This window comes from Quercus robur, chromosome 6 (assembly GCF_932294415.1).
Source record: "Quercus robur chromosome 6, dhQueRobu3.1, whole genome shotgun sequence".
NCBI classification, from domain to species: Eukaryota; Viridiplantae; Streptophyta; class Magnoliopsida; order Fagales; family Fagaceae; genus Quercus; species Quercus robur.
In genome coordinates this window covers 51774006-51845559 of record NC_065539.1, presented here as the reverse complement: position 1 = coordinate 51845559, position 71554 = coordinate 51774006, and the positions used below count along the sequence as shown (strand labels likewise).

Sequence of the window (71554 nt, the reverse complement as noted above, 5' to 3'; positions counted from 1 at the left end):
GGCTGACCCAATTGAGGGAGGCCCATGTTATAAACTCTACACCAAATCCTTCTATGAGTTTACTGTCAAACCTAGACTGAATCAGGGTGGCATATTTGTCACACAGGTGTGTATGTGTGAGTGCGTATGGAGGGAGGGAAAGAAAATTACAGAAAGTCTAATGACCACATATTTATAACCATTGAGGTAGCATGTTGTGATTAATGTATAATAAAAGTGAGGCAACGGTGGTCGCGAAAATGATGTTGCACTAATCATTGTCTGACACCTCAATAAATTGTGAATATCTGTTGCATTGTTGAAAAAATTAACCAGTTTATGTATTGTAATCTATGTAGGCAGGACCAGCTGGAATATTCAGCCATACAGAAGTATTCTCTTGCATTTACAACACTTTAAGACAGGTTTTCAAATGTAAGTAACCTGGAAAAACAATGATATGTTGCTTTTTCAAGCTTTCTAATAGCCATCCCCTTTAAACAAGAACAGAAATTATCACATGGCTCACTGACTTCTTTTCGCGTGCAGATGTTGTGCCGTACTCAGCTCATATTCCTTCTTTTGCTGATACTTGGGGATGGGTTATGGTATGACAAACCAATGCCTTCTTTCGTCTGCTTTTTAGAAATTTTCAGAATCTTACACAAGCCAGCAGATAAAATTCTTTATAACATATTGTATTATACAACATTATAATACAACTAGGTGCCTCATATTCTCATAATATATATTGCTAAAATTGAAATTAATTTGGTGGACTAAGAGTTGTTGAAATTGGCAGGCTTCTGATTCTCCCTTTGTGCTGAATGCTGATGAGTTAGACCTTAGGATGAAACACAAGATCAAGGGAGAGAACAGATATCTTGATGGGAAAACATTTTCATCGGCATCTACCTTGAGCAAAGCAGTTCGAAATTCGTAAGCCTGATTGTGTTCACCTTTGAATGCACTTATATGTAATTTTATTTTCTGATTATTTAAGCAGAAACTAATTTGAGAATATTTATTTGGCAGGCTGGATAACGAGACTCATGTGTACACAGAGGGAACAGCAAGGTTTATATATGGTCATGGTAGTGCCTATAAGAACAATCATGGATGAGAAATGGAATAGAAGGGAGCCCCTAGCAAAGAACACAGAAATATAAGACTGCAAGTACTGGAACACAATCTTGGGTGTATTATCTATATTTCCAATTTTCCTTTTTTTCTTTTTTCTTTTTTTTGTATGCGTACTTACTTGAAAGGTATGATATAATGGTCATGGATGGTCTTTGTGTTTCTCTCTTCATAAGGGAGTAACTTGTATGTTAAAGCTGAAACTCAAGAGCCAACTACTTTATAAGACTATAGGAACTCGCTTTGATAAACCAGTGCTTTGTTATAAATGAATGCTTAAATGACTTACTCTGGCAAAAAACAACCTTTGTTAACCTTCACTAGTTTGAAACTTTTATTTGACTAGTTTGCACAGATTATGAAAAAGAATAACCAGGATGGAGTATCATTTACAGAAAAAAGAGAACAAACTACATGCAACTAATAATAAGACGGAATCATTAGCCACTGCTCCCAACTTTGTTCTAACTATCAAGAAAACAAATTCACTTGATTGAATGATTGAAAACTAATCACAATGGCATAAGCTCATTTTTGTATGACCACCAAAAACATAAAATAAGCACACTATATGTGGAATCAACATTAAAAGCGAAGGGCGGTTGACAGTTTTTGTGATACCGGGATCATGTGGATGGGATTTTTGTGATACCAGGATCATGTGGATTGGATTGGATAAAAATGTAATAAGGGGTAATATAGAGTCTTGCATTGAGTGTTACTAAGGTTGAATTGGGCCATATAGATAATAGTGATGAGCAAACTTGACTAATACTTTTGAAATATGGTTCAGATGTGACTAACCCTTTCGGGACAGGATATCTTCCATCCTCTACTTTGTCGGTAAATTACCTCGTAGGAAACTAATCTAATACCATGTATAATAGCAGAATTAGTATAATCTATCGAGAACACAGAGTTCCCTCCAACCCGTTGGTTCCTTGAATAAACAATATTTTCATTTTTTCATGGTGGATGGATTATATGCCTTTCCAAATGATTCCTACGTATTTGAAGTATTTAACCGAGTGGTTTGCTTACAATCATCAAAGCTCAGCTAGAGCAGCTGGTTTGGGACTTTGTCAAAACTGCTATCTTATAACCAAAACCGGTGCTTGGTAGTCGGTACCAGAAATTCCTAGAAAATTCATCTTGACCCCTGGCCACATAATTAGAGTAGTCCCATGAAAGCAACTTGACCCTTGGCCACATAATTAGGACATGCCAACATACAGTCGACTAAGAAAATAATGACTAAAAGTTCAAAACCGCAATGGGCAAACCATTTTTTTCTTTTTTCAAGTAATGGACAAACGGAAGTTAGGCTTATAGGGTCTTTCATACTTTATAAATTCAAAATTTTAATAAATTATTCATTCTAATTCGCTAAAATCAAAACACTAAAGTACTTTTAAATTAAAGCTATATTCCACAAAAACTCTACTACCAAAGTTCTATAATTAAAAGTTCTATTTGCAATAGAGCAATGACAGAACAACTATCTTCGCGCGTGCAATTAGGCTTTTTTTTTTTTTTTTTTTGGATCAGTGTTATAACTTTTCACTTATTACTTGAGTTTTGCACTTATTTTTCCACAAAAGTTTCACTTATGACTAAAAGTTTTGATAAGGCTAGTTTTAAAAAATAAACACCAAAATAACATTAAAATATGTTTAGTTTTTTTTTTTTTTTTTTTTTTTGGATGTGATATGGGACAGTTTTTTTTTTTTTTTTTTTTTAGGAAACCGTGGGTGGGTTTTTTTTTTTAAGACGGTGGGGTAGGTTTTTTTTTTTTTTTTTTTAACAGAATTTGGGTGGTTTTTTTTTTTTAAAAAAAAAAGGTGGGATGGTTTTTTTAGGAAAAAGTGGGGACTGTGGAGAGTTTTTATTTTTCACTTTTTTGTTATTAATTTTTTTCGATTTATGGTTTTAACCCTATTTTTTATTTTTTGAGAATAAGGATAAGTTAATTAAATTAGAGGTATTTTTGTAAGTAAAAATAAAATAATTAATTTTCTAAATCCTCTTAATATATATAGATAGCCAGAAACCACCTATTAGAAAGGGATACTAACTACTATTGCCTCAAAGTTGAATACAAAGTCGTAGTAATCACGTAATAAGAGATTGGTTGACAAATGGGAGCTTACTTTTATTTTACTCGAGAGTTGAATCAACCGTAAAAAATTTTTAGGCTGAATTACAAATTACGGCACTTTGATTTTTCTAAAATTTAATTCAATCTCTTAACTTCATAATTCATATTAAGCATATATAAAGTGTTTAATTTTAAAAAAAAAATTAAAAAAACAACTGAAGTGATCAACATTCAACATATTTTTCTACTAGCATGTTTCACCAACTTTGGCCAAGCTCATGAGTAAATATGGTTTGTCCCATATGGACCAGACCAAGTTGAATTCCAGTTCAACAACCACCACCGTCAAAGATATTCGCAGTACAATTTGATAATTTCAAATCACATTCACATTAATTAATCCAAAAAGAAATAAATAATGTATAATCTTTCTTCTTCTTCTTTTTCTAGAGAATCCGATCAAATAGTTTTATTCAACTAATGATTAAATTGCCTTCAAGCACAAACTGAATGTCTAGAGGAACCGAGCTGGCAAATGAAAATATTTGACTTAATAATAGCATTGGAAATCTAACACGTATCAAAGGATGATTGTATAATCTATCAATCTTTCCATTTTATTGTTTGGATTTGGAATCATACGGTCAAGCTCAATTTTTCATTCTTTTGCAATTCTTTGGCTTACACAGAATGGTTCAAAATTGATTTCAATGTTGTTTGCTATAAATAGAGGATGATTGTGCCTACACTGCAAGAAATAATTTCAAACAAAGCTGTCGGTAGTTAAATAATTAAAGGGTTTGGGTGCCCTAAGAAGTTAATGGACTACTTAAGGAATGTTTTGATATAACTTTTATGGGAAATATAAAAAATTATCAGAAAAATTAATCACTTTTATCTTTTTTGATAAAAAGTTTCCAAAAATATTTTCTAAACTAATGTCCTTAGGGAATCATCCGTTAACTTTTTCCATAATTAAATAAAAATAAAATATAAAAATAAAAATAAAAAGAGATGATGAAATCTATGTATCGTGTCACATGATAAAAAAAAATTAAAAACAAATAAAAAGTATTAAGAAAGTGCTCTAAACAACTAAATATTTTGGACCAAGCCACCATCTCAATCTTTAGCAGTTTTTTTGTAACTAGTTTGTTAGCTTTATAGTTTCTCTAAAAATAAAAATTTGTTAGCTTTACATGAAAATAGAGCACAATGTATTCCAAGTCTGTAAAGAAGAGAGATATGTATAAACATATTATAAAAGGTCCAGTTTGGCATTTGTTGATAACTATTTAATGATAGTTTTGATACTACTTTCATGAGAAATATATAAAACTATCAAAAACTTAATTGTTTATTTTTCCTTTTCAAATAAAAAGTCCTAAAAATATTTCCTAAAACAATTCCCTTAAGGCATCCATTAACGTTTCCCTATTATAAAACAAGATGGTTATCATTTATAAAATAAACATATGTTTATAAATTTATTTTATATTCATTACCAAATTCAAAAAAACTTCCTTCTAAAAAAAAAAAAAACTCTTAAAACCCATATCTTAATCACCATAAAAATCAACTAATAATTTTTTTTTTTTAGTTCAAATATCTCTTCTTTTCATGGTCAACAACCCTAACATTAGAGATTAACTCCCATTTTCAGCAACCAATAGCAGACAAAATTACAACCGCATCAACAGTAATTTTAACAATAGTGCCAATATTCCTAGCCTACCAAAACCAAACAAAACACATGAAGATCAACCTCGTCTATAAAGATATAAGAGTACAACTTTTAAGGTGTGATGTTCCGTTAAATTCATATAAACCGCTTTGGGAACTTCCCTTGGATTGGACACTACATCTTTAGTTATAGATGTCGTAAGGCAGATATATGAGTCCTTATCTTTAAAAAAACAACAAATGACGTGTTTTTAGGCCAAAAGTGTATTTTCGCCTTCCTTTTTCTCAAACATGCTAGTCCACCTCTTTCAGGTGGTAAGGAATTATCCAATCGTTCCCTTATTCTCTCTTTATTTTTCCCCTTATATTTAAATAGTTTATAGATTGAATAGAAATACAATTCCAATAAAAATAAAAAATAAAGATTCATAAAATGGAAGTAGCTTCCATCATCTTAATTAAAATACATTCTATCAATGAAAACATCAAATGTTGCTTTTTTGTTTACGGTATATGTTTAGCAACATATTGAGCAATGACTTAAGATTGTTTAACGGTGTAACTATGTAAATAAAAAGTCGTAGATAACTGTGTAAATAAGAGATTGGTTAACAAATAGGAGCTTGATTTTATTTACTTGAGTCAACATGTAAATTCTTTTTAGGCTAAATTATAAATTGCATTCTCTGACTTTGCCTAAAATTCAATTCAATCTTTTGACTTCATAATTCATCTTAAACATAAAAGTGTTTAAATTTTCAAAAAAGAACAACTAAAGTGATCAAGATTCAACATATTTTTCTTCAAGCATGTTTCACCTACTTTGCTCAAGCTCATGAGTGAATATGGCTTGCCCATATGGACCCAACCGGGATGAATTCCAGTTCATCACTTATATTAGAGAAAAAAAAATACAAAACTTTAATAATATAAGAAAAATGTAATTATATAAATAAATATAAAAAAATCTACCATTATTACGCTAAGAATGTGCCATACTTATTAATGAAGTTGCTATTTTTTCTATAAAAACCTCTTATCCTAAAGCATCACTAAAGTATATCGAATGGACAAAAGTGGATTGAATGGACTAAAGTGGATTGAATGGACTAAAATAGACCAAACAGATTCTCAAAAAAAAAATATATATATATAGACCGAACAGATCGAAGTTGACTGAAACGTTAGAATGATGTGGCCTAATAGGAGTATAATAACAATAAATGTTACATTTCAGATTTTAGATATTATTATATATATATATATATAGATTTTAGGACCAGATATATATATGATGAGTTAAATAATTAAATGAAGATAAAAATTAAAAAAGGGACGATGAATCCCATGTAAGCATGATATTAAATAAAAAAATTTTAAAAAAAAATCATAAAAAATATATGTATGAAGAAAGTACTCTTAACAAATAAATAGATATTATGAACTAAGCCAACTAAATATAGTTTTGCCTAACTGATTAAAACTCCTAATTTGTGAAGAAGAAACATATTATAAAACAAGATTTTAATCATTTATAAAGTAGACATATGTTTATAAATTTAATTTTTATTCATTACCCAATTCAAAAATAACTCTTAAACCCATGTCCTAATCACCTTAAAAAAAAAATGTCTAATATATATTTTTTAATTTAAGAAAGAAAGAGATAAATAGGAGAATTTTATATGAATTTAATGCTACATTAATCATAAACTTAAAAATATTTATAATAACTTATCACTACAAGAAAAAACCTATATTGCAACAAAAAGGAACTTTAGTGCCAATATGAACTAATTTACCTTGTGAACATTTTTTTGTTGTAATAAGGAATAAAAGTATTAATTTATTGCATCAATATGTTATTTGTTGCAATAACTTGTAATAATTTTGTTGCAATAGACTAATCACTCCCTTATGAAAATTTTCCAAATCTGCATTACGACTGCCGCTATTACAAAAAAAAAAAAAAAAAAAAAAAACTCCCTTCCCCTTCAGTTTTTCATTACACATACACTTCAGATGGTTCATTGATTTGTCTCTCTTTTTGACTATATACCCCCAAATTATGTGGACCAAAATAGAAATTAGAGAAATACTAAAAAAGAAGCTTTAAAGCAAGTTCATCCAAAACATGAGAGAGAGAGAGAGAGAAAGAAGAAGAAGAAGAAGAAGAAGAAGACATTTGTTGTTTTCAAAGATAAAATATATTTTAAGATGATGGAGGCTAATTCCAGTTGTTGTATTTTTTTTTTTTTTTTTTATCAAAGATGTATTGTTATTCAATTTATTACAAAAGAAGTTTCATTTAATTTGTAAAAATCTTATACATAAATTTCTTACTTTTGTCACAAATGAATATCAATACAATTCTGATATAAAAAAATACATCAAATGGATCCAGCTTCTATCATCTTAAAATTCATTCTATCATTGAAAACATCAAATGTCATGTTTGTGCAATATATGTTAAGAAAAGCATCAAATGTCATTCCGTCATCTTAAAATTCATTCAATGTATGTTTAGCAACAACATATTGTGCAATATGTTGGAAACCTAAAATGCGACATTTGATTGTTTTTTAGTGGCTTGTGAGTCAGCTGTGGATGATTTTACTTTTTTTTTTAAATTATATTTTAATTAGTAAAATGTTAAAATTTTCTTTTGTAATAAGAGGGTTTTTTTAAAAAAAATAAATAACTGTAGTTTATAGACCAAAGGGTCAACTTGACAATAATTGTGAACCTTACAGGTGAAAATAATTATTATGAAAGTTTATAAATGAAAATGACAATTGACCCAAACTGAATTGGTGTTATTTGGATTTTTGTCCCTTTTTTTATATTTAAAATTAGGACAAAACTTCGATACAATACCTTAAGTACTGTTCCTTAGGTTCCCCTCTTAAGATTCAGCCATGTGGCTACTTAATTAAAAAATACACTTTTATCTTATGAGAAAAAATCCACATGACAAAATCTTAAGAGGGAAACCTAAGAAACAACACCTAAGTATTGTACCTAAGTCTTGCCCATAAAATTATAGTGTACTTTTTATTGTGAATTGTTCTTTATCATCGCTGCCAAGGAACCTATAAAGTCCTTTTTGTGTAGGTAAATTTTGATATAAGGTAATTTAATTATTTGCCCATAAGAAACTTTATAAGTGGAGTCTCAAATGGTATAATTAAGTCTTTACGATGTAATCTTCTCAACCAAAAAAAAAAAAAAGAAAAGGGTCTTTAGACTGTATAGAATGGAGTTGGTCCCAGTGGGATTTGCTTTTCCTCTCAATAAATTCCTTTATTCCAAAAAAGTAAAAAAATAAAATCCCATTATTTGGGCCTATGCCTAAACGTTGTAAGGCTCAGGCCCATTAAAATAAAACCATGTCCTATGAAATTAGTGTTTCATTGGGCTGAACCATACCAAAAGGGGCCCTTTCTCAACAAAAAAAAAATACCAAAAGGGGCCCAATATAGATGCCATTCTTTCTCTCAACAAGCCAATAATCGACTAGAAAAGCTGAGTAGAAATGTAGAATCTTTTATTCATACTGTTAATTTTAATAAACAGATGCTTCCAGCATCCCATAAATATTTATGAAAAGTAGTAGACCTTGCAAGACTTGAAATATGCACAGTGTCGGCGCTACAAGGCCCAAAACCCATCAACATATCCAGTAGTCAAATGGTGTCGTATCACAATTCTCAAACCTTATCATAATTAATTAAAGTATTCAATCTCACTATCTTTTCTCTCAAAAAGAAAAAAGAAAAAAAAATTGAAGTAATCAATCATGTTTGGCGTGGAACATGAGGAAATTACCTTGGTTAACCTTCACTGGTTTAAAAGTTTTATTTAACTAGTTAGTCTAGTTTGCACAGATTATGAAAATAAATAAATAAATAACCAGGATGGAGGATCATTTTAAATAAAGCAAAGGAAAAATACATGCAACTAATAATAAGAGTGAATCACTAACCACTGCATCCATCTTTGTTCTAACTAGCAAGAAAACAAATTCACGTGGTTGAATGATTTTGAAAACTAATTAAATACATTGGCATAAGTTGTCTTTGTGTGACCACGAACATAAAAATAAGCACTCGGTCTGTGTGAAGCAACATTTAAAAGCAAACTACGGTTTATTGTTTTCGTGACACGCAAGATTGTGTGGATTGGATTAAATAAATGTTTTATACGGGTATCAAATGTCCCACATTGAGTGTTGCTAAGTTTAATTGGGCTATAAGGTGTGTTTAAATGCTGTTTATTTCCTGAAAACTAAAAATTTATTACTAAAAATACTGTAGCAAAATAATTTTTAAAGATATGAATAGTATCGTGGGACCTAAAAATGCATTGGTATGCAATTTTTAAAGGTATGAATAGTGCCGTGGGACCTAAAAATGCATTAGTATACGTATTTTTGCTTTTTTGACTGAGTCATGAACAGTACCGTGAGACCCAGCCAAAAACGCAAACGCTGGATTGCACGCTTCTAGCATGCAATCCAAACACACACATATAGTTGGATAACAATGAGTCTTAATTGTAACTTGACTAATAGTTTAGAAATATAATTTTAATGTGATTTAATTCTAAGGGTCACCCTCCATCCTCAACTTTGTATGTGATTTATCTCACAGGAAACTAATTATAATCTATTGACTTCCTTTCAATATTTAACAAGATAAATACCCTTGATTCCTTAAAGGATTTTTAAAAAAAAATTCTTTGCTGACCGATGTGGCCATTCCAATCATTTTATATACATGTACAAAAATACAAAAGAATGCAAACACTCCTAACACCCAACTCATTCAAACTTTTCCTTCCTCACACTGACAGATGAGGGAAATAGCTAGTGGTTGAATTCGATTCTGGAAAGAAATTTGAGCAAGATTCGTAGCTTAGTGAGCTTCTTCTTTCCACGTCGTTGTTGATTTTTGGTAAGTTAGGAAAGTTTCGGACTACCAAGCTTTGTTTGTTGGAGTTGGTAGTAGCATCATCATGATGATTTTTTTTTTTTTTTAATAGAAACATGACGGTGATTTTTGTTGTCTTTTAGAATCTTCAGATGGAGAAGGACCGGAGGAGTTCATTTTTTTTTTTTTTTTTTTTTTTGCCGAGTATGAGAGAAAGAAAGAGAAGGGTTGCTTACCATTTACAAACAACAAAGCTCAGCTAGCAACAATTTAAACCGGCGTTCAGTACCATAAATTCCTAGAAAATTCATCTTTAGAAAGGAGAGTAATAACATGAAGTCTGTTAAATTACTGATTGTCCCAAAAACTTAAACTTTTTAGAAAATCGTGAATTTAATCACTTCACCATAAGTCTAACACTCTCCCTCACTTGTGACCCTAAACTTTCCCTTTATAAGTGGGAGACTAATAAGTGGGAATTTAACATTTTAAATGGGAGATAGAGTAAAATCAGGGATTGAACTCAGGATCTCATGCTTTGGTACCATGTTAAATTACGGATTGTTCCAAAAGTTTAAGTTTTTTAGGAAATGTCCTTAAGGAATCATCCCTTAACTTTTCCCACAATTAAATGAAAATAAAATATTAAAATATTAAAGAGAGAGAGAGAGAGAGAGAGAGAGAGGATGAAATCTATGTAATGTGTCACATGATCAAAAAACTTAAAAACAGATATAGGTATTAAGAAAATGACAAAGTTAAGCTACCCTATTCAATAAAATAAACATTACTACATATTTTAAAAATCTAACCGTTGAATTATATGTTCTTTACACTCTTAATATACATATCAAATTTTGTGTCAATCAGATATTATTTACTATATAATCAATAAGCTTATATTTTATGTATAACTTTTTTTTAAGAAGATTATGCATAACTTTAAACTACAAAAACTTGCAAATTAAACAATTTATTGATGATATAAGTATTGATCTTTAATTTCAAGAAATATTGCAAGCATGAAGCATATAAGAAGAAAATGTATTCCAATGGTGGATTTATCAAAATTCACCTTCAATAAAAAGATATTGAGTAAGGTCATAGCCTTAGACTACAACCAATTTTATAACTAAATTTTTTCTTTAAGAAAATGCTCTAAACAACTAACTACTATGGACCAAGCCGCCATTTCAATCCTTACTAGTTTTTTGTAACTAGTTTGTTAGCTTTACATGAAAATGGATCACAATTTATTAAAACTCCAAGTCTATAAAGATAATAGATATGTATAAACATATTATAAAAGGTCAAATTCTCAGAGCATTTGTTAATAAACTATTTAATGAAAGTTTTGATACTACTTTCATGGAAAATTTCTTTCTAAAAAAAAAAAAAAAAAAATTTCATGGGAAATATATTAAGCTATCAGAAAATTAATTGTCTATTTTTCCTTTTCAAATAAAAAGTTCTAAAAATATTTCCTAAAACGATACTCTTAAGGCATCCATTAATGTTTCCCTATTATAAAACAAAATGTTTATCATTTATAAAATAAACATATGTTTATAAATTAATTTTATATTCATTACCTAATTCAAAAAGAACTTCCTTCTCAAAAAAAGTATTATATTCCTTTTTCACTGGTTTTAAACATCTATTTCGCAACTTATTACGAAAGAGTATTATATTCCTTTTTTTATCAAACTTGCTAGTCCAACACTTTATGGTGGTAAGGACTTATCTGAACATTCCCATTCTTCTTCTCTCTTTTTTTCCCTCATATTTCAATAGTTACAAATTAAATAACAATACATCCCCACACACACACACACACACATCAAATGGAATCAACTTCCGTCATCTTAAAATTCATTCTATCATTGAAAACATCGAATGCTGCGTTTTTGGTTTCCAACATATGTTGAGCAACATATTGCAATATGTCGCTAAACATATGTTGGAAACCAAAAATGCAGCATTTGACGATTTTAATGATAGAATGAATTTTAAAATGATGGAAAATTATTCCATTTGATTTTTTTTATTAGAGATATATTGTTATTCTTATAAATTAATTTATTCATTTTGTTATAGATTGAATAACATTACGCTCCCATAAATAAATAAATACATCAAATGGAATCATCTTCCAACATCTTAGAATACATTCTATCATTGATTTGTCTCTCCTTTCGACAGTATACCCCAAATTACGCAGACCAAAATAGAAATTAGATAAAGACTAAAAAAGAAACTAAAAGCAATCTAGTCCCAAACATGTATGTTTTGAAAGTAGAGTGTGTTCAAATGCTAGCTCACTTTTTCTTTATTCTTTTTCATAGAAATAAGCCATAATATTAATTTCAAAAATATAAGTCCTTGGCACCTTAAAGTGGTGGACTATAGTAGGTTTGAGAGAAATATGTTGCTAAACATATGTTGGATACCAAAAAATGTGACATTTGATGTTTTTAATGATAGAGTATATTTTGAGAGGATGGAAGCTAATTCTTGTTGGGTTTTTTTTTTTTTTTTTTTTTAATTGGAGATGTATTGTTATTCAATTTTTAACAAAAGAAATAAATTTATGTATAAAAAGTTTTTTTCAATTTGTAACAAACTTAGACATAAATTTCTTTATCTTTTTTAATAATTGAACCACAATACATCTTCGATAAAAAAAAAATAATAAGAAAAAACATTAAATGGAATCAGCTTCCAATGTCTTAGAATATATTTTATCATTGTTTTGTCTCTCCCATCAACTGTATAATTGGTGTGCTATCGCAAGCAACCAAAAATGAAACCTATACTCTTAAAAATACATGTAGTGGTGTGAGTAAGGATCATTCCCACGAAGAGTGTCTAGTCTAGTTTTATGCTACGTGAACAAGAAAAGGGGGGGGGGGCGTTTGAGTATAACAGAAACAATTTTAAGAAAAACAACTAAGAAACAATTCAAATTAAAATATCGAAATCAATCAAAAGAACAAACCTTGGTCTAAGTCAGCATCCACCATTAGAATATTATAACTGATCATTGATGCAAGCATATATCAATTCACACTTTGAATATTCACTGTTGGAACTATTTTCCTATTTCTCCTTAGTCACAGTTAATTAGAAAACAAGCGCTCTAATTAACCCAAACTCCTAAACAACTCAAGACAAGCACTAAAGGTTTAATCTAGCAGCAGCCTTAAGAATTAGAGAGATCACCAAAGCTAAACAACACAAGCACAAGCGGTTGCATTTAATTTAGTCGAATGTTCTTTCTAAGATCTAATAATTTCTGACGCAACAAATCATTAAATCTTGATTGCTTCACAAATTAGAAAGGTCAAACAATTACGGATTTGATATCTAACCTAGAAGTAGATTGCAATGAATAATAAACTAGTAGGCCTCCTAGTAATTAAATGAGACAATCATGAAAATAGGCACAAAAGAACATCCGATATTCAAAACATAAATTGAAAAATGAAAACAAATTAAATCTCACAGTTTTATTGATTTCGAGACTTCAGTTTCCTTCAACCAAGTATAAAAGTTTAGCCAAGTAGGGCCATGATAAAAACTCAAAGGAGAAATTAGAGTAGAGGGGAGAGAGAGGCGTGTGTGTCCAATCTGATTTCTCCTCCCCTCTTTTACATTTTAATTCCCCCTTTCCCAAACCTACAAAATCTCCTAAAAATATTCTAAATAATAATATCCAAATCGAACTAATTAAGGAAAATATTAAAAATCTGGAAGCTTCTGAAAATAAACTGCATCAGGTATTAGTATTTTAGACAAAGGAACATTCTAGAACATCAGCAGTGCAAGTGTAGCAAATTCAAGCCCGCTTTCGACCTTGATGCAGCCAGTATTCCTCAAAACTCAAAACATGAAAGTTATAGAACTTTCTCTTAGCATTCTTGAATCATCTCAATTGGAGCTCTGATGAGAGAGTTATGCCCAGATTACAAAGCGATGTCGAAACTGTCCAAAATCGCCCAATTAGCAACGTTTTGCACTTAAAGCCTCCATTTGCATCCTAAATCAAAATATAAGAATAATGAGTACATTTAGGCACCAAATAAGTATAAAAGACTAAACATTAAGGGAGAAAAATATGACAATTTGCATTCTCATCAATACCTCCCCAATTATGCGAGATCAAATAGAAATTAAAGGGTGAAGATAGTGCAAATATTAATATACAAACTCTACAACGAGTTTGTCCCTAACAATTGTGGTTTAAATACATTTTATAATTGATTTGTCTCTCTCTTTGATTCTATACTCCCAAATTATGTGGGCCAAAATAGAAACTAGAGAACAACTAAAAAAAACTCTAAAGCAAGTTCATCCTAAACATGAGAGAGAGAGAGAGAGAGAGAGAGAGGAGAAGAAGAAGTAGAATGATAATGATCAAATAAGTCCATGACACCTTAAAATGGTGGACTAGCAGGTCTAAGAAAAATATGTTGCAAAACATATGTTGGAAACCAAATACAAGACATTTGTTATTTTCAATGATAGAGTATATTTTCACATGATGTAGGCTGATTCTAGTTGGTGTATTTTTTTTTTTATCGAAGATGTATTTTTATTCAATTTGTTACAAAAGATTTGAATTTATAAAAATCTTATACATAAATTTCTTTTTTTTGTTACAAATGAATATCAATACATCTCTGATAATATTAAAAAAATACATCAAATGGAACCAACTTCCATCATCTTAAAATTCATTCTATCATTGAAAAAATTAAATCTCATGTTTGTACAATATATGTTTAGCAAAACATCAAATATCATTCTATCATTTTAAAATTCATTCAACATATGTTTAACAACAACATATTGTGCAATATGTTTTTTCTAAACATATATTGAAAACCAAAAACACAACATTTGATGGTTTATAGTGGCTTCTGAGTCATCCGTGGATGATTTTACTTTTTTTTTATTAAAAAATTATATTTTATTTAGAAAAATGTTTATAGTTTTTTTTTAATAAGATAGGTTTTTTGATAGATAACAGTAATTTATAGCCAAAAGGGTCAACTTTGGCAATAATTGCGAAACTTAGGGGTGAACATATTTAATATGAAAGTTTATAAATGAAAATTACAATTGACCTGAAATAAACCGGTGTTATTTGGATTTTAGTCCCCTTTTTTATTTATTTAGATATGGTAAGATATAAAATCATGGTGTACTTTTTATTGTGAATTTTTTTTTATCATCATTGCCAAGGAACCTATAAATTTCTTTTGTGTAGGTAAGTTTTGATATAAGGTACTTTATTAATTTGACCATAAGAAACTTTATAATTGAAGTATATTAGAACTCACGTTCATAGTGTAATTAAGTCTTTAGAGTGTATTCTTCTCAATAAATTCCTTTATTCCCAAAAAAAAAAAAAGTTAAATTAAAATCCCACTATTTGGGCCTATGCCTAAACTTTGCAAGGCTCGGGCCCATTAAAATAAAACCATGTCCTATGACATTAATGTTTCATTGGGCTGAGCCAGACTAAAGGGCCCAAATATAGATGCCATTCTTTCTCTCAACAGCCAATAATCAACTAGAAAAGCTGAGTAGAAATGTAGAATCTTTTTTTGATACTGTTCATTTTAATACACAGATGCTATTAGCATCCCATATATATTTATGAAAAATTGAAAAGTAGTAGATCTTGCAAGACTTGTAATATGCACAGGGTCGGCGCTACAAGACCCAAAACCCATCAACATATCCAATAGCCAAATGGTGTTGTATCACAATTCTCAAATTGATGCCCAAAAAAAATAAATTCTCAAACCTTGTCATAATTAATTAAAGTAATCAATCTCACTATCTTTTCCCTCAAAAAGAAATTTTTTTAAAAAAAAAAAATGAAGTAATCAATCATGTTTGGCGTGGAACATGAGGAAATTAATTACCCTGGTTTTGGTCATATAAAGATAAGAGTGTCCAAATTACCTTATGAAGGAAAAGATCAAGAATTCAAAAGATAAAGGGTTGGTTGCTACCTGGAGTGATACTGAGAATGACTCTTCTGATGAGTATATGGATGAATGTGGTCACTTTATGGCTTTTGCTACCTCAACCGATAAGATGATTATGGAGAGTGCTAGTAACAGTGAGGATTCTTCTGATGATGAAGTACCCAAGAAGATGACCCTTTAGGAAGTCTATGATAAGCTATGCACTAAATTTATAAAATCTGAAAAGACATCTCATCTTTGTAGAAAAGAGAGCTTAATGAGGTAAAAAAATGAAAAAGATGAGATGTCCTTTAGTAGACATACTAGGACACGTGCATTTTCATCTTCATGGCCAAAGACTCATACTGTGTGGGTAAGAAAGGAGCCCAAGACTTAATTGTCTTTTCTGTTTGTCCTCTACTTTAATTCTTTCTATCTAAAGTAGGACTCTTTTTGCTTAATTTCTTATCTGCTTTTGGAATCATGCTTTCATGCATCTGCATCTTTCTATCATGCCTTCATGCATTTGCATCTTTCTTTCATGCATTCATGTTGTTTGTCTGTTTTTGTTTGGTTGTTTAGTCTTTATTTTGTTTGTTTTTCAAAATAAAAAGAGAAAAATCAGAAAAATACAAAAATAGTGTGTGTTTGTGTACATTTGTATTTGTGTAACAAGTGAATATGAGTTAAGTGATTTATAACTTCTCTCATATCTCATTTGTTTGTTGTGGTTTTGTCACAGATTACCAAAAGGGGAGATTATTAGGACATATGTTATTTACTTGTTAAGAACATTTGCCACTATTTTATGTAATTGGCTAATCATTTGACAAAACGCATTTTACTTGTATTTGAGTAGATCTAGGATGTATTTAATACTTCAAGAAACTGTGTTTCAAGATCAAATGTTGAAGATATGCAAGTCTATCCAAGAAACAAGCTGAAGAAGTGTTTGTCATTAAAACTCGACAGCTAACTATCCATTGAGCTTAAGAAGCTGTTCCACCCCCGTTGCTCAACAGCTACTCGACAACATCTCGACAGATAGGTATTTGTCGAGCTTTATGAAAAACAGAATTTCAGTTCTGTTTTGACTCCAATCCAGTTTTATGTGTTTGAGTTTTATTTTCTCACAACCCTAGACATATAAAATGATTATTTTAAGGGTCGTCAAAGTGTTCACAAGTTGCACAAGTGTTGAGCAAAATTTGTTCAAGCAAATTGTGACCGGAGACAAAATTTGTTCTAGTTCATCGTTCTTGAAGAAGTTGTTGTGCTTGTGCACCGTAGGGTTTTGTGACCAAGCATCTTCTTGATCTTCATCGTTGGGATGAACTGAAAAACTTTACAGCCAATAACTTTCTCTAGTTGGTGATTAAGTCACGTATTGGGATTCGCGCAATTGGTTAATCACGTACTGGGATTCGTGCATCAAAGAGTGGCGTTCATATATTGAAGAGTTCAGAGGTTCTGAAGCGGTGGAAGGTTTCTGCTGTGAGTTCATCTACGGGGATTGTAGAGTCTAGGGATAAAAGTTTTGTACTAGATCTGAAACTTCTCTTTACTATAGTGGATTGTTTTTCGGGAAGGTTTCCCCCTAGGTTTTTTACTGTAAAACTAGTTTGTTTTATTGGTTTTCCTAGATCATCATATCTTGTCTTATTTACTTTTCCGCTACATTCATTATTGACATGATATTGATGTTTGTTTGTTTTAACAAGTTTTATTCATAATAAATCTAATTAACAACTTAGATTTAAAACTTGTTAATTATATCAATCGGGATCTAAATTTCCTAACATTTTTTTTCCTTTGTAAGTAATTCTAATATCACATAAAAAATCTATCATCAAGTATCTTTGGTGTTATAGTCACTCTACAAAATGATGCAGATTGGTTAAGGAAGAATAAAATATTTTAATATTTTATGTTGTTTTCTTTTTCCTTGTTGAATTAGGATTTTAATTGTTTTTCTTTTCCTAGTCAAATTGTTTTTCCTTTCTCAAGTAGTAGTAGGTTTATTATTTCTTTTCCTAAAAGGAGTAGGAGAAATTATATTCCTATAAATACTCTTTATAGAAGGGTTGATTATTGTTGTTATGAGTTGATTAATAAAAGTTTGTTAGAGATGTTTTCTCTATTATTTTGCCTACTAGCCTAGTGTTCTTGTGGAATTTAGGTTTCGTGGAAAAGTTGTAGTAATTGTGTATTACAAATTCTGCTTCTACACGCCTATGCTGCATCAGTTGGTATCAGAGCCAGGTTAGGTTCCTACCATGGCACAAAGAGGACGTGGGGGAAGACCTGTTGCCATAGAAGACGTGTATGAATGCGATGAGGTTGCACGCAACGCAGAATTAGAGGCGTTCTTTCAACGAATAGAGGAGTAGTTTGATGCGCTTTCAAAGCAGCTCATCGCCTTAGCCGTTGGAAGTCAACCTCAAAACTACCATCCAAATCCATGTTTTGTGGAGGAGGAGGAGGATCTTGATATCGAGCAGAAGGGCTGCGATATCAAAGAGGATGATGAATGTATTGAAAGAGTTTGTCAAGTAGATTGGGATTCTCCACCAATTTATGATGACTATCCTGAAGATTTTAGTCAAGGAGAAAAGATTGAGCTTGATAAAAATAAAGTAATATACATACGAGATGAGTCCATAACTCACATCGTTGATGAGACTTTTGACATTCAAAAACAAAAGGTTATTAATCCCTTTTGGGAGGATTTTATTGAACAAGAATTGATAGAGGTCAACAAGAGGTGTGAACGAGTGATTCTAAGTAATCTTTGTCGAGGAGGAAATATGAAGTTTATGGATGTGTGCATGGATTCTTTTTTAGTACCTACTTCTTATATCCTACCATGGCAAAAGAGGTCAAGAATAAAAATTCGTACATCAAGATTTATTATGAGTGAGAAAAGATTGATAAGTAGCGTATTGATTCGTCTTGTCTTGCACAGAAGAATAGGATGGAGACGATTATTCAGGGTTCCAATTGATCGTGGAAGACTGCCACAAAACTCGAGGACGAGTTTTCCCCAACCCCGAGAGAATGATGCAGATTGGTTAAGGAAGAATAAAATATTTTAATATTTTATGTTGTTTTCTTTTTCCTTGTTGAATTAGGATTTTAATTGTTTTTCTTTTCCTAGTTAAATTGTTTTTCCTTTCTCAAGTAATAGTAGGTTTATTATTTCTTTTCCTAAAAGGAGTAGGAGAAATTCTATTCCTATAAATACTCTTTATAAAAGGGTTGATTATTGTTGTTATGAGTTGATTAATAAAAGTTTGTTAGAGATGTTTTCTCTATTATTTTGCCTACTAGCCTAATGTTCTTGTGGAACTTAGGTTTCGTGGAAGAGTTGTAGTAATTGTGTGTTACAGATTATGCTTCTACACGCCTAAGCTGCATCATAAGTGCTTGTGAGATGTGAGAAACAAAGGTTGGGATTTAAATCTCGAAAAAACTTCACACACATATACACTTAAATTAGATTAGAGTAGAATTTTTATATATCTTGTATTAAAAAAATGTATCACATAAAAAATCATAATTATTACCACAACTATCTTATATAATAGATTGTTATTAGATGCTTGTCACTTTTACATGAATTCATCACTTTTTTTTACTACTCATAATTTTTCACATGGACAATTATACCTAAACTTGTGGGGTTTTTATTTTTTGTCCTAAACTCCTAGAATTTTTGCCTGAAAATTTAAGGGACGTTTAGTGAAAGAGTCCTGGAATCTTACATTAATTAGTTTTTTTTTATAAATACATTAATTAGTGTTGACAGGTGGCCAAGGACAACTTAGCCCTTAGCCTCTCATTAACCTTCATTATATACATGTCCGTGCTTTGAGCTTTTGGTAAATGACTCTTTTTTTTTTAAACTGCCACGCCTTTCACATGCCATAAAACTCTCGTAGTTTCTAAGCTACTCGGAGCTTTTGGTAAATGATATATATATATATTTTTAAACTACCACGCCTTTCACATGCCATAAAACTCTCGTAGTTTCTAAGCTACTCGGAGCTTTTGGTAAATGATATATATATAGTTTTAAACTACCACGCCTTTCACATGCCATAAAACTCTCGTAGTTTCTAAGCTACTCGGAGCTTTTGCCACGTTTTCGCATTCTGTTCTATTTTACTTTAATGAGCCAAACCACCACCCCCACCCCCCCCCCCCCCCCCCCCCAAAAGGAAATCGATTGGCCCCCACTTGTTCATGTTCCCTTCAACCCTCAAATTTCTTTTCCAAACACGTTAGCCAGTAGCAAATCAACACTTCTTCCTTTTTTATTTTTTATATATATATATATATATTTTTTTTTTTTTTTTACTACCTTCTTTTTCATTCAACTTTCTAGTAATTTCCATTTCCCAGCACTGAACTACTGAGTACTCTACATTCCAGGCATGAACTACTCAATAGTCTTGGTGCAATAGTCTCACTTTAATATATATATATATATATATATATTTTTTTTTTTGTCTATTTACATTGGCAGACAGCTTCATAACTTATATATGATGAAAATAAAAGTTAATTTCACCATGAAATAGTAGATTAGATAAAAGTTGATAATTTTGTATCTAATACATTTATGAAGTATGACTAACTAATTTATCAGTACTATATAACTTGGCTCCTTAAGCAAAAATTCTTAGTTCTGCCTTTGGTTCTTTGGTTTTAGGCATTGTAAAAAATTAACTTTCATCAATTATCTAAACAATCTTCTCAATAAATAATTACAATTCATATAATATACTTGAGCTACATTCAAAATTTCCAAATCTGTCTAAACAATTCTCAAAATACGTCAAACTAAAACAAATAAAATAATGGTAAAATCTAAATTTATTTACATGGTGATTAGGATGGGACAAGTGGGTTGAAAAAACTACCAACCCAAACATAACCTGACCAAAGATTCAAAATAAGATTTCAACCCAACTCAATCCACGAAAATCAATCTGAGACAGGGTTGGATCTATTTCGATAGGTTGGTAAGTTTGATGTACACCTCTACACCTTATAATGAATCTGTTCATTCATTTAGAAAGATAAATGTGTGTGTTTTTTTTTTAAATATAATAATTTTCACAAAAACAAATCATTTTTATTGGTTTTTTAAAAGTAAAAACACAAAATAGTCTAAAATAGAATTTCTACATACCATTTTTTTTTTCATTTTTGATAAACAAGGATATGATTAAGAGTATATTACAAAGTCATAGATCAAAGGTATTTACAAAAGTGGGGCAATTTCTATCAATGCCCCAGCCCATATTATCTAGCAACAACGCTTGTTGCATCATGCATGTACAAAAGAAGGGCACAAAGTATATTCTCTTATTCTTTCTATATGGGTCTTTTCCACTCTTAGAGCATTAGCATTAGTATTTGTAAAGTCTTGCAAAATAGAAAAAAGTTGACCATTTTACACATTTTGAGGAAAAAAACACCAACATCAGTGGGTGTAAAATTTTGCATTTATGCACAATTGCTACAATAACTGTGCATATATGCACGGTTATTGTAACTCTTCTATCTATTATTTTATATTTTTTTCTCTCTGCTCTCCCTTGCCTTTAGGGCCGTCCAGATTGATCTGGTAACCCGACCCACCCGAAAAACCGACCGGAACCGACCCGAATCCGGCCGACCCGACTGCTCTGACGGGTCGGCGGCGAATCTTCACCACCAGAAACCGATTCCGGCGGATCGGTTTCGGTTTTCCTCCCCTAAAACCCGAAAACCCGAACCGACCGAAAGATTTCCAGATTCCGGCCAAAATTTCCAGATCCCGGCAAGAATTTCCAGTTTCCGGTGAGAATTTTCCAGAATCCGATGAGAATTTTCCAGAATCCGACAAAGAAACCTAGATTCCGGCGACATTTCCCTTCAATCCAGTGAGATTTTGACCGAATCTTGCGAAATCTCATCAAATCCAGTTAGATTTTCGTCGGATCTAAGGAAAATATCGCCGGAATCTGGAAAACTATTGCCGAAATATAGGTTTCTTCGCCGAATCTGTGTTTTTTTCACCGTTTTCTCGCCGTCTTCTCAGATCTACGACTCCGACCGACCCGCCCGCCATCCGTTCATAATCTGAACCGTCCGACCCGATTACTCAGGCGAGTCGGAGGCGGGTGCATTTTTTCCCCACCCAATTCCGACGGGTCGGTTTCGGGTTGGGCACAAACCCGACCCGGACTGACCCGTGGATTGCCCTACTTGCCTTGTTAGATTCTCTCTCACCCACTCTTCAATGCCAAGAAGAAGAAGAAGAAGAAGAAGCTGACCATCACAATTAACCAATCACCACCAACCCAAAATTAATGAAAATCATCACAAACCCAACTTAAAATCAACTCAAAACAAAACACAACAAAAAGCCCATTTGGCAAAATACAAATCAACCCAAAACCCAAGCTTGCCACCGCCATGAGAGAGAGAGTGTGAGTGTATTGAGCCATGGAAGCTTGGTAGAGAGATTTTTTTCAAATTTGAAGAGAGAACTAATTTGATAGAGAAAGAAAGGGGGAGAAAGAGAAAGAATTTTTTTTAGAAATGAAGAAGAGGAAGAAGAAGAAGAAGAAAGAAAGAATAGCAAAAGAAAAAGAAGAAGAAGAAAGAAAGAAAGAAGATGCCGAATAAGAAAAACGTAGAAGAAGAAAGAAGTAAGTAGAAAGAAGAAGGGGAAAAAGAAAGAGCAAGAGTGTTTCAGAGAAGTGAGGTAAGGTGGTGGGGCCGTGTATGGGTAAGGGAAATAATAAAAAGAAAGTGAAAAAGTATTATTTTAATAAAAAGAGTGTATTATAGATATTTTGATGCGAATGTTTTTGCAAATTGATCGTGTAAAATAGAAAAAGTAGGTTTTTATTGTAAAATAAAAGGAAACTTTTGCACTCACATCAACTCTTCTAAAATACAAAAAGTGCACAATTTTACACATTTTACCTTAAAAATAATCCGCATCACCTCTTCTAAAATTGTGCAAATTTCCAAAAAGTTAAAGTAACCATATAAAGGTACACGATTAATGTTCACTTGTGCATCAATATTTAATTAATTTCTCTCTCTTTCTTTCTATTCCATTTTGTTACTTGCTTCCTTCTTTTTCTTTTCTCTCCGTCTATGGCTATTCTGTTTCTCTTTTTTCTTTTCTTTCTTTATTTCTTCTCCTTAATTTACAGTCCTTGCTCATCACCTGTTAGCCGCCGCCACCACCACTCCAATTGGTGGCTCTTCTTTGTTTCCTACCCATTATCTTCTCTCTCAACTGAAAACTCATAATAGATTAGCTCATTTTCCTCTTTGGTGCTCTTCTATTTTTTGCTACCATGTCCACCAAGATTCAGAACTTTGCCAGAAGTGTGAGTGACTGGGTTTGCTCAGTGGTTTGCTAATTTTGGTGGATCAATTTTGCCGATTTATTGATTTTGGTAGTGGTTTGCTTAGTGGTATCTTGGCTTGAATTTGTTGTAATTTGTGTCTGTAGAGGTTTGTCGTGAGTTTGATTTGGGTTAGATTGTGTTTGTTTGGTGAGAAAACAAAGGGAAAAAAAAGGACAGAAATAATAGTAAAAAAATAAAGGAAGAATTAATATTATATTAAAAGAAAGTGTAAAATATATAATTTGATGTTGGTATTTTTGTAAAGTAATTGTGTAAAATAGAAAAAGTAGGTAGATGAAAATTTTTAGACGGGCGGTTGCTCTTAGCCAAAATTAATTAATATCAAGGCATTCATTTGCTTCATAGTATATGTGTTGTAGCTAGACCAATTTTCTCTATATGCCCCAACCCATACCAATTTTCTATTTACATCATATAAGAGAAATATGAAAGGAAATTTTATTATAAAAAATAAAAAATTCCATCTGTGTATAAAATTATACTTAAGAAGTTATTTATTTTTTTTTTATGAACATTAAGAAGTTATTTATTTGAAGTCATGACTTAACCCTTAAACACCAAGTGATTATTCAATACTTCTATAGCACCGTTCTCTCTTTTCACATTATGGGAGACCTCACTAAATGAATTTATAGTGACACCTACTATTTTCATGTATTCTTTATTCCTCCCACCGAATTATTGAATAATTTTCCCTAAAACATCAATAACATTAAAGTAAGCTTTATAAAACATTAATCATGGTAAACATTATTATAATGTTATAGTTAAGATCAAGGTTTTTAAACCCGAACCGGACCGTATGGTCTGACCGGATTAACTGTGAACCTCTCACAAACACGGTTCTTTTAGTCTTAAGAACCGGTCTATGCCAAAAAAGCAGGGAACCGTTCAAACTGTGGTCCAACTACACGGTTTCGAGAACCGTGATCAGACTGCTTCTCACGGTTCCCTTCCCTACTTCCCTTTGAATCTGAACCTTAAAAAAAAAAAAAACAAAAAAAAAAAAAACAAAACAAAAACAAAAACAAAATAGAACACAGAAAAACAAGTTTTAAATTCTACTCCCTTCAAAGTACATCACGCAGCTCCCTTCAGAGTATTTACACGCTTACAACCATTCTTGAAGGCTAAAGCTTCAACCACCGTGAGATGCTATCAGACTTGAGATCACACCGCCATCTTCCTATTCTTCTTCTCTGTTTCACTCGCACTCTCTCTCTCTCTCTCTGTGTTTTTGACAATGCTGTTTCTTCATTTTTCCTTCTGGAGTCTTCTTCTGTTTTTGGTAAATGAAGTCCTCTTTTTTGCTGTTGCTTTACTGCCTGTTGCTTTACTGTCAACCACCAACATTTGCTTTACTGTCAACCACTTCTTCTTTTTAACAAGTCAAACAACTGTCAAACACTTCTAGTTCTAGGCTCTAGCTTTCGTATTTATCCTATAGTTTTTTTTTTTTTTCTTAATTCATAAATGGTGGACTATTCTAATGGGCTTAGGCATAAAAAAAAATTGTTTGGGTTGTCAAATGGGCTTAGCCATGGGCAGACATTAATTTATCTCTTTACCATTTTATTGGGTCTCATAAAATAAAAATAAAAATTATGGGGTACTCAAATGAGCTTTGTCATAACCTAAGAGTTCTAACAAAATTTTTAAATATATATATATATATATATATGTATATAATTATTTCTCTTTATTTTTAGATAAATTTTCAATTTTTACTAATTTAATATATTTATTTATATTTTAAATAATTATTAAATTAATTATGACATCATCACGATTCGACCTCAGTTTGACCTCGGTCCAATCTCAAAAATCTTGAACATCTTCCTTTTACAGTTCATTGAATGGTCCGGGTTTCAGAATCTTTGTTAAGATTAAAAATTACCCAATTGTTTTTTTTGTTATAGATAAGATAAGAATTAAATATACTAGGTTCATTTCATAATAATTATTCTTCATTATTAAATCAAAAATATTAATTAATTACAGCGTATACAAGATTCAAATGATTTGTGAAAGAGTTTATAAAAATGAGTTATGTTAATTGGCACTGTAAAATTCAAATGGGTTGTGATAACATTATTACTATTGAGCATTAGATTCAACGCTCTCTCAAAAAAAAAAAAAAAAAAAAAAAAACATTAGATTCAACGCCATAATTAGCTCAATTCCACCAAGCTTTGTTACTGTTACCCAAGTGGTTCACTCATACTTGTTTCTTTTTTTCTTTTTTCTTTTTTGATAAGAAAGTTGCACTTTTATTCAACCAAAAGAAACAAAGACAGTATCCTGGATGAGTGCTTGTACAATACAAGGAGCGTACTCCCCTATCCAAACAAAAGAATCATCCAAACTAAGTGCAAACTTAGCTAAAATATGGGCAGGTCTGTTCCCCTGCCTCCGCACATGAGAAAAAGTGACCGAATGGAACTCCATACTGGTTTGCTGCATGCCAAGACACACAGAGTCAACGGATGAAGGCGGAATGGACTGTCCACCGAGAGCCCGCACCATCACCAGTGAATCACCTTCTAGAATCACGTTTTGAAGACCCAGGTCCCACGCTAGTTGAAGGCCAACTTCAAAAGCTTTTGCCTCTGCTTCTAGTGGGCCCAAAGGAACATGAAGATTCTTGCTCAACGCTGCCACACAGTGCCCTGCATCATCCCGGATCACAACACCTACTCCTGCTGAACCACTATGCTTAGAAAAGGCACCGTCCACATTTATCTTGGGCACAAAAAGGGGTGGTGGAGTCCAAATGGCCTGAACCAACTCCGGATGGACTACGTGGGACTCCGTCGCTGATGCATAGTCAATCAAATAGTGAGAAGCCCATTGAACAAGAACTTCCGGTGATTTCCTAGTACCCCCATGTCTTACCGAGTTACGGTTCGTCCACATTGCCCAAGCTATCGTGACCACCAATGCTACCTTATCATCGTCAAACGATTCTATCATCAACAAAAACCACAGCAAATCAAAGAAGGAATGAAACTGGCCTGACCGGAGTGAACTAGGAAGCTTCGAACAACTTCAAACCAGCTGAGCTTTGGTGCAAGACCAGAATAGATGACCTGAAGATTTGGTGTCCTCACCACACTCCTCACAAAGAGAATCCCTTATCACTTTTCGATGAAACAAAATCTCTTTGGTAGGGAGAATGTTGCGACAAGCCCTCCAAGCAAAGTGACGCACCTTGTGAGGGATAGGAAGGCTCCAAACTTTCCTCCAAAAACTTCGTTGCAAGCTATCTGAGGATGCTGAGGCATTCTGGTTAGTACGGTTGAGTGTCATAGCCACCCTGTAGGCGCTACGGACAGTGAAGCAGCCATTATTAGATTCCGCCCAGATTAGATGATCCTCAGGCAGTCTATCACTCAATGGGATGCCCAGAATGGTATTAGCATCAACCGGTAAAAATAGCTGGCGGACAACTACTTTATTCCAGCTTTTTCTCGCCGTGTTGATAAGCTCACTTACTCTAGTGTCCTAATGTAGAAAAATTCTGGGTGAAATAACTTCAAAGCTTGACATTCTAGGCAACCATTTCTCTCCCCAAATATGGATATTCTTGTCATTACCTACCCTCCATCGAACACCCTGCCTGACAATAGCTTAGGCTGACAAAATACTACGCCACGTAAAAGATGGGTTACTCCCAAAAGTAGCATTCAGAAAATCCCCATTGGGAAAATATTTAGCCTTTAGGACCCGGTATAGTAGAGAGTTGTGCCTAAGTTGAAGGCGCCAGCCTTGTTTAGCTAGCAATGCCAAGTTAAAGGATTTTAGCTCTTTGAAGCCCATCCCACCACACTCCTTCAGTTCACACATCTTATCCCAATTCAACCATGCCATTTTCCTCTCTTCACCTTTTTGCCCCCACCAAAATTGTCGTATCATACTAGTCAGCTCATCACATAGAGAATCCGGAATCTTGAAACAGCTCATAGTATAGGTGGGGATGGCTTGAGCCACTGCTTTGATCAAAACCTCCTTACCTGCCTTTGAAAGCAATTTGCCTTTCCAACCGGCCAATTTCTTAGAAAGCTTATCTTTGATGTCATTAAAACAGGCTCGTTTGTTCCTCCCCACAAGGGATGGCAGCCCCAAGTATTTTTCATGTTGTCTGATAACCTGTGCACCAAACTGGACCTTGATTTCCTCCTGAATCTCATCTGTTGTGTTGGCGCTAAAGAAAAGAGATGTTTTAGCGCGATTAAGCTGTTGACCTGAAGCCTTCTCATACACTTGGAAGATCCGTTGTAGGGAATCACAATCGAATAAGGTAGCCTTGCAAAAAATGAGGCTATCATCAGCAAAGAACAAGTGTGAAAGTTTAGGACCCCTCCTGCAGACAGAAATACCCTCCAAAACCCCTTCCTCTACTGACTTCTTGATCAAAGCAGACAAACCCTCAGCCACAATGAGAAAAAGATAAGGCGATAATGGATCTCCTTGACGAATTCCCCTCGACGGCTGAATAGGATGCTAATCTTCCCATTTATTCGGAAAGAATATGATACAGTTGTCACACATCTCATGATCAAACCCCTCCACCTCGAATTAAACCCCAACTTTTCCATAATCTTCTCAAGGCATACCCACTCAACCCGGTCGTATGCCTTGCTCATATCCAGTTTCAGAGCCATTTCACCCTTTCTCCCTGCCTTTTTTTGGCTTATATGGTGCATAGCCTCAAAAGCCACAAGAACATTATCCGTAATCAGCCTACCTTGCACAAAGGCACTCTAGGTATCACTGATGATAGAAGGGAGGACTTTTTTGATCCTGTTTGCAATCACTTTAGAGGCAAGTTTAAAGATCACATTACATAAACTAATCGGGCGATAATCAGAAATGTTTTTTGGATCTTTATTTATTGAAATTAAAACAACATGAGTAGCATTAAACAACGGAGGAGCATAGCCAAAGTTTAAGAAATCAAGTACCATCTTAGTAACCAATTGTCCAATGGAAGGCCAAAAATGTTGGAAGAAAAGAGGAGACATACCATCCGGGCCTGGCGACTTAAGAGGATACATTTGTTTGAGGGCCGAGTACACTTCACTGCCTTGAAAGGTCCTGTTGAGCATCTGGTTCATTGAGGTGGATACACGTGGGTGAATGGCATCCAATAATTCGGTAAAATCCGTAGGCCCAATAGATGAAAAAAGTGCTCTGTAATGGCTGGTTATAATATCTTCTATTTTGTGTTCATCTTCTTGCCATATGCCATAAGAATCCAATAAGCCCATAATAGAATTCTTTTTATAGCGTGATGATGCCCGTGCATGGAAATACCGAGTATTTTGATCACTTGCCTGAAACCAGTTCACCCGGGATCTTTGGAACCACATGGCCGACTCTTTGTCCAGCCAACAATTCAATTCAACACGTGTCTCCCTCATTGCACTAATGTTAGCCGGTGAAGCCACCTGAAGTTCTAGCCATTCTAATCTCCTTTGAAGCTCGGCAATCTTCAAACCCACGTGCCCAAACTCACCCTTACTCCACAACTCCAATCGATTCCGACACAGCTCCATACACCTCGATATCGGAAAGTTTCCAGCAGCCAGACTTCCTTCCTCCCATGCATTTTTAACTACATCTTCACACCTCGGGTCCGACAACCACATAGATTCAAAACGGAATATCTTCCGCTTAAAACGTTTCCTCTGTTTCAAGAAAAAATGCAGCGCAAGAATAGAGTGATCCGACGCTGAGTTCGAAAGGTGATGAACTCGGGCTTCCTTGAACCGTTCCGCCCAGGCCGACGACGCCACAACTCTGTCCAGCCGTTCTCTTATCTGACCCCCGTCCGCCGTTTGGTAAAGCCACGTAAAACGTGGTCCCACAAAGCCCATATCGCGCAGACCGCACCAGTTCAGAGTTTCCGTGAAAAGCTTCATCTACCGTCGTTGACGTGAACTTCCTCCTTCTTTCTCAGAGGCACAAACTATCTCGTTAAAGTCTCCAATGACCAGCCATGGTAACAATGACCTGTCTCGAATCAGTGTCAATAAAGCCCACAACTCCTCTCTTCTTGAAGTTTCCGGAGCCCCATAAAAACCAGTCAAGTGCCACCAGTTCGTAGAAACTCCACCCTTAACCAAAGTATCAATATGTGATTGATCCGCATCAAGTATTTCAACCTCAATGCCATCCTTCCAAAAAAGAGCAAGACCTCCACTCCTACCCACACTTGGAACAACCCAACTATGTCTAAAGTTACACTGATCTCTAACTATCACAGCTTTCTCTTCATTTAGTTTAGTCTCCATAAGGAAGACTAAAATGGGCTCTTGTTGATTGACCACCTTTTGCAAGGCTTTAACTGTCCGAGGGTTCCCAAGCCCTCGGCAGTTCCAGCTGATAAGACTCATTGGACCCGGCGGGGCTGCTCCGCAGCCTCCGCCGATCCTAGAAAGATTAAGCCAACTCCGACTTCCTCTCTTAGGCCCATGACTCAGAAATTGATCTTGATCCACCAGTGTTTAGGCTAGAATATTACTCGGCCCAATAAGCTTCCCTTTCCCCTTCCCCCTACTTTTAGTTGGTCTGCCTACCCTCAATGGGCTCTTCTCAACCCAGCCCATATCAAATCTAATCTGTTGAGTATCCATTGAAAACAACTCCACATCCTTAGACTCCAGATTCTCCTCACTATTTTTCTCCAAATCAACAATTGAATACCCTGTGGTTTCCGTCGAAAAAACCTCCTTATTAACTACCTCTAAGCTGCCAGTTGGGTATTTGGAGTTTGAATTCAAACTATCCTAATCCATAGCCATAATACCCATAATTGCTCCCGAAAAATCCTCTTGCCTTTGAATGCGAGAATCAAACCCCGTATCCTCCGTAACATCCGGATTAATCCCTGCTTTACTGGAGGTTTCCACCAGCGGAGTCAAAGAACGCCCCCCTTCGTCGACCGATCCCTTCTCCACCACCCTACCACGCTGAGGATGATTCAACACGTCAAACCCCTTAACTTCCACATAAGACCGACGGGAAGGATTAAACTGAGGCGCTCGCAACCACGTCCCAAATTGTTGTTCCTCCAATGCAAGCGACCCCTTACTCTGTAACCATGTCGGGCATTCCTTATCATCATGAGTGAACCGTCCGCACCAGTAGCACAAGTTTAGGAGACGTTCATAATGAAAGGAAATCCAACCTTCCGAATTCTGGCCAAAGGTAACTCTTCTTCCACAGCAGATCGGCTCCAGAATATTCACAGATACTCTCACACGCATGAACGTTCCACCCCTTAACTCCGAGACATCTCTAGTTTTAACAACCGGCCCTATCGTCTCACCCAAACTGAGAGCAGTCTCCTCCGTAAGGTGAGAGAACGGTAAACGATGTATCTGAACCCAAAAAGAGACCTTGTCAAAGAGCAATTCTTGGACTGATACTGATCCATCGTACCGAGTAAAAGCCACTAAATGCCTGTCAAACGACCATGGTTCGCCCATAAGAACTTTCTCAACATCCTCCTCCAACTCGAAGGTAAATACCATATGATTGTGCTTTGGCCTAAAAATCTCCACACGTTCGCCACAGTGGTCGGAAAGTCCGAACCACCGCTTCCACATTCAATGACCTACGTGTGAAGAATTTTGCTGCAAGAGCAAACCCTTGTATTCTCCCAGTCTTGGATAAATCCATCTTTTCTCCCTCCTTACTGGATAAAGAGAGTTTTTGCCAACTGCGAGTAAGATCCTCCATCCTTGCACACAAGAACGAAAACGATAACAGTAAAAGAACCAAGCCCTACTAGTATTGCAGCCACTAGAGGGAACAAATCATCCTCAGAGTGAGAGTAACGAGATACTACAGTAACGCAAGATAGAGAGCGGCCCTCCATACTCGTTTCTCACGTTGTATGATCAGTATTTTCCAAAATTTACGGTACGTGTAACAAAATTGATTCTTATGTCACTTCCTCAATCTTGTAAAATCCCAACTCCGAAGCTCCAACAAGATTGGATACAAGTGGAACACCTGTCCCAATAATTAGACCAAGCAGGGGTATTATCGTCCAATAGAAAAAAAGGATTTCGCAATTTCGCACCTGTTTTCGTCTATGGAGCGTGGGGCCCACATCCTACTCGGTTCCCAATCCAAACACAAACGTCTGAGTCAGCACATCTCTATCCAACCGTCCACGTGTAAACCTTTTCCTCATGTCGAAGCGTGTGCACCTATCCCTATAAATATAGTCCCACCCTTCTCAAATCAAAAGCACAAGCACCCCTCTATTGTTGTTGTCGCTCTTTTGCTCGATATAATTTTTGCTTTGCTCTGCTCTGCTTTGCTTTTTAGCTCTCAATTTTGCTTTCATTTCCAATTCCGATTTCAGCTTAGCCATGGATTCCTGCAGCAAATCCCTTCTTGATTCTGTTTCTCCTTTTAACTGCCTTATCTTTGGTAACTTATTTCATCTCCCTCTTACTTTCTTTTCTCTCATATTTTTTTTTTCCCTCTTTGAAATGGGCTCTGATTGTGTTGGCTTTGTTTGTTGAACACAGATTTGGATGACACTTTGTACTCTACCAAAGTTGGAATTTCCGAATCACTCAGGAAAAACATCGATGGTGTGTGAAAGAAACTGAAATTTTTTACCAAATTAAGTAATTAACACTATTAAAAGTCAAATTTTTATATATATCTTTGGTTGCTTCTTGCAGATTTTCTTGTTGAGAAGTGTGGATTCCCAGAAAGCAGGGCCTCAACTCTCCGTGTTGAGCTTTTCAAAAAATACGGCAGCTCCCTTGCTGGTTTGAGGGTATGAATTCACTCTTTATCAAACTCTCCAAAAACATGAACATTTTATAATTAAAAATAATAATTAACATGAAGACCCAACTAATTAATTTCTATATTTGACTAAATTTGTCACAGGCATTAGGCTATGACATCGATGCCGATGATTATCACAGGTGAGAGCAGAGCATTATCCCACTAATTTTCCCTTTTTAAAGCACACTAATACTATACCAGCAAATCAAATGCTTCCCTTAATTAAAATAGAAACTTTCTAATTAAATTTTGTTCTTTTTTTTTGTTTTCTTTTTCACCACAGTTTCGTACACGGAAGATTACCATACGATTTGATCAAGCCAGATTCTCAGCTACGCAACCTCTTGCGTAGCATTACTCAAAGAAAAATCGTGAGCCCAAAACCTTAACTACAATTGTCTCGAAGTCCCAAATAAAATGTTTGACCAAATCATAGTACTAGTACTAAGTTATGTTTGAATTTGCTTCAGATTTTCACTGGTACTAAGTTATGTTTGAATTTGTTTCAGATTTTCACGAATTCGGACAGGACCCACGCGGTTAAAGTGTTGGATCGGCTTGGTTTAAAGGATTGCTTTGAGCAAATCCTATGTTTCGAGACCATGAACCCGAACCTGCCTAATTCGACCCGACCCAATGAGTTCCCCGTGCTTCTCAAGCCGTCGATGGACGCCATGAAAATCGCGCTTGATGTTGCGGACGTTGATCCTCGTCGAACGGTACGCCCGCGAAACGGAGTATAATTTCTCATATAAGTGTTTTCATTTTCGTTTAGAAATTGTTTATTAAAAAATGAAAACGCGTCGTTTTCTTTGTTTTTCTGTGCAGTTGTTTCTCGATGACAACGTGAAGAACGTCGCTGCTGGGAAAGCTTTGGGTCTCCGAACTGTTCTGGTAGTTTCTTATCTTTGTTGATTAGTGTTTTTTTTTTTTTTTGATTGGTTTGTTGATTAGTGTTCGTTTAACATTAACTTAAAAAGTCAATTTTTTTATTACTATTTATAAATCTTATTACATTTTTTTTATATTATTTATAAATTCTACTATATTATTTTAATTATTTTATAGTTTTATTTACAATAATTTCAAAACCAAGTTAAATAAGTACTTCCAAACTGACAGCAGGTTGTTAGCATGCGCTGACACACTCTAGCGTGTCTCACATATTGTCTTCTTTGTAAAGTCCAAGAAAATTGTTAAGTTGAATGACACACACATTACCTATTTTGATTAAGAATTTTCAGACAGTACTTATCAACAATAATGCGTATAATCAAAGTGATTTCATGAGCTAATACTGATGTGACTCCAATCAAATTTATTAAACTTGATTGAAACTTGATTGCGTAGGTTTGATAGAGTTCAATGTTATCTTATGATAAAATTTCAGGTGTTTAGTAGATGTGTTTGAAAATATATATGAAAATATGTATGAATAAAAAAGTGTATGAAAATACGTGTAATATTGTTTAAAAATTATTGTAACAGTATATTTATGGAGTTGATATTCCAACATGGAGAATTATACCTACATGATGAATTATAAAAGAAAATTGAGTTTAATAAAAATAGAAGTATAAATAATTCGTTTATAGCAAAATGTTATAAAATTTTGTTGTGTTTATACTTTATAGACTTTCTCTTTACAATTTTCTTCATAATCACTTTTATAACACAAACCGTTTTAAAGAAAATTTTCAAGTTAAATGGATTACAAAGAACTTATCAAATTTGATTGGATCTGATCAAGTCATATGCTTAACCAATCTCACTAAAGACTTGAACATCTCTTAGTATCATGTCATTGATTCACCATACCAATTAGTCAGATTAGTTCTAATTGGAAGTTATCACCTAAATAAGTTGTTAAAAATTATGTGAATGAAAAGTTGTTTCCCATTATTGCTTTGCCAAACGACAAAAATAATTGTTGGCATATCAAGAAAAAGCAAAGTTTTACACCTAAATATAGGGGTTTTTTTTAAAAGAATTTTATTTTGGGAAGAACTATATAGGGTAGTTTTAATGGTGGTGACTAGGAAGTCTACTCCTTGAAAATTTACAAATAATATAAAGATTTCGTGAATCTATGTGTATCCCACAACGTGAACACAATGATGACACGTCATAACCCATATAATCTATTACAATAATCTTTGTATACTATAGAAAAAGCAATTCTCATTATTGTACTTTTTTTTTTATTTGGTTTAGGTTGGGAAGACAGTGAAAAGCAAAGAAGCCGATTATGCATTGGAGAATGTCAACAACCTGGCTCAAGTAATTCCGGAAATATGGGTCAACGGAATGGATGGCGGTGATCAAAGGATCAGCCGTTCCAAAAGCGAAATCGAGTCCATTTTGGCGATCACAGCCGTTGTTGCTTAATTGAATCTCGATCAAGACCTCTGGCTGGGCTCCATTGTGTACAATTGTACATTGTCATCTAAATCGTGTAGTACATAAATGTGCATGTGTTCGTATGTATGAAAATGGGTTTGTCCATATAATGAACCATATTAACCCAACCCAAGTATATGGTTGTAATTCTACAATAAAGCTTCCCCAAAAAAAAAATTCTACAATAGAGCTTTCTTCTTACCATTATTATTATTATTATTATTATTTTGTGAAAGTGCCAACAATGCTTAGTGTGTAACCGAAAGAAAAATGAACAATTTTTTATTTGAATCTCCAAAAACGAATGGCGTTTAGTTAGTTTCGTGCAGCTTTATGAACAATTACTTTTTTTAACCAAAAATAAAAATTAATAATTTAATGGTTAGGAGAGAACAGATTTGAATCTCCAACGTTTTTGTTGTCCTATTTTTTTATGAAATAATTATAATGAGTTTTTTTTTTTTTTTTGGTAAACTAATTATAATGAGTTAACTCTGCAGTTTAAATACTTTCTCTTCTAGACTTTTAAATATTTTTACTTTGTGCAAGAGTTAGTGCCCCTTCAGTCATCTTAAAAGTAGCAATTAGGGTACAAAACTCTTAATATATTTTTAATTTTTATTATATTCATAAAGGCATTGGCTTAGCTTGACGTGTTAATAAACAATATTTTGGCATCCTTATCTTTGATGTTGCCCAAAAGGGTATCAGAAAAAGATGTGCACCAACAACTTTGTCATCTAATAAATTTAAAATTCAGTTTGAAGAGATGCATTATTGCCTTGATAAGATTGCTGGATGTGATACACGTTATAATTTATTCATTTTGTAATTAACGGTGGTTGTGGAACGGTGGAAACATTAATGTTTCTTTCATTATCTAAATTAATATGTTAGTTTTACTTAGTTCAATTGATAAAAAATTTAGGGTTCAATTTCTGCCAATATCAAAAACTGATTGGTATCTTAGTCTGAAGATAAAGAGCTATTATCAAAAAGAGCGGACGCTATAAGTTGAAACACTAAAAAAAACTAAATTAATATTATTTTAATCACTCAAAAATTACTATCTTATTCATAGTTAACTTTTGTTTGATTAATTAAGGAATTGGACAGTCACATCCTCAGGTATCATTAGTCAAAATAATTGATATGTTTAACTTTACCTTTGTATCAATATATGCGGTGATAAGGTCATGAACTTTGTCGTTTTTTAAATTATTTTAAGAGATAGTATTAGGAAGGCTTAGGTAGGATTAGTGTTCTCTAGCATACCAACTCCATTAGGTCTTCTCTGTTTCTCTGTTTCTAAGAAAGCTCTGTGCTTCTCCTAGAACAGTAGAAGTTTGGTAAGAGCTCTGTTTCTCTGTTTCTAAGAAAGCTCTGTGCTTCTCCTAGAACAGTAGAATAGTTGTCCCTTCTCTTAGAAGGTGAGTTTGTACTCCTTAAAATAACAAGGTTATTTTAAGGTTTGTTGGGTTTTTTCCTTTGTGGGGTGGGGAAACACTTCAGTGTTTCTTTTTGCAGTTTCCTCTTTAAGTTTTTTCTCTCAGTTTTTTTCAAATCGTCTGGAGAATTTGACCTCTAATCAAACGATAAAGCAGTCCAGTTTGAGGGATTAAGGTACTGGTTCAGGGGGGGGAGAATAAGTCTTCACGAACAGAGTACTAGACAAACTGGTGTGCCTGGTTCGGTGAACAGAGTGCTAGACAAACCGGTGTGCTTGGTCCGGCGAATTTATCTTAGCAGCAAAATTTCTCACAAGCAAATTCCTCAAGATGATGCTCTACAAAAGAATCTGGCATTCTACAAATGGTCTCAAAATCAAGCTTTGTGGCAGCCATAGGGTACATGATGTCCCCTACAAATTCATGAATAAGGCTGTGGCAGAAAGTATTTGTGAAACAATAGGTAGGAGAATTTTCAGGCGTCCTATGAGACCTCCGCCAGTTCAGCGACAAGAAGGCGAATTTTCAGGCACAGTGGTTGATTGGACTGGAGAAGGCGAAGCAATTATGGAAATCGGAAATTCAGGGGATGACATTAATTCCAAATCCGTTACAAATTCAAAATCCATAACTGATAAGGAAAGGGAATCTGAGGCAAGAAACGTGCTAAACCAAGAGAAGCCAAATCCGTTATTCTCTCAATCAATTTCCGAAATTAATTGCCATGATCATTTATTCCCTCAATCACGTTCCGAAAATAAATGCCAAGGTGATTTATTCCTTTCACAACTCTTAGTTTTTGAAAAGGAAATAAGGAAGTTTGATATAACGGGTACTAAGGAGGCAGGACATACGAGCACAGCTAGCAGGGAAGGGGAACGTGAGAAAATTCATAACTTCCCTCATGAAGTGGCAGGAAAAATAAATGCTTCAATGTGTAGTCTCTCTCCTCACTGTTCTAATGTGGAAGCAGCATTCATGGACTTCAAAGAGGGGCTGTCGTGGATGATCAGAATGAAACAGAATATAGAGTGGTTCTCAGTCACGGTTTGGTCAATATGGACATATCGGATTCCAGTCAGAATAAACCAACCTTGGTGCAATCCAAACCAGCTCACAAACATAGCCAAAAATTATATCGATACAATGTTTCAAGTAGAAGATAGGGCAGTGATTGGAGTGATCATCCGAGAATGCCAAGGAAAAGGCTTGGCACACATGGTCGGAATCATCCCTCTCCCCTTAACTATCATAGAGCTTGAAACTTTGGCTATATCGAAGGCTTTACAGGTGGTTGTTGATCTAAGTTTGGAAGATGTCACTCCAGAGGGAGTTTCAGAGATTGCAATGAATGCTTTGAATGCAGATTCGCAGTCTTTGGAATCCTTTGGTTTACTTAGTCGTGATGTTAAATGTTTTGCAAGGTTATTTCATTGTATTAGGTTTTCACATGTTCGTAGAGAAGGATTGTTGTATTCTCACATTAAGAGAAACGACAATGGGGTTGCTCATAGTCTGGCTAAAAATGCATTATGCATACCAGATTTTCAAGTATGGATGGAAGATGTCCCATCTCATATTGGTTCGATTTTACAATCGGATGTAGTTGAATTTTATTAATAAAATCCATCAGTTTCTTTCTCAAAAAAAAAAAAGGTAGGATTAGTGTTTTTTTAATAGAATATTATAGAGATACTAAAATCCTATCTATTCATTATAAAATGAGTTTTACTAACGCATGCCCTTTTGGTATATGTTAGTAAGTCATTTCAAAAAAAAAAAATTTATCGAGAATTAAAAAAGCTATCAAAAAAGTTTGACAATTTTTTCAATTTCTAATAAAAAATTTCCTAAAATAGATTGTTATTGTATGCCCTAAAGATATACATTAACCGAACCCTTAAAAAATAACATACATCGTGACAGTCAATACTTGTTTAACAATTAATAATTTCAATTCACTTATTTCAAAATTGGTGAATAAGATTTTGGGAATTTCATGGGGTAGTTGTTATAGTTATCAAAATCTTTCTGAAGAATGACCCAGCTAAAAGATTAGTTCACTGATTCATTTGTTCAACAAGTGGTCTAATGGTTAGATCATAGGTTTATTAATAATTAATTAAGTATATTTAATTACAAAAATGAACTAAAATAAAGTAAAATTAGCTAATAAAAATTTTATTTTCATTGTTAAATCCAAGATTATACCAAAATAGATAAAAATATCATTGTTTAGTAGGAAATGCAGTGACAATTCATTCTGCACAGGGAGGGACTACGTGTAAAGACTAAGCTTTTTTTTTAGGTTTGAGTAATAAACCAAAAACACCCCCAAAAAGTGGCTTTATCTGTATCAGAAGTTTGATAGCTTTTGTCACCAAGTTGATTTTCTATTTCAAGCTGAGGGTCAGACAAATTATAACTTGGTCTTTATAGTTTTCTATGGGTTGATATGATGGACTATACAACTGGTAAACCACTTCATATCATTTGGTCTAATGTAATAGAACACATTTATTTTGTGGGTTCCAATTAACTCAACTAGTAAAGTCTCTGATGGTTAAATAAGATATCTGAAGTTCAATCCCTGCCTACACCAAAAACTAATTGGTGTCTTGGTCTAATGATAAAAAAAACTACTATCAGAAGCGGGATAAAAAACTACCATCAAAAGTGGACGTCATAAATTGAAGACTTTCTTAAAAAAAAAAAAAAACATGGTTATTTTAGTTTAATCGGTGGCCTGGTATGGAATTAATAACACTAGTAGTTATTATAAGAACTTTAGAAAGATCCTAAAATGGTTTGGAATAAAAATATGTATTTTCTTTTTCTTTTTCTTTTTTCATTGAAAACAATATGCTTTTCGCAAAGATTGTGGGATTCCAGAAAATTTGAAACCTAAATCACGGGATAAGACTCATCATAAAAGCCAAACAAAAAATGGATCTTATTTATTAATAGTCAATTTAAGTAGGATGACAATTTGTGGGTTCTAATTAATTCAGCTGGTAAAGTCTCTGATGGTTGAATAAGAGATCTAAGGTTCAATCCCTGCCTACACCAAAAATCAATTGGTGTCTTGATCTGATGATAAAGAGCTATTATCAGAAACAGATGTCATAAATTGAAACTCCCTTAAAAAAAAGTAGGATAACAATCCAGTTAGATTCGCTTGAAAAATTAGGATGACAATCTTGAAACTCTCTCTCCAAAAAAAAAAAAAAAAAGTAGGGTGAAATTTAGTTAGATTTGCTTGAAAAACTAGGATGACAATCTAGTTAGATTCACTTGGGTTTTCCTTAACTTGAAGGAATGGTAGGATAGGGGCGAGGAGAAACATTTTCCCCAACACCTGTTGCAGGGCAGGATTAGAATGGGTTTTGGTTACCACGCCCTCGATCTACCCAATCATATTTACAAAAATACCCATATAGTCTATATAATATCAAGGCGAAACTACAGTGCAAGTCCCTAAAGTTTTAAGTGAACACTATTGGTCTTTAAAGTTTTAAAAATGAGCATTATTGGTCCCTTTGTTACCTTTTATTAGTTTTTTTTTTTTTCCTATATGTCTAACGGAACAATAATATGTCTTTTTTTTTTTTTTTTAATGACACAGCAACTATTTTAGTATTAAAAAATTACGTGTTAGCAAACACACCACTCACCTCATGCCAAGTTCTCTCCTCAGACTGCCATAGCCTTAAGCCCACCGTAGTCTCCAGTGCCACTACTAGATCCGGCCAATACTTTGGTCTCCCTCATCCTTGGCTCTGCACCCAAACTTGTCCTCCTTGTCACCTACACTAGCAACGTTTGAACCCAATCCTCACAACCGCAATTTTGCTTACTATACATTTCTTGTTTGACCCCAAAAATAAAAGCCAAACACCCAATCATTTCCTATTCCTTCTGATCTTGTTCTATAATGTCTATTAATATTGCTATTTTTCAATATGCTAAACTCACCAACATCAATTAGGAGCAAGACCAAGTCAGCCCAAAAAGAAAAAAATTAGAACGAGACCCACCTCTTGGTTTTGTGGTTTCGTGAGCTTAAATGTGTTCTCTAACAGTCCCACCTCTTGGTTTCCACCATCTATTTTGTTGCAGTTGGGGTCATTGAAAATGGATTTTGTAATTCAAGCTTAGATCTTGGGCAAATTTTCGTCTAATATTAATTTGAGATTGGAATCTGGGGTACCATTTGAAGAAATTATTGAGTTTGTTTGATGAGACTTAGAGATAATCATATGAGGTTGCAAGAGGTGTCCACGAGGAGGAGCAAATGGGGAGGTGAGCCAAGGAGGGGGACCAAGTGCTAGCCTGAGCCAAAGGTGGCGTCGGAAACAACGGCTAACCTGAGAGTGGTGTATTTGCTAACAAGTAATTTTTTTAATACTAAAAACAGTTGCCATGTTATTAAAAAAATATACATCATTGTTCCGTTAGATAAATAGGCAAAAAAAAAGCTAATAGAAGTTAACAAAGAGACCAATAATGCTCATTTTTTAAAATTTTAGAGGCTAATTGTAGTCGGTAGGTAAACTTTAGAAACTTACTATGTTGTTTTACCTAAAATCTAAATATGGCTCGTTCTTGACACCCATAGTTTGATCGTCTTTATGTTGGCCTTAAAAGGAAAGAGGTTTGGGATTTAGAAAATTCTGGGATTTCAATCAAGCTCTCCTCTCCAAGTTAGCATGGTGGATTCTTTCAGGGAAAGACTGTCTGTGTGTAAAAGTGCTCAGAGACCAATTGTAGTCGGTAGGTAAACTTTAGAAACTTACTATGTAGTTTTGCCTAAAATCTAAATCTGGCTCGTTCCTAACACCCATAGCTTGGTCGTCTTTATGTTGGCCTTAAAAGGAAGGAGGTTTGGAACTTAGAAAATTCTAGGATTTCAATCAGGCTCTCCTCTCCAAGTTAGCATGGTGGATTCTTTCAGAGAAAGACTGTCTGTGTGTAAAAGTGCTCAGAGCAAAATACAAAGTTAGGGGCAACTAGCTAAACCATAAGATTGTTGGGTCTCCCTCCAATATTTGGAAAAGCTTAGAAGGTACGAAATCTCTGCTTGCTCGCAGTGCTTGCATGTTGGTAGGAAATGGAAACATAGTCAGAATATGGGAGGACCCTTGGATTCCAAATCTTCCTAATTTCATTCCGAGTCTAAGGGAGGGGACCAATCCAGAAATGGAACTTATTGTTTCACAACTAGTCAACCAAGAAGGTTGGGAACTTACCAAAATTAGAAATACTTTTGATGAGACTACATCTTAGCTCATCCAAAAAATTCCCCTCTCACGGCTTGCTCCAATAGATTGTTGGATTTGGATCTCCAATAATTCAGGGGAGTTTTCAGTCAAGTCTACTTATTGGTTAAGTAGGAACACTAGCCCTCCCACAAATCAAGATGCAATTCGTGGCCTCATTTGGAAGTCAAAAATCCATGAAAGGCTCAAAATGCACCTATGGCGTATAGCAGCAAATTGCTTACCTACTAAAGCTTGTTTAGCTAGATTCTGTGATTTAGATGATGTCCTTTGCCCTCTTTGCAAGGATGTTGAAGAATCTAGCCTCTATATTTTTATCTCTTGCCCCTTTATGAGAGCTATTTGGTTTAACTCCCAATGGGGACTAAGGTTAGAAAATCTGAACTTAAACTCTCCTTCTCATCTCATTGGTGTCTTCCTTAATCCTCCCGCTGAAGCTAATATTGAGGGAGTCAAGAGGGGTGAATTCTTATTGTTTGGGACTGTTATTTGTGAAGCGATTTGGAGAGCTAGAAACCAAGCTATCTTTGAAGGCAAAGAAACTAATCCAATTGAGCTCTGCCAGAAAGTTGATAAGACCATAGTTGAGCACAGAATGTCCATAGCATTCCATTCAGGCTTCCAATTGCTGAAACCAGTACAAAGGTGGAAGAAACCACCTAGAGATTCAATCAAGATAAATGTTGATGCTACTTTCAAGGATGGTAACTCCTCCATTGTAGTGGTTGCTAGAGATTGGAGAGGAGAAGTGGTTTTTGCTTGTGCTAAGAGAGTATATTCCAACCTCCCTCTTCAGGCAAAAGCAGAAGCCATTAAATGGGCCTTAAGTTTAGATAAAAGTCTTGAAGTAGCTGCTATAATTGTGGAGAGTGACTCCAAAGACTGTGTAGACGCACTAGTACGTTCTGGCAAACAAGTTCCCTGGAGAATTAAAGGTATTTGCAATGAAATTCTCAACTTGATTTCGCTTATTCATGGCTGTCATGTTACCTGGATCCTTAGGGGGGCAAATAAAGCAGCTCACTCTCTAGCTAAGTGGTCATTTTTGAACAATGTTTTTGGATCTTTTGATGTTGGTTTCGACCCTCCTTGTTTTGAGATTATCATTAAGGATGAGGCTCTTGTATCCTCTTTGTAGTTCTGTTTGGTCTTGTGAATAAAATTCTTGTTCATCAAAAAAATTTACCCACAACCGTCGCCCCTCTCTCAATCTCTCCATCTACAGCTGACGACAACCCCACCAAGAGATCTTCCACCTCCTTTTCTAGTACTTGATCAGCCCACAGCCCCTCCCCCCCTCTCAGAATAGAAACCATCATCTTAAACATGGTTATTGACAACAAAATTGATAAAATTATAATGCCATGAAAATTAGCCACTATAATTCATGATTGTCCTAATATTTTATATTTCGTACGATATAAGTGAAGAAATGCAGGTAAAATAGAATAATGAAACGAATCAAGTAACATTACTTGATTTTGTGGCTCTGTAGAGATTATCGTTCATTTGTACTAAGCTCTAGAATTTAAATTTTCCTCAATATTTTTGGCGCATATCAACAGAGGAGGAGGAGGAGACTTGAAATCAAGATCTCTACATGAAGAAAACTCAGCAATGTCATAAATTACAAGACTCTGGGTAATTTTTTATTATTTTTATGCTTGATCTTATTAAGTTATTTGTGATAAATCCAAGACTTTGTCTAACCCCTCCCAAAAAAGAAGAAAGAAAAAAGGAAAGTAAAGAACTTCGTTGGGACAGAGTAGTGATCCATACATAGTTCAGCCCTTATATCTTCTTCTTCTTCTTCTTCTTCTTTTATTTTATTTCTTAAAATTTTTATTTTTGGCATTCTAAACTAAAGTGGACAATTTGAGCTTATATTAATAATATTGTTGTCAGAAAATCTCATTATGTTCTATTTACAATCGTCTCCATCCGTATGTCACGTTCTTACGGTTAAAATCTAGTGTTGGTATATTAGGCTTAGACAAACAACAATTCAATATATATTTGTCTTTGACGTAGCAAATTGAAAAACAAAATAAACGTACAAACATCAACAATAGTCACATAGAAACATAAATACATCACAAAAACATCAAAATAAAGCTACACCTCACAAGTCATACACTTGCTTGCCAGTGAACTTGACCTCAATTGGGTTCACGTTCTTACCGATTGACCTTAAGTTCAGCCCAACTCCTTGGCGACCTGGGTTCACCTTTTCAGGGTAGACTCCATCCTTGGGGTGCAAATATTGGACCTCTCCATTAGGGAACACCCTGTAAAACTGGTAGTTGATCTTGTACTTAGACCTCAACCTTGACCCAAGAGCCAAGCACTGCTCTTTCCTAGCCAATTTGAGCAAGTTAGGACCTTGCCTCATTATGGCTGCACCACCTGTTGGCATCTCAAAAACTTGTTCCTTTCCAGATTCCCATGTGATCACATAGAATTCTTCGACTTGGGCTTTACGTAACAACCCTCCAGTGCTGCCTCCAAAGATTGGTGATGGGGTGCTTGGGTCCAATTGTGGTGGTGTGAACCCCACTGGTGCCTCTTTCTTTGTGGGTGCATCTGTACTTGCCTTAATTGTTGTGCGCTTTGGGGCTGAGAATTTGAGTGTCTTAGGAGTAGTGAAGGACAAGGTTGATGATTTTGAAGCAGAGAAAGGTGGGGTGAAGAGGGAAGCTTGAGTTGCCATAGCCATGGAGGGTTTAGAGATAAGGAAATTTGGTTGGTCTTAGACTCTTAGCTTTGTAATGGCTTATGGTCTTGTGGGATATTCAATGAGGTTGAGAATGTAATAGTTTCGAGAGTTTGTAGGATTTTGGATGAGTGGTGGATATGTGAGTGTGGATAAGGGGATATGGCTTGGACCAATTAGGATGTGTGATTTTGATTCGTATTCAAAATTTCTTACTCACTCACCCCTCAGCTTCTTTTAATTTGTTTTTGTTTTGGTCAATGTCTTTTGCGTAGCAGAAGACAAAAAGGGGACCATTTGAACTGGATCCAAATTCTAGCCCATTCGGAAATTCATGGCTTAATTATTTAGCCGAGCCCGGCCCAAAAGATAATTCTCAAGCCCGGTTTAAATCATACTCAGCCCGACTTGCTCTTTGTCTTTACTTTTATGTTCGCCCATATTTTTGTTAGATAGCTAAAACTTAAAAATCCTAAACTCCAAGCTGATCCTGCTATGGATAGGCAAAAGGATTAAGAGACTCTCTAAGCTAGTTTATAACCCTAATTATAACCATATTGAGACATGTCTTTCTTAGAGTTATAAACGAGCTGAGCTTTGTCAAATATTGAATGTTCAAGCTTGGCCCAAGCTTGAACTAAGCCAACAACCAATGTTTGAACTCGAGCTTATCAAAACGTTCAAAAGTAATTTGTTAGTCTAGCTAAGTTTTTTTTTTTTTTTTTTTTTTTTTATTTATTTATTTTTTTTTACAAGATAGAATTCTACTCTAGCCTAATCTAAGTGTATATGTGTGTGAAACTCCCTCCTGAAGATTTGAATCCCGGCCCTTGCCCCCCACACCCTACAAGCACTTATACCTGTGGAGTGACCATCGCACCAAGGGTGTGCGGTGGGTTTAGTCTAGCTAAGTTGGAACTCAATTTTAAACTCAAACTAGAGCTCAATATCAAGCTTTTAATCAAGATCCAACAAAGGTACATTATCAAGCACATATTAATCATATTATGAAGCTTATTTGGTTTACACAAGTGGTACCAAATCCTAATTAATTAAAGACTTAGTAAGACATAAGTTTATTTTTTTAAGCTAATATCAAGCTTATTACCAAGCCCATAAATGAGTTTATGCTTGACTTGTTTTTTATCGAGCCCCTTTTTTATGAGCTTGTTCAATTTTTTTATTTATTTTTTTTTTTTTTTGGTTTGGGCTTGAATCAGTTACTAAACAAGCCTAAAACTAAGGCACAAACTTGCATTGTTCATAAACAAACAAACATGAATAAGATTTTTATTAAGTTAAGTTCGAGCCTTTTATAAACAGCTTGGTTCAATTATAAGCATAATCTATTTCTAGGAAAATTAGTAATGTATAATATATATATATATATATATATATATATATTTTTAGTCATTTTATATTTCATTTTTGTAGTTGGGCTCCCTTCTCCCCAATCAGTCTAGCTAGCATAACTCAAATAGCAATTATCCAACCCAAAAACTCAACAAAAACAATAAAAATATTCACAATGGTAATTGTATTTTAGCAAAAAAAAAAAAAAAAAAAAAAAGTTTTACCACCAAAGAATAAAAATATCATGTGTTATTGAAGAAGTTAAAACTAAAAATTTTTGCAACTATAATAAACTCGTATAAATACTAGTTGATTGTAATGAGTTGTTAAAAATAAAATACAATATTTTATTAAGATTATATCTCTTCCTTCAATTAAAAATTTCAAATTCTCTCTCTTCCTTATTATTTTAATGAGTTTTTTATATATTATTTTAAATGAAGTGATTAGAAAAAAAAAAAATAGAACATTTGATATTGATTGTATTGTAAAGTGAAGTGGTAAAATAGATAAAGTAGATTTTTGAAGTACTACAAGTTAAAATTTTTAATATCACCACTGTGAATGTTCTAACTTCAAAAAAAAAAAAAAAAAAAAACCTAGCCAGCCTAGTATTTTAAAAAAAGACATTATTTTGTTTTTATTTTTGTCTTTGTTGGTAAATGGTTGCATTTTAATGTATTTAGAAACAACGATTTTATATATTTATAATTTTTTAATACTATATGAATGCCTATTTGAAGTTTTTTTTTTTCTTTATACTTTGGCTGGCTTAAAATCCTGAGTCCATCCCTGCATGCGATTCTTTTGAAGGATCAAGATTAATCCTTGAATAATTTTCTAAAAATAAAAATAATAATAATAAAGTTTTTTTTTTTTTAAAAAGTAAGAGAGAAAGTTAAAAAATGAAAAATTAGTAGAATAAAATAAAATTGTGAGATTTCTCAAATCTCAATCCCCATAAGCGCTTTGAAGAACTGTCCTTTAAAAATGTCATTGTCACATGCATCGAATGAGAAAAGAGACAAAGCCACATAGAGATGTTTAGGGCTTGTTTGGTTTTAAAAAATGGTCACTCATCACTCATCATTCATCACTCATCACTCAATTTTCGTCACTCATCACTCATCACTCATCACTCATCACCCATCACTCATCACTTAAAATACCCCAATTTCTTACACCTACCTATTTGGCACATATTTTCAGTTTCCCTTCGCTCAATTTTTTTTTTACTTTTTGGGAACCCATGCCTGAGCACCTGTCATAAATTCGGTTAGCTTACCCGCCTCACCCTCACTCTCTTCATTTCATTTTCTTCCCCTTCAGTACCAACAGATGTTCATTTTAAAACCCACAAATACCCAGACCTCCAAACCGGCTAGGACTCAGCCCAGCCGTCGAAGACGCCACCCAAAACCTCTAGAGATACCACCAAAATCCAACACAGAATCCGCTCATCCTCCTTCCTGAAGATCTCGCCAACCGTCATGCTCGTCATGAGCCTCCGCTTCATCAGCTTCGTCACTGCGATCCACGTCTTCAGCAAGCTCTATCGCCGATCCGTCGCCGCCGTTGCTTAATTTTTTGCTCTCGGTTTTGAATTCGGAGCTCTTTGATCGCTGTTCTAGATTCACACTGATCTTCGGTTCTTTGACTCGATAACTGAACGCTTCGTTTTCCTTTTCCCTTTTTTTTTTTGGCTCTGTAAATTTTTGTCAGCGCTGTACTTTCTTCGTTTTTGTTAATTTCGAATTCTTCAGGTTTTATTTTTTTCTTTTTCCCGAACCCACTGACCTCTATAAGTTACTGTTTTAATTTTCATAATTTTGTACATGTGGGTTAGAAAGATATCCAATCTAGGTTGTGTGCATATGGGTTTTTGGAATCTTGGTTCTTAGTCTATTGTGGGGTTGGTTTTTTTGGTTTTTGTTTTTTAAGGTTTTGTAAAATAAAATTTAGGGAGCGGTGGACTGGTGGCGGGTGAAGTCATCGGTGGCTTCTTCAGCTTCTTCACCTTCAAAAAAATTTGATCTTGCCAAGGAGATACAGAGAACTCTGCAAATCCGGTGGAGGGTAGTCTTTGGTTGCTGGGTTTCATTCTTCACAGTTGCTGGGTTTTTGAAGAAATGTTGGTTTGTTGTTGGGAGAAGGAGAAAGGGCAAAAAGAGAGAGAGAAAGTCGTTGGTGCTGAGGACTTGATGTAGACATGTCCCTAACGCAGGTCCCACAAAGGGGCCACAATCTCAGCAATATTACAAACTTGCCACTGAGTAACGGAAAATGAGTTATGAAAACAGGTGAAATGTGTTTTCACTTTCCCTCTTCATCACTCATTTTTTTGAGTCATAGAATCACCAAAACTGAGTCATGGATGATGAGTGATATCATCCAAACAACTGCTCTTCCATGGGCCCCATCAATTTTGGATCATGAGTGATGAAAACAGGATCATATCACTCAAAATTCACTGCATCCAAACATGCTCTTATTGTTTAGAGAGGTCCTCCCACTCCCCTAATTTGTCTGAGAGAGCTTTCAGCTAGTGTTCGTGATATTATGAATGTGATCGGTCGCCCTTGCCACGAGTGCTTCAACGGTTTCCATGCCTCCAAATCAAATCTCATTGCAAAAAAGGTAAGTATTCCATTTTTGTATTGAACCTCTCTCTCTCTCTCTCTCTCTCTCTCTCTCTCTCTCTCTCTCTCTCTCTCTCTCTCTCTCTCTCTCTCCCTGAATATTGAATTATGAACCTACGTCTGCTTTATTCTGTTCTGTGAAAAACGTTCCAAATACTAGATCTATATTCTGTACTGTTGTTTTTTTTTTTATGAACTATTCTGTACTGTTGTTAGTTTTGAATAGGTTATGCCATTACATGCAACAGAACAATACAACTCCTGTTGATAAAATAATTTAGAGAGAGAGAGATGTATGGGAGAATAATCTCTATATTCTTCTAATGTCTGTAACTGTACATGAGACTGTCTTTTTTCATACGGGCATGTATGTGTGTAGTACAAAGCAATAGGAGTGTAGGGCAAAGAATGTATAGAATGAAGTAATATAGGACACTAGGCCGCCTAAGCCCGTTGGACTAGACAACAATATACATACTAACAACTCTATTTTTGATAATAATAATATCCAGAATTATTTGAAGAAATTATGCGATTGTTAGAGCATTTATACCAAAGTTATTTTGACACCAAAAACACTAAAATTCCCACAACATCAAAGGTGTTAAACTTCAAATTTTTTAACACTTAACTATTGTGAACTGCCATATCTTTGGCAACTTACTATAGCTAATAGTTATACAAATATAATGATATTTTATTCGATTATTTTATTTGTCTCTCTCTTTCTCGTGCCCCTCTTCTCTCTTCAGCCTCCTCAATCTCTCTTCTCTCTCTCTCTTTTCTTCTGTGCTCCATCTCTGTCTCACCCTCTTCTCCATCTCTCTCTCTATTCCACCTCTCACCATCACCTCGCCCACTTAAGGGCATTTTTTTTTCTGCTCCAGATCAGCACCAGTGTGTCATATATCTTTGATGTTTGATTCAGGAAAGGCTTCGTAAGAGGAGAATTGTTAGATTGTGAATGTAATGGAATGCCAAGAAAAAGTAAAAGTTGCATTCTTGTAGGATTGCAAGAAGCACATAGAAATATTTATTTTATCTAATTTTGGAATTCAAATGTATTTTTATTGTTCTATATATTGCATTTTATTTTAGGTTTTAGTAGCTAACTAGGTTAGCATTTTCTTAATTTCTCAGAGTCAAGGTCTTTTTTGTAATTCAAAAAATTTCTCTCTTGTTTAGTGTTGATTTCAAGCAAGTCTAGGTGCTAACTCCTAAGTTATCTATCCATGTTCTTCAATTCTGTTGTTGCATCCGTTTAGGTTATGTACCATGTAACATAAGCAAGAAAGTAAATGAGAAGTTTGTGATAAAACTATTTTCTTGTGTGACTTACCAAAAACAATAGTCTAAGGCTCTAGGCACTACTTCTGTACCAAAAAATCAAAAACTTGTGATACAAGTGAAGGTTCTATATATAGCAGAAGCATTTAGTTTTCAACACTGTTGTTTTTGAAGTTTCATGGAGGAAGTTTTGGGGTTGACACATGGGCCAGAGCCACCGAACATATCGTGCTTAATGCTGAAGTCGTTCTAACTTCTAATATGGTGTGTGTATCATAAGACTTTGATTTATAAGTGTTTTAGTATACAAAAATTGTGTTTATAACATATTTAGACATGGTGGCTGGTTATCTTTAGTTGCTTAATGACACAGATCCTAAGACAAGAAGATTTAGTCGAGCTGTGCTACGCAATGGAGATTGTATCAAGTTTTCAATTGCAATAGTAGGTCTTTTGCATCTCAACTGTCCAATCCTCTTAGGTTTTAGACTTTTAGTAGGCATCTCTATTATATAATTTGTTCTCATTGGTATGGTCTCTTTAGATGGTGTATTGTCTTAACTTTTGCTTGCTTCTGTGTAATGGTTGGACCTCTCCTCGTGTTAAAACTAATCTACAATGGTGAAGCAATTTTACCCTACGAATTTAAGCGCAATAATTATTATGGTACAATATGTAGATAATTGGGGATAATTTCTGCACATCTACACAAATTTCTGACAATTTTTTATAAGTAATAAATTCTATTAAAACCAAAAGACTCACCCAAGTATACAGAATGAATACAAATGGGGACAAAATTGCCAAGAAGCTAATAGATCAACAACCATTCTGCATTACCTAGTAAATTACTCCAAACAACCCCAACACCATGTAGTTCGGTAGCAATAGAACAATGTAGAAGATGGTCCGCTGATTTTCCATTACATCTGCACATACAACGCCACTCCAAAACACATATATCCCACTTGACTAGATTATTAGTCGTAAAATATTTCTCCAAATTTCAATACCAGATAGGATACAAAAACCACTCTCACAATCTTTTACTTCAACACAACTTAAAAAATAAATAAATAAATAAAAACAAAACAAAACAGAATTGCTGCTACCAAACCAAAAAATTCAGATGGAGACACTGTTGGGGATACCCTTGCCAGTGAGCCCGACCTCTCTAGAATAATCGGAGGTGATAGGATAGAGCAAGGTATAAGGCACCTTGACTGGGCCAACCCTGTTCCTCCATCTGTGGTCACTGTTCATTTCGTTAATTCTGTTTCCAATTTCCTCCAGCTTATTTCCAAATCTCTTAAATGCTGCGAGTGGTTCAGCATCTGAAGTCCACTCGGGAGTATCTCTCTGCCCAAGATAAATCTCATCAGTTGAATGCCGGGACAAAATTTCTATCAGTGATACACCAAGGAGGGTTTGAAACTGTGCTGTTATAGTTTTCAGGTAGGCTAATTCAGGGTTTGACTCAAGTTCAGCATACTCAGGGGTGCCTGGCTCAGGCATGAAGCGGCGGCTTACAGTTGGGCGATTAGGAAGATAGCCAGCATAAGGGTATTGCCCAAAATTCACAGCTGCATGAAGGGCAGAAGCCACCCATATGATAATGGTGCATGCTTGGATAAGCTCAGTTCGTGTCTTCATCTCAGGCCACCATGGCTCATCTTTCTTGTCACCATGCCCCTTATTGCGGATCTCCATCCACCACGATTGGAGTTCGGGATCGTTTTGGACCACATCATCAGTTGGATAGTAGAAAGAACAATATTCATTAACCCATTCCTCAATTGCTGACCAGATCTCTAGCCCATCAACAGCATAGGGATAATCCTCAATCAGAAGTCTGAGGCCATGCCGGCAGGATGAGTCTTCAACTGCGATTCCTCTAAAATGAGGCAAAAAGTGGATCAAAATTCGTTCTGATAAAAATTAAAACTATAGAGATCATTATTTGACAAAGCTTTGCACACCTTTTGAGCAGATCTTTAGGTAATGCCTGTTCTGTGAACACCCAATTCTTATATACAAAAGAAGACAATTCCATGGCGTATTTTGCTGGGAAGACTGTTCTCTCAAGCACCCCACCAGCATTGATGAGGATCTGCCGAGCCAAGGCATTTATATGCATTGTGTCCCGGAAATGGGGATGCAAAAGCTTATGTACTGGGTGAAGCACACTCAGTTGTCTATTTGTTGCAATCACAAACGGCTCTATTACAGCATGGGTGTTCAACCTGCAAATAGTCAGCAGCGTTTGTGTATTATTACTAGATCACAGTCAAGTTTCTAGCTTTTTCTATCACGCAGTATTTTTCTAAGGCCTCATACCAGTGGCTAATAAGCTGGTGGTAGCCAGAATCATTAACAGCAGCATAAGCTTTGGCCAGCTGCCACACCAAACCTTCAACACCTTCTTCTGCTGGAGTGAAAACTTTGCTGACAGCACCATGACGTTCCCCTTGTGGATGAGGCAAGCTTAACTCAATTGCCAATGGCTTCAATGTCCCATTATCTTGCAGTAAAAGGAGCGTTCTGGTGGCGTAAGTCTTTGTGGTAGTCGAGTTTATTCTCTTCAGGTATGGCATTAATGTATCATGATGATCTAAAATAAACAACCTGTTGTTTCTAATTGCCTAGAACAAGAAAATAGAGATTGGTTATCAGTATAGTAAGATATTTTGGATGTCATATCGGTTGTATAATGTAGATATTGTCAGAAACGTGAAGAATGATCAATACTTCATCCACAGGCAGCCCATTCAGATTCTTCTCTATGTGTTCTTCTGTTATTGTACTGTTTTGATTCCCATATTTTCCAGGGTCTAGATTGCTGGTTGGAGGGAATTCCTGCAGACACCATTCCAGTAAAATGTTGAAGCAAAAAAAACCATTTACATTATTTATCATCACTAACAAATTATATTTTACTTGGAGGCGACGGATGACAACAGGGTTGACTCCAGCAAGCATTTCTCGTCCAAACTCTTCATCAGTCCTCCAAGCAGACTTGTCCCCTACAATTATACCATTAAAAGCTTTATACTTGTAGTTAAATAGTTTAAAAATTACAATAAAGTTTTGGATATTGAAGATTTTGAAGCATCTAATGTCAAGTGAAACACAGAACTTGAGGAATACCATTGAATACCTTTGATCACATCAGGCACTGGGAACTTGAGGAATCGCTCACCATCATTACGAATGAGTTCCCTCAACAGCTCACAAGGAATATGTTCCCTAATTTTACTGGTTGTTTCTTCATTTGGTAGCTTAATCCCACCTTCATAGAGCTTAAGTACGTCTTGGAAGCTGTCAAACTCGTTAAAGTTTTTGTCACATAAAGATGTAAGCTTTGGGAGCAATATTTGTACTAGGGACTTCAGAGCATAGGCAAGAAAATCTGAGAACTTCAAGAGGCCAAACTGCTCATCTCTTGGAACATAAATGTCTAGACTTAAAAGTGGCAATCTGCTCTCACTACAGGGATCTGTTACAACCAGAATATTAAGTTGCTGACTAAAAATGATCAAAATCAATTATTCTAGGATACCCAAAAATCATTCTATGTTACTCAAAATTTTTAGTAATTAAAGGAGCTCAAACCGCCACTGTTTACTAGTTACAGAAGTTGGAATTTGAAACTGAAAAATCGAATAGAATTTAGAATGCTGACCTTCTTTTGTTGGTTTTCGACCAGTTCTCCCTCTTCGGGGATATGGGTACTCCTTTGTTCCACCAAGAACAGGGCGTGCATGATCTTTACCTTTATCTGGACTTCCCAAATCATTGTAGTAAGCATAGTCATAGACTCTGTCCCACTCCTTAAGCTCCCCCGATTCATCTCCACGCAGATTTTCCAGTTCTTTTTCCCTATACTTGTGTAACAGCTCAGGTGTTTGACATGGAAGGTAGGTCTAGCACATAATAAAAAGTTTGTTACTTCATTGAAACATGATCATAGTCCTGTTCTAGAAACGAAAACTAACGTTACATCCTTCCAAAGCTGATTTCCCTATTTATTTGGTTCACCATGTCGGTCAAGCAGCCAGTAACCATTTTGTATGAAATTAACTTTCAAGTCCTGTTTATATTATAATTTAACATAGCTAAATTACCAAAACTCATAATGTGCACAACAGAACCTGAACCCTACGGATTAACAAGGACTGAAGAAACCAGCGGATCTAGATGGAGAAAGTGACAACTGACAAACAGTGGAATAGTAATTTTGGCAAATCAAAGTGAAAGCAGAATGATAAGCTTCCATTTTTATAGGTAAAAAGGAACAATCATGATAGAAAGCATTTCCTAGGTTTAAGCATCATTTTTGAGAAGAATGCACGATTGTATTTGTAGTGAAAGTGATACAATTATTGACATGGTTTGTTGTGATTGAAATAATACGAATACCACTTTCACTTAAGTCTACTTTTAACATCACTTTTATTATGCATCAATTCTAACAAAAATGTTGCGTACCTAGACTAATTGAATTAAGAAATCAAAACCATATTACCTTGTTTGAGAAGAATACACGATTGTATCTGTACCGATGAGCAGGGTAAACCCAAGAATTACAAACGAAATGCACACGACCATGCCCAGGAACATCTTCTAAGGTGACTGTCTTAAGGTAAAACTGGCTGTGATGATGGTTTCTTACAATGAAGGCCTCAGGAACACCCATGGACTCATCCCAGTCAAATGAAATGGTGAATATAGTTTCTACTGCTGTTAATGGAGTGATTCTCCATTTCTCCAAATGCGCCACCTCTCCAAGCTTCCCTTGCAATACATTTTCTAAACACACATGCAACAAAATTTTTAGTTTCTTAGCTCTATTAATCTTCACAACTGTTTTATCATTGCAATCTTATATACTTATCAAGATCAAAGAGACAGTGCTAGGAAGTTGTTCAAAAGCTACTTGATTAAAATTTAACTATGCTAAACTTCGCTTTGATCCCAATTAATTGAACTGAGTTTACTTACAACTAGACTGAGCTTTGAACCCAAATGATTGTACTGGACTAAATGACTCGTTTTAATTAATAAAATGGTTTATTTTAGTTATTATTATCTTTGTTGGCCTCTAGTCCTGTGTAAAGCTATATATATAGCTAAAGTTCAGAGAAAATTCAATCAGGTTTTATTTGAATTCTCAATTTTGTGCCATATGTCCCATTGAATTTTAAATTTTGTGTCAAGTGAATTATAGAGTGTAAAAATCAAAGAGTCCAAATCCAATTAGATTCTAAATTGAATTTCAATTGAAGTCTAATTTTTCGCGATGTGTCCATTTATTTTTTTAATTTCCGTGACAAGTGAATTATTCGGTGAAAAAATCTAAGAGTCTAAATCAGATTAAATTCTACATCATATATATATATATATATATATATAATATGAGAAACCATTACATATTTTAGAAATATATTGCTTAAAAAATGTGTAAGCTAATATTATGTATAATTTGAATCCCTTCTATAAAAAATGTATAATTGTGATTGTTTTTAATTGTACCCATGCATATACACAAGGCTACGTACTAGTGTGTGTATTCAAAGTTGAAAGAAAATCTAATTACATTTCTAAATTAGATTTCAATTGAGTTCTAATTTTGTGACATGTGTCAATTGAAAGTATTTATTACTCATTTCAAAACTCATGAAGTTAGTTAATTTTTATATTAAATGTAATACCATGTTAAAGAGATTTTTTTAAAAAAAATATAATTATTTTATAGCAATTTCTTAATTTTGGTGAAGGTATTTGGTATTTACTACTCATTGCAATAATTGAGAAGTATTTTAACTTTTTATTAAAATAATAGCACAACCAATGAGAATTATTTCATAGATAGTCTTACAAGTTTTTTTTCTTAAGAGTTAACAAAATATAAGAATGATCATCAATTATATTTAACTTATGTAGGAATCAAACTATATATCTTTTTTTTAATTAAAAAAAAAACACTATGTATCTAAGTATATGTTTTTAAATGTGGTCATGCATATACATAGGATTACAAGCTAGCTAGTATATATAGTATTTAAAGTCAAAACTTAGAGAAAATCTCATTAAATTCGAAAATTGGAGGTCTAATTATATATCATGTGTCAAATCAATTTCTTAATTTTGGTGCAAGTATTTATCACTAATTGCTGTTGTTGAAGATTTTGTTAGTTTTATATTAAATATTACAGTAGTTTCAATAATAATTTTAGTTTTAGAATTTATTTATTTTAATAATACTAGAAAACTTTTTTTTCTTTTTTAAAGAATCTTATCCTTTGGAAGAGGGATTATTAATTTGAATATAAACTGAGGAAGATAATTCAATAATAAAATATTAAAAACAAAACAAAACAAAATAGTAATACTTGTAAACTACTACCGCACATTATATCTAGAGCTAGAGCTATGTGATTTCAAATTTGAGATGTCAACAAGTAATTTGATTCCAAGTGTCTCTATATTTTAAATGAGCATCAATTTGTGCTAGGTGTCATTCCATCTCATTAGTAAAATTTTGAATGCATAATATTTCCAACCTATTTAAAACTATTTTAACTCCATTTAAGATTACCTAATCTAAAACTATGTCTAGCTCATTCTATTTAAGTCCCATTTGAAATTACTTCCAATCTATTTAAAACCTAGATTTTCTTACAATAACTTATATATTATTAGTTCAAAAAATAAATTTCAATGAAAAATTATATTATGTTCTAGAAGTTAATTGTTCAGTTCTTATTTAAAAAATGCACACGTGAAGTAAGATTATTTCATCATGATAACAAAAATTGAGTTAAGAAGTAAAATAACAATTTTTTTTTTCTAAAATAAAATACACAATCAAATATGAACAAATTGCATTTTCTACTAAAAAATATTCTTACAATCCTTTTTTAAGAGTTAACAAAATATAATAATGACCATATTTAGCTTTTGTAGGAATTATAAAATGCATCTAATTGCATATTTTAAAATGTATTAATGTACTGGTTACAAGTTAGCATATAATAATTGAAGCGTTGCAATAAATTTTGCAAAGCTCATGTTTTGACATGTCATCCATAAAGGCAAAATTACAATAGAGGGGATACAAGGTGAAATTTTATTTTAAATGTTAGGAAAACTCTACTTTCTCTTTTTCTTTCCAACTATCACGATTGAAAAAACTTAATCCCATTATATTGTATCACTGAAAAATTGGCCCATGATAAGAGAATAAATTTTTTTAAAAAAATTAAAAAAAGAAAGTAAAAAGATATAGTTTTTTATTTATAGAGAGACCAAAATTTTCATTATTTCACAAAGAAAACAATACAACATTATTTATCTTAATAAACATTTACAGATTAGAGCTATTTTAAATTAGTAGTTTAATACACCTAAAATTTTGATTTTTGATTTGAAAGTAGTGATTTTGGCTTCATCTAAGGACTAACGAACGTTTCTCAACCAAAAAAAAAAAAAAAAGGACTAACGTACGTACATGACAGAGTCCACTGATATAACTCAAGCAAGATATAGAAATAGTTATTAGAGAAAGAGAGTAACCTGGATCAGGATGAACAGAACTGATGAGTTGCATGGACACACGTTTGCCTAACAACTCATAAATCCGATCAATAAACGAGGCTATGATATTCTTGCAGCACAACACGTAGTTCTTCTTCATTAAAACAACACTCCCTTTTACTTTCCTGCTCTCAGTCCCTTTTACATTCTTGCTCTCAGTCTCACCCATCTTCTCAATCTGCGAATTCTCTTCGGTCTTACCAGTGGACATTTTCCTCTCAAAATGCGAGTTCTCTTCAGTCTTGCCATTGGACATTTCCCTCTCAATCTACTAATTCTCTTCGGCCTTGCCATTGGTGTTGGGTCATGGATGCACTGCACCATGGGTCCAGTCCACTTGTGATACACGTGCTCATTTAATGAGCTTGCCTTTCATGTCTCTGAACTTTTCTTCGTCACGTACAAAAGTTGCATGAGTTATTAGGTTAGTTGGCTTTGGATTTATTGGGGTTGGTTGGCTTAGGCGTGTTGGACACGCTGAGGAGAAAAAGAGAAGAGAAAGGGGCTGTTGCATCAAGGCTATTCGGAATTAGAGTGTGTTTTTTGAAGGTAAAATAGGGTGGGTGAAAATTTTTGAGGAGAAAATGGAAAGAAAAACTATTTTAGAGTGTGTGGTTAGGTGGAGAGAAAGGAAAATAAATAGTATGGTTTGGGTGTTTTCTCTCTTTGGGCTCACTAAAAAGTTTTCTCTCCAAAATGAAGAGAAAACTGAAGGGAGAAAATAGAGCTGCTTAATAGATGAAAATAGTTAACAGTGTGATGAGACCCAATACTCAAAAAATAAAAAATAAAAATAAAAAAGAGAGAACTGGAGACTGAAAAATAGCTAGCGTTGAAGTCATTACTTTGTACATGTGAGTGTGATTATTTTTTTATTAATAACACTTTAAAGATCTCAATTATACATATCCAAGGCAACACCCGTGTCCAGGGCAATTTTTGATATGTGCTTACAATTTACTGAATGATGACGAGCTACATAGTCACGACCACGATGTAGGCTTTGATTTGGGGTTTATTCATTTAGGGATTTGGATAGTATGGAGAGAGAGAGAGAGAGATTATGAACACTAGGGTATATTTGGTAACTGGTTTCTACTCTTATTTTCTGTTTTCAAAAACTATTTTCTATTTTTTGTGACTAAAAAACATGTTTGGCAACTCAAAATAGGTAGAAAACAAAAACTATTTTCAAAACTCAATTTGTGAAGAAAACTGAAAACAAGCAAAATGCTATTTTTAATTTCTAATTTTCAAAAATCAATAAAAACACTTATTTAATTAACTAAAACAAAGTTAAGGCAAGTAGGTTGCATTTATTGTGAATTGATGTCAAGAGTGTGAAAGGAATAAAACAAGGAAAAGATGAAGAAATAAATTAAAGGAGAGGCCATTCGGCCAGTGAGCAAGTGGAGAAGTCCCAGAGAATGAGATTAAGGACAATGCAGTCTTTTTTATAATATTGATTGTGTAACAAAAAGTAATGTACACAATCAATATCGTAAAAAAGAATTACAGTTACAATTCCCAAACACTTAAGGGTTGTTTAGTAGTGTATTATAAATAATATTTTTTTAATGTTTTAAATAATTTTATTAATAACACTTTAAAGATCTCAATTATACATATCCAAGGCAACACCCGTGTCCAGGGCAGTTTTGATATGTGCATACAATTTACTGAATGATGACGAGCTACATAGTCACGACCACGATGTAGGCTTTGATTTGGGGTTTATTCATTTAGGGATTTGGATAGTACGGAGAGAGAGAGATTATGAACACTAGGGTATATTTGGTAACTAGTTTTTGCTCTTATTTTCTATTTTCAAAAACAATTTTTTATTTTTGTGACTAAAAAATTTGTTTGGCAACTTAAAATAAATAGAAAACAAAAACTGTCCTCAAAACTCAATTTGTGAAGGAAACTTAAAACATGCAAAAAATTGTTTTCAGTTTCTAATTTTCAAAAATCAATGAAAACACGTATTTAATTTAATGAATTAGTTTCATTTGATGAGTTAGTATTAAAGTTAAAATCCTAGTAACAACATATTTTTGTATTTTCTATTTTTTCCTTCAAAAAACTCTCTTTTTAATTTCAATTAACCAAACATATTTTTTATTTCAAAAATACAAGATTTTTTTTTTTCTTTATATTCTCAAAAACAAGTTTTTAAAAATAGAAAACAAAAATTGTTACCAAACATAACCTAATATTTTCATTGTTTTTTTTTTTTTTTTTTTCAATTAGGGTATTTCTAATTTTTCATTTAACGAATGACTAGTTTTGACACTTCTGTACTTTAAAGGGCCCATTGTGTCGTTTTTTGTTAGGCTAACTGGGCTTCAGGCAATCCAAAGAAAATTGGGTTCTAAGTAGGATAATGTAAAATTGTACAATCTTACGGTTTGATCCTACACGTGATCCTGGAACCCAAATGATCTTGCACCAATCCTGATCAGTTTGGCTAAGTGGGATTGTTAGATTGTACAAGTCTGCAATTTAAATTGTGATTTTGACAACTTTGTCACCTTCTCACGGTAAAGATCTAGTAGTGATATATTAAAAGGCTTAGTTTAATAGAAAAACAACAATTCAATATATTTGTGTTTGATGTAGCATATTTATATATATATATATATATATATATATATATATATAATTTAGCTACAAAATTGGTTTATACCCTCATGTAAAATAAACAATAATTCATATTTTGAAAATAAACATTGAATTATAGTACTGCATATTTTGAAAATCTAACAATTGAATTATATATTGGTTACGTTCTTAATACACATGTCAAATTTTGTGTCAATCAAAATTTTACAAGTATTGAGAATATAAGAAAAATATGTAATCCAATAGTGGATTTGTCAAAATTCACTTCTAATAAAAAAATATTGAATAAAATTGTAGTTTAACTAAATTTTGGAGAGAGAGAGAGAGAGTACACACCACACCTCACTAGTCATACACTTGCTTAGCGGTGAAGTTGACCTTAAACGGGTTCACGTGCTCTCCAGTTGACCTTGAAGTTCTATCCAACATCTTGGCATCCTTTGGGTTTGGGGTGCAAATATTGGGCAGTAATCTGGGCCCACTTGGATTGGGTCCAAATTTCGGCCCATCATGAAGGTCACGGCCGAATTAGCCAACCTTTTTTTTTTTTTTTTAGAGAAAGACTAAATTAGCCAGCCTGACTTAAAAGATAAATTTACTTTTATGAATCATATTAACAGATGCTTTAAAACAAGGGCAGAGTTTATCTACAAAACTAGTTGTAGTTTTAAACTATAAATTTACTTAATATCTTTTTATTGGAAATGAATTTTGACAAATCCATCATTGGATTACATCTTCTTCTTATATCCTCCATGCTTACAAAACTTCAAGAAAATTAAAAATCAATAACTATGTCATTAATAAATTTTTTAAATTGCAAGTTTTTGTAATTTAAAACTATACACAAAATATAAGTTTATATATCATATAGTAAATAATATTCGATTGACACAAAATTTAACATGTGTATGAAGGGTGTAAAGAATATGTAATTCAACTGTTAGATTTTCAAAATATGTTGTAATATTTGTTTTATTGAGTGAGTTTGTAACCTTAAGCTGCAACCAATTTTGTAACTAAACGTTGTCCTTACAATTGTTAGTAAACTATTTTTAAAATATTTTATACCACAAAAAAAAAAAAAAAACTAAAAAAATTTTCAAAATATTAACTATTTTTTTCATTTAAAATTTTTTTTAAAATAACTAAGAGTCTGTTTGAAATCTACTTATTTTACGGAAAATACTATAAATAAAAATAAAAATTAGCTGAAATAGTAAAATAAATTGAATTGTAAAATAAGCTATTTTTTAAGCTAAAAGTTAGATGCACACTCGATGGAATACGTTAACGTTTTCCAAAATATTTTATTAGGTGTCAAATGACAATGAACTGTGTATGGTTACGAAAAAGATATTGGGAAGCAACCATTCAGACGTATCTTTTTATGTGAAAACCAACCATGTGTCAACAGTGCATTTTGACGGCAGTTTGGACATCTTCCTTTTAAAGGTGTCATATATGCATCGAATAAGAGGAGACAATCACAGAAATAGAGTGAGAAAAAACTAGCCAAAATTGACAGATAGAAACTTTCTTTCAGCTTATTGTTGATGATGTTGTGAACGTGATTGGTAGCCTTTGCCAAATTGCCACAAGTGATTAACCAGCTCCCATGTCTCCAAATCTTATCGCATGAAGCCATAAAGGTTAAGTCCTTCGTTTTCATATTGAACCTCTCTCTCTCTCTCTCTGCACTTAAATGTATGAATATTGAATTATGAGTTTAAATCTGCTTTGTTCTGTATATGGGCTGTGCAAGATGTGCCATATATTGGATCTATACTGCCTTTGCTCTTTGGTTCTGAATCGCCATTACATGCAGCATATTGATCAATACAGCTTCTTTTTTTTCTTTTTCTTTTTTTTTAGATTTAATATAGAACCATTTGATTTGAAGAAACAAAGTGAAGGTCATGTGTTATGTTGGTTGCCCATAGGTTTTACCGGCTAAAGGAGTCCAAATGGCTCTTCTTTAGATAGATTCTCTATGCTATGATGAAAAAAAATGCAGTTTACTTAATGTTGCCAGAAGTGCAAAGAAATATTTACTTTAATTTTGGAAATTAATTATATTTTTATTGGTCAATTATAATTTATTTTAGGTCTTAGTAAATTATGTTATTACTATGTTATTAATTTCTTAGAGTCAAGGTTTTTTTTTTTCTTCAAATTCATAAAATGTTCTTAGAATTTTCACAATGCTTTGGTGCTGATTTCAGCCAACCGTAGATTTTGACTCCTAAGTTTGTTCAACTTCAAGCAATTGTACATGGCAATGCCTAGGTTATCTGTCCTTTGATTTTTATGTTCTATTTTGTTGTTGCATCCATTTTGGTTTTCCCCTGCGTCACATATACAAGAAAAGTAAATGAGAAGTTTGTAATATTACTTTCTTCTTGTTTACCCCTTTTGTGACTTAACACAAAATTGTAGTCTAAGGCTCTAAGCATTAAATTTGTATCAAACAACCAAAAAACTTGGGATGCAAGGTTCTATTAGCAAAGGCATTTTCTTGTCAATACAGTTCTTTGTGAAGCTTCGTGGAGGGAGTTGCGGGATTGACAAATAGAGCTGGAGCTACCGACAATATCACATTTAATGGTTGGGGTTATGATAGGGTGCATGGATAAAACTTTGATTTATGAAATGTTTTAGCATACGAAAGTCGTTATAACATTTGTAGACACGGTGACTGGTTACCTTCAGTTTCTAAATGGCACACATCCTATGACAAGCAGATTCATTTAGTTGAGCTGTGTTATGCAATGGAGATTGTATCAAGTTTTCAACTGCAATAGCAGGTTTTTTTGCATCTCAACCGTCCAATCCTAGTGCCTTTAGTAGGCATCTCTATTATATAATTTGGTCCAATGGATATGGTCTTTACATGCTGTGGTGTCTCAACTTTTGCTTGTTTCTGTGTAATGGTTGGTACTCTTCAGGTGTTAAAACTTACCTATAGTGGTGGAGCAATTTTAGCCTTTAAATTTAAATGTAACAATTATTGTGGTGCAATAGATATTTGGGGATAAAATCTGCAAATTTACACATAGATTTCACAACATAAGAACAATAGGCACACTATTCATCATTGTTATTGTCTGTAGATAATGCACAACTACTTGCCTTCATCAAGAGGAAAAATGTGGATACAAAAACCTATCTCACAATCTTTCACTTTAACACAACTTACAAAAAGTAAACTGCTGCTACCAAACCAAAAAATTCAGATGGAGACGCTGTTGGGAATACCCTTGCCAGTGAGCCCGCCCTCTCTAGTAGTATCGGAGGTGTTAGGATAGAGCAAGGTATAAGGTACATTGACTGGCCCAACCCTGTTCCTCCATCTCTGGTCATTGTTCATTTCATTAATTATTATTTCAATTTCTCTCAGCTTATTTCCAAATTTCTCAAATGCTGCGAGTGGTTCAGCATCTGAAGTCCACTCGGGAGTATCTCTCTGCCCAAGATAAATCTCATCAGTTGAATGCCGGGACAAAATTTCTATCAGTGATACACCAAGGAGGGTTTGAAACTGTGCTGTTATAGTTTTCAGGAAGGCTACTTCAGGTTTTGACTCAAGTTCCGCATACTCAGGGGTGCCTGGCTCAGGCATGAAGCGGCGGCTTACAGTTGGGCGATTAGGAAGATAGCCAGCATAAGGGTATTGCCCAAAATTCACAGCTGCATGAAGGGCAGAAGCCACCCATATGATAATGGTGCATGCTTGGATAAGCTCAGCTCGTGTCTTCATCTCAGGCCACCATGGCTCATCTTTCTTGTCACCATGCCCCTCATTGCGGATCTCCATCCACCATGATTGGAGTTCAGAATCATTTCGGACCATATCATCAGTTGGATAGTAGAGAAAACAATATTCACTAACCCAATTCTCAATTGCTGACCAGATCTCTAGCCCATCAACAGCATAGGGATAATCCTCTATCAGAAGTCTGAGGCCATGGCGGCAGCGTGAGTCTGGAACTGCCATTCCTCTAAAATGAATCAAAAGATTCAAAAGTGGATCAAAATTTGTTCTGATAAATATTAAAACTATAGAAATCATTAAAAAGACAGAGCTTTGCACACCTTTTGAGCAGTTCATTAGGTAATGCCTGTTCAGTGAACACCCAGTTCTTATATAAAACAGCAGACATCTCCATGGCGTATTTTGCTGGGAAGACTGTTCGCTCAAGCACCCCACCAGCATTGATGAGGATCTGCCGAGCCAAGGCATTTATATTCATTGTGTCCCGGAAATGGGGATGCAAAAGCTTATGTATTGGATGAAGCACACTCAGCTGTCTATTTGTTGCAATTACAAATGGCTCTATTACAGCATGGGTGTTCAACCTGCAAATAGTCAGAAGCATTTAGATATCCTTACTAGATCACAGTCAAGTTTCTACCTTTTGTTATCATGCAGTAATTTTCTTAGGCATCATACCAGTGGCTAATAAGCTGGTGGTAGCCAGAATCATTAACAGCAGCATAGGCTTTGGCCAGCTGCCACACCGAACCTTCAACACCTTCTTCTGCTGGAGTGAAAACTTTACTGACAGCACCATGGCGTTCCCCTTGTGGATGCGGCAAGCTTAACTCAATTGCTAATGGCTTCAGTGTCCCATTATCTTGCAGTAAAAGGAGCGTTCTGGTGGCATAAGTCTTTGTGGTGGTTGAGTTTATTCTCATCAGGTATGGCATTAGTGCATCATGATGATCTAATATAAACAGCCTGTTGTTTCTAATTGCCTAGAACAAGAAAATAGAAATTGGTTATCAATGTAGAACAGAGTATAGTAACATATTTTCGATGTCGTATTGGTTTTATGATGTAGATATAGTCAAAAACATGAAGAATGATCAATACTTGATCTACAGTCAGCCCATTCAGGTTCTTCTCTATGTGTTCTTCTGTTATTGCACTGTTTTGATTCCCATATTCTTTAGGGTCTAGATTGCTGGTTGGGGGGAATTCCTGCAGACAACATTCCAGAAAAATGTTGAAGCAAAAAACCATTTACATCATTTAACAACTTAACCAACAAATTTCTATTTACTTGGAGGCGGCTGATGATAACAGGGTTGACTCCAGCAAGCATTTCTCGTCCAAACTCTTCATCAGTCCTCCAAGCAGACTTGTCCTCTACAATTATACCATTAAAAGCTTTATACTTGTAGTTAAATAGTTTAAAAACTGTGAAGTTTTGGGTATCTAAGATTTTAAAGGATCTAATGTCGAAACAGAGAAAAGTTAGGCATACCTTTGATCACATCAGGCATTGGGAACTTGAGGAATCGCTCACCATCATTACGAATGAGTTCCTTCAACAGCTCCCAAGGAATGCGTTCCCTAATTTTACTGACTGTATGTCCATTCGGTAGCTTAAGCCCCCCTTCATAGAGCTTAATTACATCGTGGAAACTGTCAAACTCGTTAATGGTTTTGTCACATAAAGATGAAAGCTCTGGGAGCAATATCTGTACAAGGGACTTCAGTGCATAGGCAAGAAAATCTGAGAACTTCAAGTGGCCAAACCGCTCATCTCTTGGAACATAAATGTCTAGACTTATAAGTGGCAATCTGCTCTCACTATCGGGATCTGTTACAATGAGAACATTAGGTTGCTGACACAAAATTATCAAAATCAATTCTTCTAGGACACCTAAAAATCATTCTATCATAACAACTTTATGTCACTCAAAATTCTAAAGTCATTGAAGGAGCTCAAACCTCCAGTTTATACTAGTCACAGCATTTGGAAACTGAAAAATTGAATAGAATTGAGAGTACTAACCTTTTTTTGTTGGTTTACGTCCAGTTCTTCCTCTTCGGGGATATGGGTACTCCTTTGTTCCACCAAGAACAGGGCGTGCATAATCTTTACCTTTATCTGGACTTCCCAAATCATTGTAGTAAGCATAGTCATAGACTCTGTCCCACTCCTTAAGCTCCCCTGTTCCATTTCCACGCAGATTTGCCAGTTCTTCTTCCCTATACTTGCGTAACAGCTCAGGTGTTTGACATGGAAGGTAGGTCTAGTACATAAATAAAAAGTCTGTTACTTCATTGAAACAGGATCATAGTGTTGTCCTAGGAACGAAAACTAATCTTAAAAGGTTATTTCCCTATTTATTTGGTCCACCATGTCAATCAAGCAGCCAGTTACCATTTTGTATGAAGTTAACTTTTGAGTCCTGTTTAGATTTTAACATAGCTACATTACCAAAAATCATAACGTGCTCAACAGAATCTGAATCCTACACATTAACAAGGACTGAAAATACCAGCCGATCTACATGGAGAAAGAGAAATGGAATGGTAATTTTGGCAAACCAAAATGGAAGCAGAATATAAGCTTCCAACTTCGGTAGAAAGGAAAAATCATGATAGAAAGCACTACCTAGTGGGCTAGGTATGATGCTACAAAGGTTACTCATTAGGTCTAAGCATCATGTTTTGGAAGAATGTACGATTGTATTTGTAATGAATTAATGATAGCACAAAGAACATAGTTTAGATTTATAATGGAGCAAACTTTGTTCCACATAATAATGAGTAATTTTTAGGACACAATATTTTCTAACAACTTTTTCAAAATTGCCCACATGGTTTGTTGTGGTTGGACCAATATCATTTTTATCTAGGTCCACTACTGACACCAATTGTGAAACAATTGTAACAAGCTATGTCAGTAGTTATGAAAAAGGTTGTGTACCTAGCTAAACTTATTGCTTTAAGAAATCAAAACCAAATTACCTTGTTTGAGAAGAATACGCGATTGTATTTGTAACGATGTGCAGGGTAAACCCAAGAATTGCAAACGAAATGCACACGACCATGCCCAGGAACATCTTCTAAGGTGACTGTCCTAAGGTAAAACTGGCTGTGATGGTGGTTTCTTACAATGATGGCCCCAGGAACACCCATGGACTCATCCCAGTCAAATGAAATGGTGAATACAGTTTCAACTGCTGTTAATGGAGTGATTGTTGTAACCCATTTCTCCAAATGCGCCACCTTTCCAAGCTTCCCTTGCAATACATTTGCTAAACACACATGTAACAAGATTTTTAGTTTCTTAGCACTATTAATCTTCACAGCTGTTTTATCATTGAATTTTACTTATCAAGATCATCAAAGACAATGCTAGGAAGTTGTTCAAAAAGCTACTTGATTGAAATTTAACTATGCTAAACTGAGATTAGATCCCAATTAATTGAACTGAGTTTACTTACAGCTAGACTGAGCTCTGAACCCAAGTGATTGAATTGGACTAAATGATTCTTTTTAATAAAATATTTGATTTTAGTTATATTAATCTTTTTTGGCCTTTAGTCCTATCATATGTAAAGCCATAATATATATCCTGATAATCATTTTTTTTTTTTAAACTTATAACTTCTACCTATGCCATCTCTGATATTAACAAAATTCAAACTTTCATTAGTTTAAACTTTGATGACTGGTAAGAAATAAAATTACAATGTCTGTGCTAGAAAACAAAATAGAAGAATGCTTAAAAAAGAAGGCATTTGGTGTTTGATTTGAAGGTAATGCTTTTGGCTTCATCGAAGGACTAACATGACAAAGTCACACTCATATAACTTAATAATTAAGTTAAACAGAGAAAGAGTTAGAGAAAGAGAGAAAGACGGTAACCTGGGTCAGGATGAACAGAGCTGATGAGTTGCATGGACACACCCTTGCCCAACAACTCATGAATCCGATCAATAAACGAAGCTTTGATATCTTTGAAGTCCAACACGTTCTTCTTCATTAAAACAACAGTCCCTTTTACTTTCTTTCTCTCTCCCACCTTGTGATTGTGAATATTCTTCTTCTTGGTCTTGCCACAAAATATTTCTATTATTTTCTTTACCATCTCTGAACTGGAACAAGAAGCCATCAAAGAAGGACTGTTAGCTTGAAGAAGACACTCCTCTTTGATATTGGAAATAGGAAATAAGAAATGAGAAATGAGAAATGAGAGAGACAGAATCTTTGGAGAGATCGACTATAGGACAACCTGCACTGCTCTAGTCTGGTTAGCTAGAATATAATTATATAAGCAGTACGTTTTTTGTCTTTTTCTTTTTTTCTTTTTTTAACTTGAGTCCTTGACCTGAGAAAGACTTTGGGTCTAAAACTATAATTCTGTATGAAGACAATGTAGCTCTAGCTCCATCTATGCGGGGCTTCAAATGGTGATGGTGCCAACTGTATGGTGGGGTCCCAAAACGAATTTCAATCTTTATCTTTTTATTAATGAATAATTAAAGGACCTGATTCGGCATTCGCAACCACATTTGGTATTTACTTTTGGAATACAATACCACAAAAAAAAAAACAAAAAAAAAAAAAAGTTTTTTAGTCTATTTTGTTAGCAAACAATAATTTTTTATATCTACGTGCCAATTGGTATGGTCTCTTTCACACATGCCTTTTCGATTTTTTATGTGGCCATTGATTCATCTTATCAGTTAGACTTATACCACTGCATTAGTATATACGAATAAAGTTGGAAGAAAGACAAATATAGATGGTAGATGGCCTCCTTTCTCTTTGTTTAACTACATGTAGTTATGGCCATCTAAAATATATTAATTATGAGAATAGACTTTGAAATCTACGTCTAATAATCATCTACCAGTGAAAGAATACTAAGATATGTGAATATAGCTTGGAGAAGACAAATATGGTGGATGGCCTCCTTTCTCTCTCTAAAATACACATGGTTATATACTTTGACCTTTTGCCTATAATAATTATTTAATTTGTGGTAGGACAAATTTTAGCTACAAAATTAGTTGTAGTCTAAGATTACAATATTACTCAATATCATTGACATTAATTATATATTTTGAAAATCTGACCGTTAAATTGCATGTTCTTTACGTTTTTAATACAAATATCAAATTTTGTGACAATTAGATATTATTTACTATATTATCTATAAGATTATATTTTATGCATAATTTTAAATAACAAAAACTTGCAATTTAAATAATTTATTGATAACATCTCTATCTTTAATTTTCTAGAAATTTTGCAAGTATGAAGGATATAAGAAGAAAATGAAATCTAATAGTAGATTTGTCAAAATTTACTTTCAATAAAAAAATATTGAATAAGGTTATAGCCTTATATTACTATCAATTTTATAGTTAAACTTTATCTTTGTGTCATTCATGCATTATCCCTTGAATTTCAAGCATATATTTGGTCCCAAGTAGTTATGCATCATGTTATATTTAAGGTTTTCATTTTTTTTGTAAGGATAATTTGAGAATAAGAAGAGAGAAAAATTGGGTCTATAAGCGTATTTGTTAAATAAATCCATCCAAGAAGAATATTTTTATATAAATCAAAGGTCTCAAAATAACCATCCTAATATCTAATTAACATGAAAATGATTTTGTTGAATAGAGATCGGTAGATCCACATTTTTGTTAATTGAGTAAAATATTTATTATGGTTACACTCACAAAAATTCAAATTTAGCCTATACATTCGAATTCTTTGATTGTTCGAACTTGTACGGGTGAAATTTATTTGTTGAGACATCAACTTAATAATCATCTCTTTCTCTCTTTTTTTTTTTTTTTTTCTTTTTTGAAAATTCAATAGTTGGGACTTGGGAAATAGAGGAGTTTGAATTATGAATGTCTCTATTGGAAATGCCAAAAAGTATCAATTAGTTGAGTTACAAACTCTTGGCAATAATCTCCTCATATTTGACTCCTCCAAATTGTCTCCCTCCGTCCCACTTTGTTTGTCCTCTATTCCATTTTTGGATGTCCCAAAATATTGTCCTATTTCTAAAAATAAGAGTCATTAATTTACTAATATTCCTATTATACCCCTATTTACTAATGTTCCTATTAATAATTCAATTTTTTAATAAATTTATTTAAGGGTAGTTTTGGAAACTTATACATTTTTAAAAGGTAGACAAGATAATAAATGATGTTCCCTTAAAAAGTTTGACTTTTCAAACAGGACAAACAAAGTAGGACGGAGGGAGTATATATATAATTAATGGACGAATGGGTACATAAAATAATTTATAAAAAACACTCAAAATATACTATTCAGCCAAAAAAAAAAAAAAAAACACAATCTAACTTTGTAGGGGATTTCTATTTGATTAAAATAATAATGAGTATTAATACTTTACAAATATTTCATCGCCAATAGTTTATATTTCGCAGTAACTTGTAATATGGGAAGTGTCATCCTATACACCAACTCCATCAAATGAGAAAGACATTTTAAAGCAAGTTGCATTTGTGAACATAAATGAGATTAGGTTATGTTTTAAGTTTAATTGAAAGAGTATGCAGGTAGAAAACTTAGAATTTTCTAATTGTTGAATAACAATCTATTGGGGTGAATTAAATGAGTCACAAGAATCTTCCTTGTGTAAAATTATAGTAATCAATGGGATTTTAATATTTGTCTTGAGCCTAATGCAGTATAAACTTGACTTTGCTCATATCATTACCCAACTTAACTAGTAGCTACTCAAAGAAGATGAACAGTCACAACTCACAAGAAAATGTGGATGAAAATTGTGGGGCACAAGAATTCATGTAAGGTACCTATGCCACGTGTCGTATCCATGGCCAAGGAGCCCATTATCGTGCCAAAGAGGTTACATGCTCGGACAGTAAGACCACGTCAATGGCACATTGCCAAAGGAGGTCCTTCTGTTGAGAAAAAGTTTTGGAAAGGGGTTAGCTTTGACATGACTAGAAGGATGGTGGTTGCCCCCACATTCAATACATCCCACCAAACCTCCTGGCTGCATTTATGTGGAGAAAACTCCTGAATAGTGCTGTCTTAACCACCGCAACTTACAAGGGATTTGGGAAGGTGTCTGATGGAACAAGTACTCAAGTGGTGGACTAAGCAATCAACAAATAGAGGGATAAGATTGCCTGAAGGGAGCTACATAATGTGAGAGACCTTCCAAAGGGCAAGGGATTGGCAGAGAAAACACCATAACTGTAATCAAATCTAAGAGAAATATATTCAAGAGCTACTCTCCTCGAACATTGCCGAGGAAGAATTTTTGTGCATTATATTTGTCTATTCACTGTTTTTCCTTGCTCTCTTATCCTCTTTAACCCATTAAGGTTGTCGTCCATTTCGTTGAAGCCTACCTTTTTAGCCTACTCTCTACAAATTTATTGTATTGGGCTCTTTAGACCTTAATCTATTCATTCTTTGGACTTAAGCACCAAAGCCCGCCCCTACAAAAATAATTGGATTTACTTATCGGTGGAACAGTTGTTTTGGTGTTTTGTAGTCAAATAGTTCTTCATAATTTCAAATCAACCATACTTTTTACATTTTATGAAAATTCGGTGATAGTATCCAATAGATAACTTTCTCGTTCCCATATCTATTTATTAGTGAATGTAAGAGCATTCACAGCAGTGGAGCTAAAAATTTAGCTTTTTAGCTCCACCAAAAGTCACTTTATCTATTTTAGCTATACACATACTACAATAGTGGATCTATTTTAGCTTATAACACAATAAAATAATATAAACATCAAAATAAAATAATATAACCATTACAATAAAATAATATATCTCACTCCAAAAAAAAATCCACAGCACCAACCACAACCACCTTTACCATCAGCCACAACCACAACCACCACCACCAGTCCACAGCAAAAAAAAAAAAAAAAAAAAAAAAAAAAACCCAAATCTCCAATCTTTTTCTCAACCCAGACGAAACAAAATCACCAATCACAGACAATATAAAAAATCACCAAGCACAACGTCGGCGAGCAAGCACTCCGAACGGCAGTGTGGGTCTGAGGCAGATGGCGGTGGGTCTAAAGCTGAAAGAGTTGATCGGCGATTGGTCTGATCTATCGGCTACTTGGGACGGCGTTGAAACAGACGTTGATGATCGGTGGCGACTATCGGGTCTGAGCTGAGCGGCAGCTTGGGAGGCGGATGGTGGATGGCGGTGACGTTGACGATGGCCAGGCTGGCGGCGGTCAGAGTGAGCTTGAGACTTGAGCTTTAGTGAATGGAGAGATTTGAGCTTCAGTGAATGGAGAGACTTTGAGTGAATGAGGAGAGAGTGATTGAGACCGGAGTGAATGAGA

At 34.1% G+C, this 71554-nt stretch overlaps 6 protein-coding genes and 1 long non-coding RNA gene across 8 annotated transcripts in view; 4 read left to right on the top strand and 3 right to left on the bottom strand.

Annotated features, from left to right (window-relative positions):
- Positions 1 to 1302, top strand: part of LOC126689383 (thermospermine synthase ACAULIS5-like) — a 3791-nt gene extending 2489 nt beyond the window's left edge. The window contains exons 6-10 of the mRNA XM_050384562.1: positions 1 to 106; positions 339 to 414; positions 529 to 587; positions 782 to 918; positions 1015 to 1302. The exon at positions 1 to 106 is cut by the window's left edge and continues 51 nt beyond it. Of these exons, the coding sequence (XP_050240519.1) occupies positions 1 to 106; positions 339 to 414; positions 529 to 587; positions 782 to 918; positions 1015 to 1102 (466 nt within the window). The 3' untranslated portion in view covers positions 1103 to 1302. The remainder of the gene's footprint in view (positions 107 to 338; positions 415 to 528; positions 588 to 781; positions 919 to 1014) is intronic.
- A 30216-nt stretch (positions 1303 to 31518) lies between these two features.
- On the top strand, positions 31519 to 34661 carry LOC126689382 (uncharacterized). 2 transcript variants are annotated; one of them, XM_050384560.1, is made up of 8 exons: positions 31519 to 31702; positions 31804 to 31869; positions 31963 to 32060; positions 32177 to 32214; positions 32358 to 32445; positions 32584 to 32793; positions 32903 to 32968; positions 34289 to 34661. In XM_050384560.1, exons 1-8 carry the CDS (start codon positions 31642 to 31644, stop codon positions 34460 to 34462), a joined length of 801 nt encoding a protein of 266 aa, XP_050240517.1. In that variant the 5' UTR covers positions 31519 to 31641; the 3' UTR covers positions 34463 to 34661. The 2 variants fall into 2 exon arrangements, with proteins under 2 accessions (XP_050240517.1, XP_050240518.1); XM_050384561.1 differs by having other exon boundaries at positions 32903 to 32997; positions 33033 to 34371.
- Positions 34662 to 41391: 6730 nt separating this feature from the next.
- On the top strand, positions 41392 to 42339 carry LOC126690354 (uncharacterized). Its single transcript, XM_050385459.1, has one exon. The coding sequence runs from the start codon at positions 41392 to 41394 to the stop codon at positions 42337 to 42339; it is 948 nt and encodes a 315-aa protein (XP_050241416.1).
- Positions 42340 to 43190: 851 nt separating this feature from the next.
- LOC126689381 (photosystem I reaction center subunit II, chloroplastic-like) lies at positions 43191 to 44023 on the bottom strand. Its single transcript, XM_050384559.1, has one exon. It carries the CDS (start codon positions 43915 to 43917, stop codon positions 43324 to 43326), a length of 594 nt encoding a protein of 197 aa, XP_050240516.1. The 5' UTR covers positions 43918 to 44023; the 3' UTR covers positions 43191 to 43323.
- A 5982-nt stretch (positions 44024 to 50005) lies between these two features.
- LOC126689378 (probable linoleate 9S-lipoxygenase 5) lies at positions 50006 to 57073 on the bottom strand. Its single transcript, XM_050384556.1, has 9 exons — positions 56769 to 57073; positions 53719 to 54002; positions 52876 to 53116; positions 52351 to 52689; positions 52131 to 52216; positions 51942 to 52049; positions 51531 to 51835; positions 51173 to 51436; positions 50006 to 51087 (listed from the first exon to the last, which is right to left on the bottom strand). Exons 1-9 carry the CDS (start codon positions 57043 to 57045, stop codon positions 50319 to 50321), a joined length of 2673 nt encoding a protein of 890 aa, XP_050240513.1. The 5' UTR covers positions 57046 to 57073; the 3' UTR covers positions 50006 to 50318.
- Positions 57074 to 62474: 5401 nt separating this feature from the next.
- LOC126689379 (probable linoleate 9S-lipoxygenase 5) lies at positions 62475 to 67555 on the bottom strand. The gene is made up of 9 exons (XM_050384557.1): positions 67084 to 67555; positions 66181 to 66470; positions 65219 to 65459; positions 64685 to 65023; positions 64481 to 64566; positions 64291 to 64398; positions 63868 to 64172; positions 63510 to 63773; positions 62475 to 63415 (listed from the first exon to the last, which is right to left on the bottom strand). Exons 1-9 carry the CDS (start codon positions 67328 to 67330, stop codon positions 62647 to 62649), a joined length of 2649 nt encoding a protein of 882 aa, XP_050240514.1. The 5' UTR covers positions 67331 to 67555; the 3' UTR covers positions 62475 to 62646.
- Positions 63894 to 66612, top strand: LOC126689380 (uncharacterized). The gene is made up of 2 exons (XR_007644509.1): positions 63894 to 64115; positions 66225 to 66612. It is a non-coding gene; the product is annotated as an uncharacterized LOC126689380 (long non-coding RNA).
- Positions 67556 to 71554: the final 3999 nt, after the last annotated feature.

Bases quoted from the DNA above. Each gene is read 5' to 3' on its own strand.
- LOC126690354 (XM_050385459.1), top strand. From the start codon at position 41,392: ATGCACCTATGGCGTATAGCAGCAAATTGCTTACCTACTAAAGCTTGT.
- LOC126689381 (XM_050384559.1), bottom strand. From the start codon at position 43,917: ATGGCTATGGCAACTCAAGCTTCCCTCTTCACCCCACCTTTCTCTGCT.
- LOC126689379 (XM_050384557.1), bottom strand. From the start codon at position 67,330: ATGGCTTCTTGTTCCAGTTCAGAGATGGTAAAGAAAATAATAGAAATA. The intron at 66,471-67,083 runs GTTACCGTCTTT...ATGTGTGTTTAG, and splicing joins CTCTGTTCATCCTGACCCAG to CAAATGTATTGCAAGGGAAG. The intron at 64,173-64,290 runs GTATTGATCATT...TTCTTGTTCTAG, and splicing joins ATGGGCTGACTGTAGATCAA to GCAATTAGAAACAACAGGCT.
- LOC126689378 (XM_050384556.1), bottom strand. From the start codon at position 57,045: ATGTCCAATGGCAAGACTGAAGAGAACTCGCATTTTGAGAGGAAAATG. The intron at 52,690-52,875 runs GTCAGCATTCTA...TGGTTGTAACAG, and splicing joins TCGAAAACCAACAAAAGAAG to ATCCCTGTAGTGAGAGCAGA. The intron at 51,836-51,941 runs GTATTGATCATT...TTCTTGTTCTAG, and splicing joins ATGGGCTGCCTGTGGATGAA to GCAATTAGAAACAACAGGTT.
- LOC126689382 (XM_050384560.1), top strand. From the start codon at position 31,642: ATGGATTCCTGCAGCAAATCCCTTCTTGATTCTGTTTCTCCTTTTAAC. The intron at 31,703-31,803 runs GTAACTTATTTC...TGTTGAACACAG, and splicing joins TTTTAACTGCCTTATCTTTG to ATTTGGATGACACTTTGTAC. The intron at 32,215-32,357 runs GTGAGAGCAGAG...TTTTCACCACAG, and splicing joins GATGCCGATGATTATCACAG to TTTCGTACACGGAAGATTAC.